Here is a 72,089-nt window from a genome sequence, read left to right as displayed (position 1 = left end):
TGTGAGCAAAAAGATGCAATAAAGTTGATGATTTATTTTCCAAACTTCTCCGACGACGACCCCCTTTTTGCCTAGCGGATTGGTTTCTCCGTTGTGAAGGTTTACCCCGCGGAAGTTGAGGCCGATATATTGAAGGTGAAATGGATGTGGATTATGAAATGTTCGTGTATCGGCCATCCAAAGCATCGGCGGTATGGTTTTGTGTAGAGAATCGTTTGAAGAATATGTAAGAGGTGCCTAGTGCGCCTGGCAACATATACGCAACGCGCTGTAAGCTATAAAGATAAAAGTACTATCAAAATCATCCATTCGTATCTAATCATTTGATTACATTTGTATGCGTTGACCGAATTGAGCATCATCATTAGCTGTTGTAACTGTCTGTTTGTAGTGTCTGCCTTTAGTCGGACTTCAGTCCCTGGCGTTCATGTAAATCATGTAGCTCTTGATGAACAATTCATAGTTTAATGCTTCCTGTTTTGTTTTTGGTTCAAAATTGATTGACTATACCACCGTTTTGATATAATTAGCACCATGACATATGACACACACTCACACCGCGGATTTCATGCTTTCTCAAACGCAACGCCGCGTTACCATCTCCTAACTACGTGGACACCGCACGGCCCATATTAGCGTTCTCCTTCGCTTCTTTCGCTTATTTAGCGACCAACGGCCGCACGGCACACCACTCTAAGCGAATTCGTTTGCCTTTTTGGTTGAATGTTTTGTTTTGCCGCTCTCAAAACGTGATCGGAATGCTATCGCGTGAAAGTATGTTTATCGTTTACGACATCGACGATAATAATGGCTGCTGCTGCTGTTGCGCTGTGGTGGCTTCAAACTATATGCCTCGCACTGTATTATGTTTTTTCGTTTATAGTACGCTTTATTCCTTCCTTTTTGTGTGTTTTGTGCGTGGGATTTGGGGGTCGCTCGGCGGCTTATGCTTTTTCCGGGGAGCATGGTTTTACGCCGCGGTTCTGTATTTGCAAATGAACAACACTTGTTTGGGTAGTATTTAATTTATCTCCGGTTCGTGCCACGGTGATGAACGAATGATACCGTGTGGATGAGGAGCCGGACTGGGGGACCGTCCTCCAGCCTTAATGCGCATACAATGTTGGATTGCTCACGCAACGAAATAGTGTCACGGGGTGTATAACCTATGGATTAATTTCTAATAGCGATGGAATAATATGCAAAAGAAGGTAATTGAAAGAAGCGAAATTTGGGTTGGATACTACTTTAATGAGGCCTTCTAGAAAGAGGCCTCTTGAGGTTTGAGGTCCAAAACCGTCATCAGACCAAAAAATCATACATTCCTTCACGATCATAATCTCAGACGAAGGCGTCCACTTCTGGAAAACTTTTTTTTGCCTTATTCTTAATCTACATAAGCCGGGAAGGAAAGAAACTTTCCCTTTCCACGGACCGTCAACCTTCAGAAGGACATTCCTTGGAAGCACCATCATCAATCGTGAGAACATCGTCAAATCGTATCTTCTTGTCAGTTGTACTGGCTAGACAGCGAGGTCAAAGTTTGGCCACGAAAAGAAATTGTGTCACTAGTAGCTTCAACCATATCTTCTGCATGCCAATAGCTGCTCAGATACGGTCGGCCAAGTAGTGTTGCAATATTCTAGGCAATCTTGATAAAACAATTTCAGACACACTGGATAAACGGTAAGGAATGGATGCATTCCCCATTGGAAAAATCCCTGCATAATAGACGATGCGTAGCTGGAAGCTTTGCAAGGAACAAGGTGTCAAGGAACTCGCATTAAAATCCCCTGATATCAGTTCATTTTTACACATTTTTAATGCATACGTTATAAGCATTGACATTGATGCGGCTAATGACAATTTAATTTTCACTTCTGGCCTAGTTTATTAGTTTATGAGTTTTATGATTGGCAAATTATCTGCAGTGAGGGAAGAAGTGGCACTGTGTGAGCAAAAACAATAAAAGGGATCCTTTTCCTCCGCCACACAATTCAACACAGATCGAAGACCGCCCCGGTCCTCGGATTCTGACGCTCCCCGCATGGAAACAAAGAAAGAAGACGTGTGACTGTGTGGTGTGGGACTCTTTTGCTTGATTGCTTGCCGTTGTTCCGCTTGTCACGCCACGGCCGTTCACGAAGACACGACAGTCTCTCGCTCTCTCGGCACGGAAAGCGCGTGAAGGATAGCGATCCGCTTTACCCATATCCCAGCCCCAGTGGTGGGTTGGGAGTTTGGAGTTTGAGAAGACCGGGAGGGACCAAGGAAAGGCTAACTTTTTGCCTAAGGTTATTGATTGCCACCCATCTCGGGAAGCTACCCCGTGTGGTGCGGTGGTGGTGGGTACGGTGTCCGGCAGCACCGGCAGCAGGGAGCAGCATTAGTGTATACTGTCCTGTTGTGAAACAACCCCCATCCCCTGTGCGATTGGGGCAAAGATATGGAAAGAAGCGAGGTGTTTTTTTTTTGCGTGTGCGAGCAAGGTAAGGGCAACCGAGGTTCAAGGAGGTGGATGGATTTACCATGGGATTGCTTTCCCAAACTTAGACACCGCTGGCCTACCCGGCCGCACTGCCCGGCGCATGACGGCGCGGTGTGCAGTAGTGGTGTGTGCGATCATAAATCCTGACCGTGTATGAACAGACGGGGCAGAAAATTCGTACGTACATTCGTACCCATACAAAAACACCCTGGAAGGCTCTCCTGCCCACCAGCTCTTAACACGTACCGGAAGGAAGTAGAAAGGGAAAGGGCAAACGTTGTCGCCTTTCTCTTTCTCGCGTTACGGCTATGATCCGTTCCCAATTCTTCTGGGTGGATATGAAAAAGGAACCACACGGACAAAAGGGAGACCGTTCGAGCATGAGAGAGAAAAGATGCCTTTCGGTCGGTAGGGCGATGTTGTGTCGTTTTTTGAGCAATTGGCACAGGACCCCGTACCGGCAAGAAAGTCCCAAGCCCAGGCAAAGGCAGCCGGTATGTGTGTGTGTGTGTGTTCTGACTTAAAGGACAATTTCGTTTCGATTTTCTTGGCTGATTTGGAACCGCTGCTGTCAAGCACCCGGGACTGGGCTGTTCTGCTGTTCGAATGAGCAAGAGGAAGCCAACAACAAAAAAAAGGTCCGCTAGGGAAAAGGTCATGCGGGACAGGGCGCGGGGGTGGTGGAAGAGGAAGTTTTCCTTGTCGGAATAGGAAAGGATTTTTCTTTTTTGGTTGGGCTTTCGATTGGTTTGCATACAACACCCACCGGCGGTAAAGTCCTCTAGGTAGAGGACCAAAATTCTGAGGCTCATAAAATGTCGGGGAACCGGGGGTTTTGGAGGGCACGGTTGGGTGGACAGTTTGCAAATAAAAATAAGTAGCGAGAGAAAATAAAGTATCCTTAAAATCGTTGGGCCTTTTACCGTGCATCCTCCATCCCCGGATGGAGCCCACCTGTGACAGTCCTCCGGGGGATGGTCGATAGACTATTTATTGCATTAGGAAGTTATGCGTGAGTTTTAATTGGTTGTTATTGGCGGTAGTTGGAGAACAATTTCTTCCCATCCTGCTGGGCAATCGTTTAAGCCCTAACAGACCGTTGTTTCGAATTCGTGAAAGGAATTCGTCTGTTTGCTGAGCTATTCATATATATTCGGCTTTTGAAAAACGATTTTCAAAGGATAGCATTAGCGATCTTCGCCTAAAACAACATAAATACAATCGTTTAGCTAGGGGATGTATCCGGTTTGATAAGCCAAAGGAATAAACAGCACGCCGGGAACCCAACGAACCGAATTGCTAAAGTTAAAATACGGCCAACGCCAGCCCGTGGACACGGCATTAAGCCGCACGGTGGAGAAGGTGTTCTGGTTCGATCCGTGCGGGGTCCGATTGATGAACTTTTTATTCGCTTCCTTTTCCCTTTTGTTGCCACTGCCGCTGCTGTTGCTGCTGCTGCTTTTGCTCTTGGTTTTCGTGTGTATTCTCCACCTTCTCACACGATGCTTTCTGGTTGTGTTCCTTGCTGAGCCAGGCCGCTCATTTACAAAAAAAAAAAATCAAGAAATCACCACACCACCACCGCTGTGTGCAGAACGAGCAGAAAGGAATGATTTTTTTTTCTGTTATGTTTTGGGAAGTGCGCCCCCCGGTGCCAGTGGTTTGCGCGAGAGGAGGCTGCGGCGGCGTCACTGTTTTGTGTTGTGCCAGAGCTATAAATCGAGAATGGACACAACGAAATTAAAAAATAAAAGGAAGCACATGGGGTTGGTTGGGGAGGGTTGGGAGTGGTGGGGTGGTTGGGGGAGGGGAATGGAAGGAACGGCGAGGGGTGGCGCGCGCGTTCGAGCAAAAGAACAAGAAGCGCCCCAGAGCCGCGCTCGGTCGGTTCGTTTTTCGTGTTGGCGAGTTCGGTTGTTCCTGGTCGAATGTTGGAAGGGGGTTGCACGGGACAGAGCGGTGGGGTGGTGGTGCTGGGAGTGGGGAGGGAGAGAGTAGGGGTGAGTGTAGATCGGGAGGAAGAGAAAGAAAAACCGCATCGTTCTCGCGCACCCTTGTGTTACGCCGATGGGACTGCGAAGCGTGTGGGGTTGGCGGTGGGGTAGATAATGGTTTGTGAGGGGGTTGCGGTGCTCGGAAGAGTGTGTCGTGGCTGTTGAGGGAATTGTATGTTGTCTCCGTACTCCGTTGAAATGTTTTTATATGGGAGGACCACCAGGCCGCCGGGTGTTGTTGGATGTTGTGGAGGGGTTGTGGCAAAGCGAAGGAGACGCATAAAATAGACTATCCTGAAGGTAAAGCGAAAAAGGTAAGAATGATTTTTTGTTTGGTGCGTCGTTCGTTCGCGTCGGTACAGGGCGGCGGGGTGGGCTTTTCGAGCAGAATTTATAATACACACAAACAGCACGAATGCGAAGACTAAGGCTCAGGTTGTGGGTTTTGTGTGTGGAGAGTGTCGCGATGCGTTGCGGGGGAATGGGAAGCAAAAGTATAAACCACAAAACATCTGCACCCGCGCGTCATGTCGAATGGGGTTTTTTTTTGCCGAGCATGTGAGTGAGGGGGTCGCCGAATATTTCGTGCATGCAGTTGGCGTAGTCGCTGCTGTGTACGGGTGAGATCGATTTGTGACGCGCATCATGTTCGATCTCATCGCGTTCGACCCAACCGCCGCGATTCACCATCAGTTAGAGCCCCGATAATTCATTCCGCTGCATTAGGACATCATTTGTTGGGTTGTTGTTGCTGACCGTGAAAGGAAAAGAGCGCGCTTCCTAAGAATTCGGCATGGCGTGAGACACAGGGTGGGTCGCATTTGGTCGTAAACAGAGTCTAATTTGATTGCAAATAGACAGTGACCGAGGGTGCGTTTCATTTCCACCGGAAAAGAGAAAGAACGATATCGAATAATTATAACACACGCAGTAAGCGGATGTGTTGCTTCTTGGGTTGCTAGATTGTTTGATATTCATGCGGAGTGAGCTGACAGTAAAAAATACGCACACGCACACTTCCACACGCACGGTATTTGGCCACAAAAGTGCGTAATCGTAATTTTGAATGCACATTTGGCAACAACAGCAGCAGCAACAAAAAGTGTCGGTAAGGAGAGCATTTTTTCGAGCAAAGCAGATGCCGCTTCTTCAAATGGCGGGCGCAGCACAGAGCACACACTTCTATTTTTTTCTCCTCAATTCGACAAAGCCGAACCCTTCTCGCGGTCACACATCTCGCGTACAATCCCTAAAGAAAGAGAAAGAGAGATCGGTGAAACACGAGAGACACCGATCGCTCTCGCTCGTTTTGTGTTGTTGGTTGTTGAAGGGAATTGATGGATAGCGAGAAAAGAGGAGAAAAAATGCTTGAAATACGTGAGAATGAGAGAGAGAGAGGTCGAATGGTTGTCGAATGGTTGTCGAAAAGTTGCTCACAGCCGTGCTTTCGACTCGCGCCGGACGGTTTCTCTCATTCAGTGAGTGAGCAGGGTTGAACGCGTGAGGACGCACCATTTTATGTCCCGGGCCGTAATTCCGGCCAAGAGTGCGTTTTGATATCCCGCCGGCGGTTTGTTCCATTGTGTGTGTACGTATTTGTGTGTTGGTTCACCTGAGTATGTGTATACGAATCAGCGGTGGCCGTGTTTGCTAGGTTTAATGAATGCGAGGATAGTACCGCCGGAAAGAAGTGCTATTTTTTTGTTTCCTGTGACAGTGAAGAATTCCCAAACGGGGGGGCCAGCCACCAGTTGTTGTATTGTGTTGCCCACCAAACAACCACCATTCTCTGTACGCGCGTACGGGGAACGTTTTCGGTCCGTCGTCAGTGGCAACGCTAAAAGCCCTTACCTGTAAATGCTCTGTATACGACCGACCTCGAGGAAGAGGGCTAAATCTCGGTGAAGTTCTGGCGTCAGAGATGCTCCACAGTGGGAAGAAGTGAAAAAAGGGGTGGAAGGAGCTTGTTGGGGGTTCACCACACTATCTCCCCCACCCCCAGTGGTGGTGTAATCGCGAATTTGATTGCTCATCAGCCGTCGCCTGCTAATCGCCCTCATTCTACTGGTGCTGCCGCGTAATATCAGCACCGCATGGATGAGCTGCAAGGCAGTGCAGTGTGTGTGCGTGAAGAAAATGCCAATGTAAACTATGATGGAAATTGAAACAGGGTGTAGGGAATGTCGTGATGCGGTGAACGGTGCCCTTTGCAAAGCGTGTGACGGGAGGCGGAGGACGCTGTCAAAAGCCTGATGACAGTTGCGCCCTCTCCATTGCTCTATAAATGCCCGCAACAAACCCGCGACAGGAATCGAACGTTTTTGTCTGTTAATTATCAATGACAGAGACACATAAGCACGCGCACAAACATACGTCTCATGGTTTGGTGTTTTCCGCTGGTCCACGCGAGTGGTGGTGTGCCTGTAACCCCGTAACGTGCCGAGTTCAAATCGATGGGATGTTTGCTCTGGCTGCTCATAACAGCCACCGCCGCCGCCATTACGGGGCTGTGCGTTCGATACATGTTTTTTTTTTGTTTGTTTCTTCATGTTGCTTGTGCGTCGCGGCGTGTGTACCGCTTGTGTGTTTCGATGTGACGCTGCCGCTCTACCGTTCACCCTTCGGCGTGTTCCACCCGTGTCAACGCGCCGTTCGTGTGTTCGATCTGGTTTGGGATGGTTCGAGCGAATTGCACGGCAGAGGGCACGCATACAATCAGACACACACAAACACACACTCACCCGAGGGGCTCTCGTATGCGTCCGTGTGTCCCGTCGTGCGTACTGCCCGTCAAAAGGTGGAACTCGATTGTGGAGTCTGAGGGTGGAGGAGGAGGAATAGGGAGAGGGCGGGTGGGGGGCAACTTGATGCCGCGGACGCGGAATGCGCAAACTTCTTTGGGGTGGTTTTTTGTCTCGTTAAAGCAAAAGAAAACGAAGCGGCGGATACATGAAAGAAGTCGCCCACCGTTTCGGGTGTAATGATGACGATGATCCAGCGTGGCTAAGTGTGTGTGTTCGTGTGCGTTTGTGTGTATGGCAGGGTGCGGATTGAGGTTTTTAACGGGGCAGATCCGCTGGGTTTTTCGGACCGCTTGGAAAGTCATCCAAATGTCTTGCTCGGTGTGTGAGCGGTAATTTTTTTTTGTTGTGCAGTGCGAGGAGTTCGTAGTTTAAAGTTATGTAAAGATGCAGAATGTGTTTGCTACCCTGAGATGGACGTGCGATTGTGTGTGCGTGTGTTTTGTACTCTTCTTCCTCACGACGGCCTACTGCGTTTGACGATTTGCTCCAAGATGGATGAATTTCCTCGGAAGGGTGCGTGTACCACATCCGTCCCGATATATTCTGTCGAAGGAAGGAAGATTTGGGCGAAGATATTGAGGTTGTCAATCGGAAATCAATAAACTGTCAAGTTCTTCCAAAGGGAATAAATCTTCCCGGCGAGATCTGATTAATTAATCAAAATTTTGGAAAATATTCTACAACTGAGAGATCCTTCCTGAAGTCTGAAAAGGCAACAACATTGCTACCCTACGGACACACAAGGCTTAAAATACCGCATCTTGCGCTGTGTGTGTTTATGGTGCAGATTGGCGTATGGTTTTTTTTTTTTATGCACACTATTGTCCATATAGGGACCCCGTCACTTTGTGGCGATTTTTCTTGTGCTTGGTGTGAAAACGGGGCAAATAAAAATTGCTTTTCATTTCGCATCCGCCGAGCAAAAGCTGCCCCCACCGAGCGGAATATGAAGGGAAAAAGCAGCAAAGCGAAGAAGAAATAGGAATGGAACGGCGGTGCAAGCAGAAGCGGACGGGGGTGTGTAAAATGCCTGCGTCTCTCACCATCATATCGTCCGTGTTTCGAATTGCCCGTTCAACTTGGTCTCCGTTCCCCGTAGGCAAAGTGCGCCTTTTGCTGCAAAAAAATAAAACCCAAAAGACAATGGAGGAACCGCGCTGGGCTAGGTAATGAAGAAGAGAGGAAGTAGAGGAAAAAGAAAATCCACACACACACACACACACACACAGTCACGAAGGGGCCCGGACTCGGTTACGGATTCATTGCAAGGGATTGGATGCGGAGGTACAACATGAAAGTTGCAACATGAAGCGAGAGTCCCTACGGCGCGTCCCTGCTGCTTTTGCCACTGCGATTCCTTCGCCCTCGATGCGTGTAGCTGTGTGTGTGTGTGTGGTGACGAAGAAAAGAAGGTACAAAAGGAGTGCAATTCGTGAATTCGATTTGTTTCAGCCCAAAACTGCAGTTTTTTGGGTCTTTTGTTTTTCGGTGCCCAAAAGTGTCATCGGCGATTGAATTCCACGCACGGGAAACCCTGCAACGGAAGATGAATTGGTAATGAGTGTGTGAGTGACCCTTTCCGTTTTGTTTATGTCACTCTGGTACTGTGTTTTCTTATTGGAAAATGCAAAAATTTCCATTGCGCCAAATGGTTTGCTTTTCGCGTGCAATTATTGAGAACAAGCCGGAGAACAAGCTGCCGGCTGCTGCTGCTGCTGCTGCTAATGGGATGTCATTCTTTCGGGAGGCCCACCAATATCTTTCTGCTGGATTTTTTTCCTTCATCCGCTACGGACAAAAATGGACGATGCGCGCGCGTTGCACAGCAGTTCCGCTTCACTTTGTGCCCCGCGTGAGGGTTGCGTGAGGGGTTGGCGAAGCCGAGGGGGGTGCGAGTGTGGAAGGAGGATCACCAAACCCGTACGAACCCGGGGGACCGGGTGCGCATCGATGAAAAGATGGCTTCCTTCTCATTACCGAGCGGCTTTCGATGATGGTATGCTCTTTGCTGATGCGAGCGAACAACCCCCAGTGCACCCCCCAGCAACCCCCTGGTTGATGCCGCCATCGAGGGAGCGCACCGATGTGGGTTGAATACTGCTTTACGCGGGAGGAATGGAGCATATAGAAAATCGAGGGGTGGAATCGTGCGGTACAAGAGAGCGCCAAGCCACCGAGCACACCGAGTGAGCGACAGATCTGACATTTTGGATTTTTTCACCTTCTTCTCCGTGTGGCGGCCGACGACGGCGATGGTGGACCGCGGCGAAGATGACAGGGGGAATGAACTTGTGGGGTGTGCACACCCTCTCGCTCTATCTGAGTGTTTTTCGGTGGTGCTGCTCTTGCTGCGAGGGTTGCCCTGCGTTACCCAAACACCTCATCGCCCTCCCCTCCCAGCCCTCCCCTCATGATGCGGCGTCCAACGTCTTCGGTCGCCCAGGTTTAATGGCGCGAGGGGAGGAAATCGTTTCGTCCGATGCCTACTCTGCTGTGTTCATGCTCTGGCAAACTGCCCTCCCGCCTTTCACGCATACCTTTTCCTGGGTACTGTGCTGCTCGACTTTGCACGCGCGCGCTACCTGCTCGACCTGATGGCATCCCCGTCGACCACCACCACCACCATCACCAAACGTCGGCAGTCCTCAAACGAAAAAAAAAACGGTACGGTTGTTGGGGGCCCATCTTTCAACCGATCGAACGTCGACGAACTTCCAATCGAATATCGGAATCGAGTGCTTCACACCGGTCACGTACGTCGGAGCGGAGTGAGAGAGCGAGAGAGAACGAGTGCGCGAGTTTTGTGGACATGGACAACACAGGTGGCGAGTGTTCGCGCTGTTCGTGGAAGCTGTGTGTGACCCCGTGCGGCAGAATATTTCTGCTTCCATCTCGGGATGATGTTCATCTGCTAGGTGTGTACACGAAAGAGAGAGAGAGAGAGAGAATGTGTGTGTGTGTGCGCGCGCGTTTATGTGTTGGTTGCTCTTTCGTGCTCACACGCGGGTCGCGAATTGCACGCCCTCAATACCACCCCTTCCTCGTAGGGGTGGACCTGCCGTTCGATATATGTATATCGCGTCTCCATCACTTCCACCCTTCACGTGCTCAACACGGGTCATCCTCCGATGCATTGCCCGCGCGCTTGCTGCTGCTGTGTACAATTTGCGGTAAGTGTCAACAACGCGCCCAAAGGGGTGGGTGGCCTGGTGGTTTGGACAGTAGGGAGGCGAGGGTTAAGACGAAAAAAAAGGGGGAGCCGCGGATGTGTATGCGGGAGGTGGAGTTCAATTTCACCCTTGCACACACAGTACCAATCCCCTTCCGTTTCCTCTTTTTACGTGTCCCAGGGTATTGAAAGCACCGAATACCCCTAGTCCATGGCATGGCGCCACATTCCACCTTCCACTGTGGCAACACAGCCGTGCCAGAGAATTGAAATCTTCGCCCGTTGCAGCTGCTCAGCCTCCAAAAAATTCACTACAAATCTGTCGATTCCGTTCCGGGGTTTTTTTTTTGTTGAACGATAAAACTGCTTGTCACACTTCTCCACTTCACTTTCACGGACACTGATTTCCATTTCCGCGCGGCAATCATTTTCCTTTCTTTCCTTTCCCCGGTGCATGGCAATTTTTAAAACCGTTCGCTTTTGTTTGCCGTAAGTGCTATTTGCTCAAGGAATTGTTAAATATTGGTATTTTGTTGAAGCGGAGGAGCGAAAGAATGAAGCAAAATCGATTGCTCTCCCACCCCCCGGTTCGACAGCGTTTAATTTCGGTTGCTTCGATTTGCTTTTCCATTTCACCATTTCATCCCGTTAACCCTTTTGGCACTAGAGCGGTGAGTGTGGCGCCTAATGCTGAATTTGACAGAAGGATTTGATTTGAAGCGGCGGAGTTATCAGCTACTATCAGAAATTTTAAAGAGATACATTAGAATGAAAAGCTGTATATTATTGTTAAGCATAATTTCAAGGAAGAGATGGTGAGAAGAATTTCTTGGTGCTCCGATATGACATCACATGACTTATTGCGAAATAAGCCCTACCAAACCTCGGAGGCATCTAGGCCTTGTGGTCTTGGTCTATTGTAGAAGTCCCGAGAACTGATTCTGGGCCTAACACGCCTTTTCTCGTAGAAAGACTATAGGCACTGAGTTGTTCGGTGTCATTCTCTGCTGGAATTTCAAACATCTTTCTGAGTTCTTTCCACCGTAACATGGCTATGTTGTATTCTTCAGAGCTTTGTCCTGAGGATCAGCAGAGGGTCTTGAGAATCATGGCATTCGAGTAGCGACGCTATCCTATCTCTTTGTCGTGAGGATCTCCAGAGGGACTTCAGAGTCCTGACATCCGAATAGCCACATGCTTTCGCTGAGCCTTGTCCTGAAGATCAACAAATGGTCTCAAGCATCCTGGGATGATGGTGAGAGTAATTCTTTCAAGCCCGATTCTAAAAGAAGTGCTAAAGTCATAAAGTTTTACTCTGGGTATAGAATAGTGGTTTAAGATCTCCCTACATGGTGAAGATCTGGCCTGCGAATGATTTCCCTATATTTAATCCTCTCTGAGAGTAACTTATACTCAGTACTGGCAATATCACTCACTCACTCACTCACTCACTTCTCATCCCATCTGTCCCTGTGTGTTTCGCTCCGTTCATGGTGCTTCATCTCGGCGTACTGCGATATCCGAAAAGACGAGACACCATCGCGATGGAAAAATGGAGGAAAACTTTTGATTGATGATCCGTTTGCGCGAAACACACACACACACAGGCAAGGGTGCTTGTTCTTAATATACGTATAGGGGTTGGGATTTTTGTTTTCTTTCTTTCGGGTGTGCTGCTGGTTAGGATTCGCGTATTGGACGTTTTGTTCCTTCCGTCGTACCGGGCGAGAGAGTGTGTGATTTTGGTAGCTGTGTTTAGTTCACCGCGTTTACCAGTTGGAGGCCCTCCGAAATATTTCGCATTGCTATTGCTCATCCTGAAACAACAGATAGAGAGCAACGCAAGATAGTGCGCAACAAGGACGGGATCCGTGTTCCGTTTCACTAATGGTTGTTTTTTTGTTGTTGGGGTACTTTCGATGCTGCTCCTCTTCCTGTGCAATGCGATGCTGGTACATGGTTTGGCCAAAAGGGGGGGGGGGGGGGGGGGAGAGAATTTGTTTCCCGGGCTTTGCTCCAAAAAAGCAAACCCCTCGAATGACGTTTCCCTCGTGTCCCTGTTGGTTCGCTATAGCTCCAGATGCCACCACTTTTTGTTGCCACCACCGTTGTGCGTCTGTGTGTGCAATGGCAGAAAAGAATGGCAAATCCGCAGCTCTCTCGGCAAACGCTGATGGTACAAGAAAAGGACCCTAGCTGCAGCATCGTGCATTCCCTTCCACGTCCCCTTCCACTTCCTCCCCACACACACCCGCCCTTTCAATCGCCCCAAACGAAAGATTTGCAGCGTCCAATTTGTGTTCGGTTGTTGGAAAGCTTTTTGTTGTTGTTGTGCTATGTGTCCTGCCCTGTCCTCTTGCGCTGCTCACGCTCCGTCGAGTCCTCCTCTAACGGGTGGCCTTATTCGGGGCAAAACGAATGCACAGCAACACCAACCGCAAGCACTTTTTTTTTGGTTTGGTCCCTGCCCGACTCGACCGACTGCAGTAAAAGTTCACAGCCTGACTGTGATGCGCCAGGGATTTTTTGCTTTGGCTTTTGTTTTTGGTGAGCAGCGTTGTATTGGGATTTTGGGGTTTTTTTTTTCATTCGACGCTTATGCTCCGCTGGCGTTGTCCTTTTGCAGCCTTTTGGTGCCGGTGGTAATGCATCCTGCGCGGGTAATGGGCGATGCAGCGTTATTGTTGCTGCGTATCAGCGTGTGTGAATCCACCAAGGAGTTGTGGATGGTTTGTCGCTGGTATCTCGGCAGGCCATGGAAAATGTGCAATATCTCATGGTGCACCTTGATGTACGTGAAGATGAAGCGGAGTTGCCGTTACATGAAATCCAGCAGAACCGTTGGCCAATTGCCAATCGGGGAACCTTCTTTTCTCGCTCTCGCCATTCGATCGGTCGTCCGAATCGAAGATTGAAATATTATTTATCCCCCCCCAGTACGCATTGATGAAGCAACATCGCTTCGTCACATCTCGTCCCCAGAGTGTGCGAGATGCATTCGATGTTCCAGTGTGCGGTGATCGTATGATTCCTCGGCAAGAATCGCCGGTGCGAATACTACAGTAATTAAAGCCGATGGTGAACCGGGGGTGGGTTGGATGAGGATAACTGCATGTTCGCCGCCCTCGCCAACGGCTGGTGGGTGCTCACACGAATTCGAGAGTGGATTCCGTTTTGAGCCACGGGCAGAGATGGTACCGTGCAGTAGACACCCCGAGACGAATGCCCCTTTGTGTGTTCGACCTGTGTGTATTCCGAATGCGCGCGGCCCCACGGTTGTTTAGACGGGGTGGAACAAGGGTGGAGAGTTCAGAGGGTTGCTTCACCATGGATCACACACAAGTTCCTGGGTGTTCGACTTGTTTGGCGGTCTGCTGCTCTAAACCCCGTACGAGAACGAGAGCAAAAGATAAAGAGAGAGAGAGAGAGAGAGAGGTAGGTTGAATGCGCACTGCTGAGCATATAAGGGAAGCAGAAGAACGTCGTGAATGGGTCTGGAAGAGGGTTGGTGCGTGCTGATGACGACCAAACGGACGGATGTGTATACGGACGAGCTGTGGAATGATGGGCGGTGGTGGCTATACCAGGGCAATAGCGGCAACAGCAGCAAATCGATCGTACACCAGATATATCCTCACGACGACGACGACGACGACGACGACGATGGCGGCGACGATTCCATGATTCACGTCCATATATTTTGCCCGTTGCCATCACCGTTTTCTACTTTTCGTTGGCGTACTGCTGCTGGTGATGATTTTTCTCTCGCTCTTTCTCCCTTCCTCTCTCTCTCTCTCTCTCTCTCTCTCTCTCTCTCTCTCGCTCTCGTGCTTTCCCTTAGCCTTTGCTGTGTGTCCTACGTTTGAAACACTTTTCCTTCGTCGCATCGTAATCGCGCGCACCGCGGCATGGCTTGCTTTTATCCCGGGGTGTTGGGAAATGATAGATGCGGTGGTTGGTGCCCAACTCCCCTCCCAGTCACCCAACCGCAGCCGGCTTCCATCTCACTATGGGATGTTGATGTACCAAAAACAAAACAAAAAAATGAATTAAGGGGTGCAAAGAAAAACAAAAGACATTTTTCCCCACTCAGGTTAAGGGGGGGGGGGGGGACACTTTTTAGAACATTCCCCTCCCCCCCCCCCCCCCTCCATCTGCTCACTGCTCATCATTTAATACTGTATTACTGTTTTAATCGAAATCTTATTTGTTCGACCCCATGGTGGGGCTACCCTTGGTTCATAGTGCACAGCGAGGGGTTGGAGGGGAGGGAGCGGTGGTTGCTTTTGTGGATGACCAGAAGGAAAAACCGCACGGGCGCGCGAGCTAAGGACACAGGCGCGCGCGAACGAACGGTTCGCAATGGAAAGCACGGCGTTGGCCTGTTCGAGTGTTTTGTCGTACGTGGCATCGAAGTTTTTAGGGGTGGAAAGAACGGTGCGGCAAAAACGGGATACGCAGGAAGCGGAGAAGGACCAAAAGGAGGAGGAATAGTTTTCGCTCCCGTTCCTCTATTCCCTTCCACCCATTATGCCCTCGCCCCCCCTTCCCCCGAGTACGTGTCGTTTGCTGGGCTGTTCTTTGCGTACGGAAACGGGGTGAGTTTTGTGTATAGGTGTGTGTGTGTGTGCATATATGCAATCAGTGAGTGAGTGTGTGTGTGTGAGTGGGTATTGTACGCAAACACACACACACATACACACATGCCATCCCTTGCGTTTCTTCGCCGGTTGCTTTTCGTCGTCGACCGGTTAAAATCGTTCTTTTTGGCCTATTCCGGTGGCGTTTTGAGTTATTTCGTGCGGCCACCCCGCATCATGTTCACGACGGATAGCCTCGTCGTACGAGCGGGTATTTTTATGAGGGGATTTGCGGAGAGAATGAAGAAGGGCATGTATTAGGGGTTGTATATGGAATGTTTCTGACCCCCTCTCTCTCACTTTTTCTCGCTCTCTCTCTCTCTCTCCCGTGTGTGGTCGCGTCGTCAATGGCATAATCATTTTTTCCACCTTTCCACCCTTTTTTAGCCACAACCACCAGGCACCAGCAACGCTTTTGCTTGTCGCCGCATCACCTCATTTTCATGCAGCGCCCTGGATTTATGCTGGGTGTGGGTAATTCTGGGGAAATAGAAAAAAAAGCGCTTAGTTTATCGGGGGATGACCAGAATGAATTTTCTCCTCTTGCCGGTTGGGATACGCAATTAAAACACGATGCAGAGCTTTTTGTGCCAGTGGAGTGCAATTTCGTTAGAGCTGCATAGAACCACCACTACCTACCGTGATGACGCACCGATGGTATTCGGAGCACTTGGGTCACATTTTCATCACTATCTGTTTTAAACTTGCACCTGTCAAAAGCGTCCCATCGTGGTAACTCATTAAGGGCATCATTGCCACCGTTTCGGATCATTCTTCAATAGCGGTGCTAATTCTTTGTTTGATGCACGCTCTTGTTGGGCCAATTAATTCAAACTCATTTCTTTTTTTTTTTTGCTTTAGCTGATCAACTGTGTCACATTCGTCAATGTGTGTTCCCTATGAAGATTGGAGGGTTCCCTCCCTTAAACCATAGTACCATTGAACATCTGCTGCCATTTTGTCGCTGTTGCAGTGCTCATTTCTCCAATTATACAGAGAATCCTCATTTTCGTCACATCTTGCTGGAGGTTTAGACGGAAGCAAATGCTTTATTGAATGAGGTTTAAATAGAGCTGCACGAAATGTTCATTAATTGGAGTTTTTTTTGATAAAAGAATGAGGTGTCTTTCGAAGTACTCAATGTTAAAAAATTGAGTTCGACTGCACTCTCCGGTAGCGATCTAGTCCCACTAGTAGATCCACATTCAATTCTATAACGAAGTCATGAGTGGGTTCTGAAGGTCATTTTGGAATGATTTCCAAAGTGTCCTGGTTCCATTGCTCATCACGATTCGATAGAGGAATCTTTTTCTAATGTTCCTCTAGAGCAAATGTCCGTAGATAACACCAATTAGCTCGAATTCCATAATTAAACGATCGGTATGTCTAGTGATCTTTAAATTTTAATTAATACTTCAAACGGCATGAAAGACTGTATATGTTTATAATGAAAAATCAGGAATATCTGGAGAGTTTGAATATTTGAAGTTTTGTTTAATATTAATTGAGGAGTTATTACAAGTTAAAAGAGAAGATTCATAAATCTTTAGAGATTTCTGTGTTCTGATTTCTTTAGTGATAAATATTGCATGACATTCAAGATTCTCTAGAGACTCAGTTCTAATTGGTTCTATAAAAGTCGTTACTTATTTGCGGACCCAAAGCCATCTTTCGGCCGGTTGGCGTTATTTCGCTGTCATGCATACCTTAATTTTACCGTCAAGTTGCAATATTCGCTGGTAGCCGGCCAAATGTCGGTAACGATCAGAGCAGAGCGCTCACATCGTTTATTTGTTCGCTTCTTGTCCACCCGTACTGCTGCCTCACGCAACTCTTGATCATTTTTCGTATCTTTATTTCCAACACACACACAAACACTTGTTCTCATGGTACGCATCGTCACCTATTTTAGCGGTTTTTTGTTGTTTGGTGTGCGCTGGTGCCGATGGAGGGGGCCTCAAAAGCGCAAGAGTGATGATGCGCTACTAGCGCGCGCGTGCAGAAAATGTTTCGTTGCGTTTGTTGCTTCACCCACTCTTATTCTACCAAACCCCATGCCCGGGAACAAAGGGAGAAAAAAAAAGGAACGCGGGCTATATCTACATATTCATTCTTATGTCGCTGCCTTTTAGGGGTGAGTTGCGGCTAAGGGGGTCCCGTGGGCTGAAGGACCGTATTCTATGTTTGGTTTAAACTGTTTAAATGCAGCAAATGGCGCTGCCCAATGATGATGTAAAAATGTAACTTTATGAGAAGCGATTTTGTGAGACAAAGCATTTTTTTCTCTCATGATGAACAGTAGCCGCATCACCTGATTTGGGGGAAAAAATGGTAGTGATACTTAGATTGAATGCGAAGATAAGTGTATTGGAGAACTCCGTTCGGTCCGTTGGTCGGTTCCGTTTATGATTTTAATCTTCAACCACCGTTGCCACTCGTCCAGCAAATTCCTCTCATGATCGCCATTAACCCATCCGCGGGTTTATAACACCGTAGCCGACTGTCTGAATATGGGGTGGAGGTAGCATAAACAATTTGTGCACCAACATTAATGCTTGTTTCTCTCTCTCTCTCCTTTCGATCTCTTTTCAGATGTCATGTCAGGGCTGTGCGCACTGGCCGGCTGCTGTCCGGCAGCGAAACGAAGCTGGCCAGAAGCAGAAGCAGAAAAATCGAGACCCGAGTATAATAATCGCGATCACGATCAGACGATTCGAACCCCTCCCTCGCCATTTAGAGGCGTCTGATCTTCTGGTGCGGTGCGCGGGTGAAGATGCGGAGATGGGGCAATTTTCGGTGAAATCCGCTGCCCCTCACACGCTTATCTGATGTGATGGTGGCAATTACAAGCACTCCAAAAAAAGGGCCACAGCAGCAACCACAAAAAAACTCCCCTGCACTCACACAACCTTCCGGGGGGCTGTTTGCAGAAAAAAAGGGAACAATATACAAATCACCACCAACATTCACAAGAGAGTTAAGCCAAAAAATCACTGAAATAAAGGAGAGGAGGATGTGATGAAGAAGAGGGTGTAAAAGGGCCAGAATTGATTTTCTCCTGTAACCTGGAGGTAGTTTTGTAGAGGCTTTTTTTTGTGGACAGCTACATCTGCAATTCGCACGCTTGTGGAAAAGGGAACAAAATTCAGAAATTGAACATTCAAACGCTTGCTGCTGCTCTCTTGCTGCTATGTGTACCCGTCTCACATGCCACGTCACATCGTTTGGATCATTTGGACGCATTCGACCTGAACTTGACGATCAACAAGCCCCATTGCGCTGTGTAGTATGGCGGATCGATCATGGACGGAGGCGGCGAGTATGTTAACATAACCGGAGAGACAGAAGGTTCCTTCTTTGCCGGACTAATTCGTGGCTTGTTGGAGTTTTGTTTTACTGCAATTCGTACCAGTTCGCAGAGGAATATTTTACAAGCTATCATTAATGTTCACCTATTTGGTTGATTCTTTTTATGATGGTTCACCGATCGAACAGATCCTACTGGAGATTCCTTCCTATTCCATAGATATATTGCAAGTTTATTTCAACTTTAGGAGTACCAACATTAGAGGCTTAGAGGGTTAAATTTGTTGGCACTTTGAAAATATATATTTAGGACAATTTTTACAAAGTTTCCTATGATGAATTTCATGTGTTTTTGTTTAAAATAACCTTCCAATTCGTTTGGAAACAACAAACAGTTGATATGATTAAAAAATGGTGGAGTTCGTCTTTGGTCCTCATTAAGTAGCGCTGGAACGGATTAAACTTGTTATGAAAGGTATTGGCATTTTAAGTAACCGAAGGAGAAGATACTTACTGTGTGTAACTAAAATGCTTAAGTGAAAACCCTGTAACATTGGTGAAAGTGTTCGATATCGATTTATGTTTGGTTTAAAGTGATTCATAATTATGATGCTTATGATTGTGATTGATTGTTGATGGTTATAATATTAGTGGAAATGTGATATTATGAAAGACCCGGTGTCGTGTAAGATAAGAATACAAGTGGCCATCCTTTCCAATATGTGCGTTTCTAATGAAAATGTTTTTCATCCAAATTCTCGCTACAGATGGTGACGACATGGTGTGAAAATCTGATTGTAGTTTAAATGAAAAGAAAAACAACCCCCAAAACCAGCATCGATTCACCAGCTTGGAGAAGCGGCGTTTTATTGTATAAAAGAAAATATTTCCTTAAGGAATAGTGAAGTAATAAGAATACATAAGAAAGTTAAGTGAGTGCAGTGTGTACAGAGTGTTGTGTATGTATGCGTGTAAAAAGTAATGTTAACCAAGTGAATGTAGTGAGTATTGAGGTCCCAACCCTCCCCATCCTGCAACCCGTGCATCGTGCTTGAATAGTAGTTGGGTTGGTGGTGACCCTTTTCGTGCAGTGTGCCACCGATCGGCGTAGATTAAGTAGAGTGATCGATCGATCGATCGATCGTAACTGGTGTGCCCTTTATCCGGTGGGCGCACATACACCCACTTCCAGCCAGGCGTGTACCGGCCGCTGGGGTTCCAGTTTTTCATAAGCGCATCGGAAGCCGCGGCAGCGCCACAGCTGCCGCCGCACACACAGCCGTCAAAATTGGCCGAATGGATAAGGACGGGGAGAAGAAGGGCGGCGGCGAGAAGAAGGGTGGCGGCGGGCAGGGCGGAACCGGTCTGGGAGGCGCAGCCGGTGTTAACGATCCGGCCGCGCTGCTAGATGCCGCCTCACTATTCGGTAAGTTTGGCGTTGGCTTCTGGCGTTTGTTTAAGATGTGTTTTTAATGTTACCAAAAATTGATGCCAAAGTCAGTTTCAGTTTAATGTTTAAATTAATTTAAAACAATAGTGGTTAATTGTACAAATTATACTTTTATTCACTCTCTAAAAGCAATATGGCATCTTCTTATCAAATGAGTTCCTTATGTTTGCGTTACGTGCCGACATTAATTAGTTTTTTATTGTGTTCCTTTATTGCTTCAATAAAACTGGTTAAATTGTCGCTTCAAGATTACTTCGTCGGTGCTAAAACTTTACCCAAAAGCTTCAGTTTGCTGGCCTTTTAATAGCAGATACTTTAATAACATGTTTCCCCTTTGCAGCATACTGGGGACGAGATCCGTCAGCCATGGCGGCAGCGGCCTCAAACCCACTGTTCGGCTCCCAGTTCGGTATGCCCGGGGGTCTCGGTGGGCTGATGCCGAACGCCGGTTCCGGTTCCGGCAGTGGCAACGATCGATTCTCCATGTCCCACCACAACCAGAACACGATGGCCGTGGCTGCGTCTCAGGCCGCCTCATTGGCCGGTTTGCACAATAGTAAGTACTGTACCACCTTTTTGTCGGGCAAGCGGTAACCACAGTGCGCGCGGTATTATTGATTGGTAACTTCGTTTGAACTTTAACCTATTTATGTGTAATGCTCCGGTGGTAAATCTCTGGTCTGGCCATGAATGGTTACGGATAGGTTTTCTTCGCCACCATCGTTTAACCGTATTTTCCGTCGATTAAATCTGAATGCGCACGGGAAACCCTTTTGTTGTGCTGCTTTAATATTGCTGAAAATGCCACTATAATGGGGTATGCAAATTAGCCCCACTATCAGCGTCATCATCATCATCATCACCACCGTCCGACCCGAATTGCTACTACTGCTACCGGGACAGGCAGCATACAAAACAATCGATTGCACTCGCTGGAGGTGGACATACTTTAACCACGGTTCGAATTGGTGGCACACAGCCACGTTCAATTGAGCGTTAAATTGGGTGAAAGCCACCCGAAACTTAGCTACTTTAGTGTAGTTGCATCGGGTGGGGCAGGTGCAGTTCCCGCAATTGATATGATTCTGCTGTGGAGATCGAAAACCAACGACGGTGCATACACAACGATGGCGATTAAGGGCGTTTTTCACACAAAAACCTTCCCGCATAAATGGCCTTGTTCCCATGCTGTTGCTTGCCTAAATTATGTCGGTCAACGAGTATTAAAGTGTTGAAGGAAAAGTAATTTTGCAACACAATAAATGGGGTGTAATATAAGGGGAAAACACCTTCCCTTCGAAGGACTTGTTAAAAACCCCTCAATCAATGGACAATTAAAATACCTTTCGATATAGCTTTTCTTGCAATTCGATTGGCCTTTAATGTGGAGTGTAAATTGAAATCCATTTTCGCGGAGGCTTTAAACAAAATCAACGCAAATAGTGGAATGGAATTTAAAATATTCACCTGTTGGACGGAGAGCAACTTCATCGCCAATGGCTTATGGCTTTGCGTGGAAAGTGAGACAGCAAGCAAGCGAAAAAGAGGCCTCTGTTCTGACCTCATTTTGATCGATCGAACTACGTACAGCCAGTGCCAGGGCAGCAACGTTGTTGTTGCCACACTCCTCGCCTCCCTCTCAGTCCCAACATTAAATTATTCTATTCCTTCGAGTGCTGTGACTCGGATTGTGTAGGAGACATAAAAGCGAATCTCTGTGTGTGATACTCCAGAGCCTTCACATCGTAATTTTCGTCCTGACGCGCTGGTGCTACGATAAGGCAATAAACATATTAATAGCAATAACAATCATAACAGCCATAATCGTAAACGTCTGTCTGTGATGATGGTGAGCGATTCATTGATAGATGATGGTGTGGTGTAAGATTATACTATCGCGTGTATATCGACGAAACAGCAGCATCAGGTGGAGCCCGGATCGGTTATCATTGCACCTTCAGCATTTCCAAAAAAAATCTATCAAGGGATTTTAATATCTCTGAGTCCGGAACCTCAGTTTTAATAAAAACTCAATTATTGAGATTATTCCTTCGTGTTATCGCGAGTGTACAGAGCAGCTATGTTGAGAGTGACTTGATGATATGGACATCAATGTCTTAGAACCACAATTTGTTGAAGCCTTATCTGGACTTTCATAAGCTCTCTACCCAGTTCACTAGGTCTTAAGGTCATAGACAATGTTTGAGGAATACTAGTTCTATAAGGTCAATGAGATGCTCGAGATGGGAACCATTACGAGTTTCTAAAGATGCTTGAAGTTGATACTGATCAGATGGGATGTGTACCTAACCTAATTGTTGCAAGTAATTTAGCAGTACTTATGAGGCGTCTGTAATGACCCTTTTGGATATCAAAACTTGACATGGTGGTCTGAACATTTTATTTTTGGAGCTAAATAATGTGCCTCCAATAAAAGTGGCTCCCCGTGTGTGACTTCAAACTACCCAGTGGAACTTGAAAATTAGTACTGGATAAAGTCCGGAAGGGATTTGGTACTGATTCGGTCGGTCGTACCGAAATCCATCTATTCCACCAATTTCCAAGTCCCCGATGGGAGTGGAACTCGCTCAGCACAATTAGTCACGCATTGTTTTAGCGATGGAGAAACATGATCGCTTAATATGCACCGTAACAAACAACACTCGGCACAATCGTTTGCGTTTTGGGCAAGAAGATCCGTAGATGGTAATTAAGTTTGGAGTGCAGAAGCAATTGAAGCACAGCATTGTGCCACAGTGCATTATCATTAGCATAATCATGCATGAGAGAGCGGGTTGCCAATGAACTATAAACAACCCTATCACCTTTCACGCCACAGCCCACCGCGACTCATCCTCTGGCTTCGACTCCGATTTAGTGGAAATGTCGGTAGGGAGGCCAGAAAGGGTGCGCGAGCGGGCTGTGCCCGGTAGTTTGTTAGTGTTGAGTCCATTTTGACGGGAATGTAGTATATTGTGTGTTTAACGCAGTACGAAAAGCGAAAGTGACGTTTATGCTGTAGATGTGGGCGGGGGAATGTGGATGGAATTCCATGAATGGCTGGCGAGCGGAGTGCGAATGAGGGTTAGGAATGCTTTAGCTGAACATATGGGGAATAAAAACAGGGATTTGGTGTGCAAATTTGGTGCAGCTCGAAGCAGCATTCGTAGAAAAGCGAGACACGATAATACTGCTTTAATGTGGAGGTCAAGTTCAAGGTAACTTGAAGCGTTAAGTTGGTGTGTTTGTTTGGATGAATATTGTATGTGTGCGGCGGAGTGGCGATTCTGCGAATGTGTGTTCTGTCTATGTGGGTGTGTAGCAATGTATATGCTGTATTACCTTCATTCGCACATGTGTTTTCATCACATGAAAAATGGGGAAAACTTCATTGAATCAAAGCACTTGATTTTATCCTAAATGACTAAGCGCAGTGTCATTCCTGTGTCCCGTCGGTGTATAGCATAAAGATCCCAGCAAGCAATCTAAGCAAGCTGTGTGCATATAACCCATAACATCACAAGCGCCCTCTTGAGGATTTTTCAAAACGCGACACCAGAGAGAAGTAGCGCAAAGGTTTTGGGTTCGATTTTTTTTTATTGCAAACCGTCCTTCCACCACGCGCGCGCCCACCCCAATCCTTCCTCTTCCCTTTCCTTCTCCTCGCGATGACCGCTTCTTCGCGCAGTGCAAAACCGAAGCTCCGTAATGTTATAATCGAAGGGGAGGTTGAAAGAACAAAGAATCGACCCGATTATAGGAGGCTTTTCTTGTGCGTTTTTTGCAGAAGCAGAAGATGATGCTTTATTCGGGCTGCGTGCGTGTGTGTGTGTGCACAGGGTGTTTATGAGGGAGAGGGGGTGGATTGCGGTGATTGTCATGTTCCCTGCGGTCCGCACCTCTTTTCCCCGTTACGGAAAAACATTTTGTCCAAACACCAGCTGTGGGGAATTGGAATGGGTGACGGCGTGCGGTAACTGCGATGCGTGTGTGTGCGTGCGACCGCGCGAGTGAGCGAGAGCGCTTTTATTAGCGAGCATAGAACGAGCATAAGGGCAGAACGCAGCAGGACGGTGGACCGCCGCTTGTGTCTGGTCAGGTTTTATGCGAGACCGTGAAATGGAACGCTGGATGCGAAGAGTCGCGTGCGCGCCTGTCTGCTGCTGCGTAAGTGCACGTGTGTGAGTTTAGGGAACGTGTGAGAAAGAGAAGGAAACGAAGGTAGCTATCACACGCACACACCGTTGTGAGAGCCCTTTTTCTCCGACGCTGCTCTCTTTGTTTTTCTCTCTTTGAGAAAGGCGCGCGAGTCGTGATGTGTTCGCTCTCGCTCGCAAGTGGCGCTACACCTGGTTGCGAGAAAGCGGGTTTTGTTCTTAGTGTGCGTGAAGGGATTGTGAGAGGGATAGCGTGCTCACCCATACTCGCACACACTTGCTGTAGGGCACGGCGTGTCGGTGGATTGTTGTTATTTTTCTTTCATTTATCACATGCTTTCCTGCTTCTTCGATCACTTTATTTCACTCTCTCGCTCGCTCTCTCGCGTTCTCGCGCCGAACAAACACACGAGACTTCTTCGCGAGCGTACAACTTCGATTGATCCTGCGTTGCGAGCTTGTGTTTGTGAAAGGATTGTCCGTTCCGATTGTTGTTGTTTTGTGCTGCTAATGAAATTATACTGATTATTGGCGCTCCGTGCACCGTTGCATTCTGATTGATAACGCAAATTGTTGTAGGATTTTGTTGTTTTGGCGCTTTGCTTTCGTGTAATTGACACATAATTTAATTGGTGCTTCTCCTTTTCACTCCATTCACAGGTTGGTGGTCGATGGCACAGCTGGCAGCACAGGATTACTTCGCCCGGCTGCAAGCTTCCGGCATGTCGCAGCTTCCCTTCTCGCATGATCTGGCCGGTGCCTTCCCGAGTGGATTGGGACTGGGCGCAATGAGTGCGGCTGCCGCTGCCGCCATTGCCGGGTCCGGTGGTAACACATCGGCTGGCGGGGCGGGTGGCGGAGTTGGCGGAGGAGGCACCGGTGGTAGTGGTTCCGGAGGAGGCTCGGGCAAGGGTGGTTCGGGCGGTGGCAAGGGCAAAAAGCGTGACCGAAGTAGTAACAGCAACAGCAGCAACGCCAGCTCCGGTGGAGGAGCGGGTGGTTCGGTTGGCGGTATGGCGGGTGGTTTAGGTGCCGGCGGCATGGGTGGCGGTATGGGAGGCAGTAACAATTCTTCCTACAAGGTAAGTTATGTCAGCACAGCAGGATATGATTATTATATAAGATCGGAAGGGATGAACGTACAATAGTGGACAAAACAAGTGCAACTCGCAAGATATGTGGCAAAAAAATTTCAATAATTTCAAGAATTCGTCTCATAATCCTTTGAAGAAGGTTCCATCAGCTAGCAATTCACCAGGAAATTCTTCCATTTTGCGTTGTCAAAGGTATTTTGAAGGGCGGAGAAATGTAAAAACGGCATGAAGGCTCTAAATGCATATAATTATAATCATATTAACATTATAATCAACCAACTGAAAACAAAAAAGCCTAGAGATTATGTTCATTCAGAAGGAAACAATAATAATTGTTTAAGAATCATCGATCGGCAGGGAAAATTATTGTCCAGTCGACATTTGCTAGAATTGTCACAAGAGTTAAGTTTATTTTATTCAACATTCTGCAGAAGCGCATATTTTGTTTGAATTGCAATCCAATCAAACAATAGCACACACCACCACGGGGTTTGAAAGTGTGTCATATGCTTTTAATATAATTACCAGCCAGATGTACAGAATTGTTGATTAAAAATTCTTCGCCCAACTATGTTTTCTGGCAAATTCATTTCCCGATCTTTTCACCTCTTGCTGTTACAACAGCAAAGCGAAGCGTAGTGTTGGTTATTTATTTTTTTAAATTTCCAACTTGATTGGATGATATTTCGTGGAACTCTTCGTCCCTCATGCACCATCATCAAGAAGGACGGTGGTCCAGGGGAGGAATATGTTAGCTTTCTCCTGTCCCACATCTCAACGCTGTTGCTGTTGCTAAAGGACAGCTTGAAGGACTTGAAGAGAGAGGGTAAAAACTGCATTTTTATTATGCTTTTGGTTTCTTTTTTTTTTAAACTGGTTCGGTTTAGCGTGAATAACATTTATAACACATGCAACCGACATGCAGAATGCCAGAATGAATTCTGTGGAAATAGGAGTACGAACATCAAATGTGCACTACACCGCGAAGTGGAGTAATGCTTTTCTAGTAATTCTAGCAAACGGCTTGCCACAGTTCTCTCTATTCATAAAGCACAGCTGCAGCTCGGGTCTCTGGCAGTGCTCGAGAGGATTTGGGAAAAAACCCAAAAAGAATAAAGGAAACCCCAATCCCTCTCGGTTTTATGCACACGAGAAAAAGCACGAGAAATTAATTTACGAAAAATGTCCACCATACGGCGTGGCACGGCGTTTGCGGATGGATGCTCTTCCTCCTTCAGCAACCTCCTTTCGGCGGTGTTCGTCATACGTTTCTCTTCACTAGTAGCTTACTTTTTTTGGTGTAGACTTTTGTTTTATTGTCAGTGAATAAGATTTGCTTTTGCTTGCCACCCCATGATGGTGTGTGTTGCTAGGATTCGGTTAAAATGCACTCGCGGTCACAGCAATTCAGCAAACATTCGCTTAAATGTTTGCAGTTGTGTTAAACCGTAAGATGAAAATGGTGGAGGCGCCCGGTCGTGTGTGGTACACGTGCAATTCGCGCAAATTCCATCCACAAAAAAACCCCAAAACTCAATCCCCAAACATGACCTGTGCCCAGTTTTCCACGATGGTACCGAGTTTGGTGGAAAGGTACAGCCGGATGAATGAAAGGGCACATGTAAATTTAATTAGTGCCCACCGTCGATTCGGCGGGATGTTGATGGGAAAGAAAGGTTATTTCACTCTTTTTTCCATTCTCTTCCCATTGCCGATGGATTTTGGGGCTTTGTACATACGTAATTGCTCTTGAAGTTGTGCAAATTTGAACAAAAAGTTTCACTTTTAACTAGCTTATCGTTGCAATATGTTGTATCGAACGCTTATTTATTTATTGTTTTTTTTTATTTTCGCTCTTATTTTAGAACTCTCCATCCCCATCCGCATCGCAGGCTGCCGCTGCCGCTGCTTACAAACAGTCGCTTTACAGTCAAGCGACCCTGCACAAGGAGCTGATGGCCATTACGGCGGCTGCGGCCGCGGCCCAAAATCAACAGCATTCCGGTGGTGGAGGAGGCGGAGGGGGAGGCTCCAGCAGTCAGCAGTCCCAGCAGCAACAGCAGCAGCAGCAGCAACTGCAGCAACAGCAACTACAGCAACATCAGCAGCATCAGCTCGCCAGTCTCGGTATGCTGGCCGGGCTCGGTACGGGCAGCGGTGGTAGCTCAAGCTCCAAGCAAAAATCGTCCTCCAACAGTGGATCGTCCGGCGGTGGCGGTTCGTCCTCGTTAGCATCCTCGTCGCCGCACGGTGCGAGCCGGTTGATTGGGAACGATTCGATATCGATCACGCGCGGTTCCAGTTCGCCGTCGATGAGCTCCAGCAAACAGCAGCCAACGCCCAGCGTTACCATCAGTGCCAGCCACGGGAATCCCGGTGCCTCGTCGTCCTCGTCGTCCTCCGCCTCGCAGCAGAACCACCTACAGAACCTGTCGTCCTCGTCGTCCCGCTCGTCGAAGGACGTTGGTGGGAAGGGTGGCAGTAGCAACGCGAACAGCAGCGGTGGACCGAGTGCGGCCGATTTGGGTGAGAGTTTTCTTGCATCTCCAGCGCGCCTGGCAAAGAGCGCCCGACGTGTGTCAAACGGTAAAACTAACCATCGCTGTTTGCTTGCTCCGCAGGTCTGAGCGCGTCCATGAACGCCCTGAGCACACTGTCGCAGTTTAACAATCTCGACCTGACGACGCAGCAGAACATGACGGCAACGATGAATGCACTGGCAGCGAGCCAGGCCAAAGCGAAGGACTATATCTCCTCCGGGATACTGAAGTGAGTGTGGTTTTGGGAAGGGAATTCGAGCGGGGGCGCTTTTTCCTACTCCGCCAAACACAGGCGCGCATCTAAACACACACACAAGCGGGGACGAGTTGCATATATGGGCACCGTGCAGCGACCGAGGTCCTTGGTTTGGGAAGATCGGTACGATGCACGCTCTCTCTAGCACAGGGATAGTGTCCTTCCAGATCGATGCATTAGTTTTTGTCCGCGTATCATCGAACTGCGGCGGTATTGAAGTTTGAATATTGATAGAGAACGGGCAAAAAAAGCCTATTTGAAATCTTTTGTAACAAATGCATTTTAAAACTAATCAAGAGATACGCGAGGACCCCGTATTTTACAATGTAGAACGGGAAACGCATGAACGGTTGGGTACTCTCATCTCGTATGCACGGTGACGTGCGAGATGGTGCTTTGTTCTGAATATTCTGGTTAAATCACACCACAGAGCAGCACGGATCAAGTGTCCCCTACTACGAGGAACGACAAAAAAAAGGAGGAACAACTCCACAGGAGGGAAAGATCTCCGGGCCGGGATAAAGCCGGGAAAACTCCGCTTGCCAAGCTTTTCACGGTTTCATTTCTAACAAACCCTCCTCAAAAAAAAGGGAGATATTTCCTCTTAGAATGAAGGTAGCTCCAGAACAAATGGAGGTAACGAATTGGGAAGAATCTAGTTTCTTTTCTGAGTGAGCTTTTTTGTTTTGTTTTTGTTGGACCCATTCCCTGCACTGCTTTCCTTTTTGTAAATGTGAATCCGCCTGTGATCTTACTGCTTTGTGAAAGCTCCGGCTCCGGGAGAAAGGGCACCCGTAGCACGGGTAGGGCAGATTCGTGTGTGTGTGTGCGAGTGCTGTGTTGCGGGTTAGATATACTAGGGGCCTCGGTAAATCACCAACCTTCTCTCCACCTCGACGTATCGTCCCATTCCGCTTACGTTTTTCGGTGGTCGGAGTTTGCTGCCGATGGTGTAGCGAGATCCGCCAGCAGGCATCAGCACCAGTAAAGAGCCTGAGTCGATGAAGAACTACTGCCTCTACACCCAAACCACCCAAATGCCCACGTGCGGATGGCGAAGGATATAGGAAATGTAAACGAATAAATTATTCCGTCCCTCACCCATGGAAAACAGAAGGGGAACGGAACGATGGCACTGTGTGTGGGTATGGTAAACCATGGAGGTGTAGCGTTGGTACCATCGTTCGGGAAATTTGGAACATGAAGAGATGGGGGGGAGGGGGGGGGGGGGGTGAGAGTGAAAAAGGACAAGCTGACGCGGGCGACTGGTGGGCGCATTTTCATTCGTTCGGCTGAAGCTGGGCTTAGAGACCGTGCGAAACGGGAGGACCGAGGGACAAGGCGCTGCTGCTGCCGCTGCTTTGTTGCTAAAATTTGTTGGAGTTCGAGCGTGCATCATCGTCAGCCACGTTTCTCTCTACGGGGAAGGGATGCTTTTTTTTGTGTGTTGTTTTGTGTGTTGTGGGCTCCTGCGCGTCCGTATTCCTATTTGGGATGATTTTACTCGCCGTCATCATCAGGCAAAGGGAGCGCACGGGTAGCATGATGCTACAAATGAGGGTTTTCGTACCGTGTGCCAGGGTCTCCCATTCCCGTTCTCATCCGAATGGCCGTTTCGCCGTCCCAATCGAGAATTTCACATCAGGGAAAACTCTGCCGCACACCACCCTGGCGGTGCTGTGCCGTTGCTTCTCCTCACCTTCTTACGGTAGAGCGTACGGTTGCTCTATTGCTTTCGCGCATGTGTCCCTCCCTTGCTCGCCCTGGGGGGTTGGAGGTGAGTGGTAGAAATTGCCCGAGAACTTGCTTGTGTCCCCTCCTGTTTGCGCTGTAAGGTCTATGAACAAAAAAACAGCCCCCCTCCATGAGAAAGAGTAGAACAATTGTACGGAGCGAAACCTTTTTCTCACCATCCGTCGAACCACCGCCATCCCATCGGAAGGATTTGTCCCGTTTCCGTTTTCATTCGACGTTCGATCTAGCGTTGTGCCGCTCTCGGTCGATTCTGTGCAAAATTCGTTCTAGTTCTTCTAGCAACTGGATGCGGTTATCTTCGTCCCCGCGTTCAGACAAAGCCTGTGCCAGTGCAACGACCAAGCAAAGCGTTGCGTTGGAAATGCATTCCATTGCGTTGCAGTTTTGTGTCCCGTGGACGAGAATAAGCCAAAACTCTCTTCTACCTTGCCCGGTCTGGTCCCTTCGTGCTGCTGCTGCTGCTAATGAATGTGAACTTTCAGAGAAAGGGTCCTACGAACACCGTAATCCTTGTGGACGACGAGGAAGCAAACGTTGCATTGAATGGAGAGACAACTGAAACTCCCCGGTTCTGTGATGCGAAATTCTTCGTTGCTGGGCTCAGGGATAGATGCTCAGTTCGCGGCAAAAAGCGTGTGTTCCGTTTTTTCCCACCCTATTACATCACCTCCGGATGTGGAGGGTCATCGCGTTCTATTGCGGATTCACGGTTGAATCTCTGGCATGGGTTGGAATGGCTTTTTCTTCTTCCTTCCTCTATCGCTTCTCGCTAGAATTGGATCTAAACGACATTGGCAGTAGTAGCAATTTTGCGGTAGTCTATAATCGATCGCTAGCTGTGCCTTTTTCAGCGGCTTTGTCACGTCTGCTGGTGTTGTTTGGTGGTAGTTTTTCTGCTCCCAAAAGATCCATTTTCTGGGGACAATTTACCAATAACGTCTTTTGCCTAGACTTTGTTACTACTCTCATCGGTTGGGAAATTCTGTTGAGGATTCTGGTAGGATGTTGAGCTCCGCAATATTCAATACAGGAGTTCCTAACTAAATCTGTAGTTTCGATTGACTGCAGCGGGAAAATTGATTATTGAGAATTAAATGTCAGTTGACAGTAGTACATTTTGTCATCTGTCAAAAAGTTATTTCTAAAATACATGATATAGGTGGTGGAATAGTGGAAGAATTTACGATGATAAACGGTTAAGTAAAACAATGGAATATACTTGTATTTGATTTTTTCAATTATGATTTTTGTGGAGATTAAGATAGAATTCTTGCATAATTAAAATCATTTTCATTACATTATTATGCTACGCTCACATTTCGAACAGAATTCGTTTAATTTTAATTATTATGATCTCAATACACCCTCAAGACTGACGTTTGCCAGAGTTGTGATTGTCAAATTAATTGTTTATATTTAAGTTTACATTCGCTCATTTATGTTCGGAAATCGCCAGCGGCAATACATCCTAATATTTGAAATATTAATTTATTTTGTTTTAATTTATCTTTTGCCGCATTTCTGTTCACCCAACTGTACACATCACCTTGGGAAAACGTAGTGATCCTTCCTCGTTGCTTGGCGTACGACTGCCACCGGACACGGAGATCATCAAGTACACCTCATCCATCGTGGGGCCCAAGGTACCGGGCACGACCGGCCGTGGACGTAAGAAAACCATTTCGTTAGAAGACAATTCCATTTTTGCTCAAATGCATGGTTTAAGTGCAGCCAAGCGCCAGCGACTGGAACCGAACGAGTATGGCGGCGGCAACAGCGGCAGCGGTGGTGGCAGTGGTGGTTCGCATCTCGGGACGAGCGGTACGTGCGGTGGATCCGGGCTGCTTCCCCCTGGCCTTTCACACCATCACCATCAGCACGGGAGCAATGGGGGCATCGGCGGGCTAGGGCCAGCAGCAACTGGCACCGGTGGTGGATCGAACGATCGGATCGAGGTCATCAAACTGCCACCGACGATCACATCGAACGGAGTGTACAGTGCCGGTAAGGGCGCGGGTAAGTATTGAACGCCGCGGACCATGCATAAGCTCCTTTGAAAGTTGTCTCATCCTTGTCTTAAAACGCATTTTCTGTTTGAAGAGAAAGTTCTAATTTGTGTCCATGTATGTCTGATCTTGTTCCTTTGTAGGTAAAGATACCATGGCCGATCATATGAACGAATGGTCCGGACTTAATCTCAGTGCGAAAGGATCGGGCGGATCATCCTCGGCAGCAGCCACAATTGTGTCCTCGTTGACGGTAGCAGCTGGGATGAATAGCAGCGGTAGCAACAATCAATCTTCTGGAATGCTGGAACAGGACGACGCACCGCTGAACCTTTCAATGAAACCGTCAAAGTCGTGCAACGAAGGTATGCGGAGCGATTCCACTCATTCTGCATCGTCATCATCACCCGCAATGTCCGGTGCCAGTGGGAATAGTTTGCAAAGCTTAAGCACAATCACGGCGGCACTCGGTGGAGGATCCGGTAATGCGAACGATTCTGCCCGATGTAAGTATTCGAATGCGTGGTATGAATTGGGATGCAACAACAAACTCAGAGGCAGGAAATGTTGGGAGGGAATAACTCACTGTTTGATTTATTGAAACCGAGAAAGGGAAGCGTTATAGCGATCAACAATGTGCAAGAAAAAGATCACAAAAATCGTGACACTTCAGATTGCGCGGATCATTGTCAAACGAATGTCCTATACGATGAATAATTGTAAGGTGTTCCCTTAAAACATCGCCCGAGAGAAAATACTTTTTTCAGTTACTACTTGATGGCTTTCTTGCATAGTTTTTCAACACACACTTGTACTTAACTTTCTCCGTTCCTTTGTGTATCCTTTGTGACTCTATTTTTCCCTTTTCTTCTCTCTTTGAATGTAATGTCTCGAACTTGGAACTTTGAAAAAAAACAAAAAAAACAAAACCATACGTAATTTCGAAACGAAAAATTGAACCACACACTGTGTACAGCACGTCGGAAGTCGGATAATAAAAACCGGCGTAATGCGGCGGCTGCAGCTGCGGCAGCGGCGGCCGCTGCTGCTGCCGCACTCGGTGCCGGTTCCCTCGGCCTGGACGGGAGCGTCAACATGAGCCTGGCGTCGGCTGCGGCCGCGTACGCGGCAGCATCGCCAGTCTCGACCAGTACGGGCTTTTGCACCGGTACGAACAGCACCAGCACGCTAAACTCCCTGCTGATGGCATCGGTTGGGACCGGTTCCGGTACCAATACCATCACCACCACCTCGAACACCACTACCAGCGGCGGCAGCAGCAGTAGCGGCGGCGGCGGCAACAGCAGCGGCATCGTCGGCGGTGCTTCGTCTACGGCCACGGCTGCTGCTGCCAATGCCGCCGCCAACCATCAGCTGATGGCGGCCCAGCTCGGCTTCAACAGTTCGCTGTCCGAGCTTTTGAAAATCTCCAATTACGAGGAGTACGATTACGCATCGCTCGGCGGATGTTAGTATTTTTACTCAATTTCAATATCCCTTTCGCGTCTATTCTCCCGTGTGCCGTGCCCGCAAAACAACAAAAAAAAAAACCCTCAACTTTTCCCTCGCATTCGCTGCTTTAGTAATGTAAAACAAGCTGAACATATTTACGCACAAAAAGGAGAAATATGAACAATATTTCAAACGAAACTCCACTGTGGTTGGAAATGTTTGATATGAACAAATCTCAATAATTGTTGTCAGAAACGGGACAAACACAGCTGAATTATTGACTGGCTTTTGCTGCTTACCACAGATAGGGATAGAGTAAAGGGACGGCATGTTTGTAGATTATTTAAAAAAAAAACCTAACAATCGAAAAAAGCGAATAATGCATGTCACATCACACGGACACACGCGCGATGTTTCTAAACATGTGCGTAGGTAGATCTTGTTGGTTATATGTCGAAGCTTCTTGCGTTAATATTCACACACTCTCTGGCACGACATCTAGTTAGGCTTATGCTGGAAACATTGCGTTTTATATAAATTGAAATAACAAAATCTCACGCGCTTGCACAATTTGATCGCTTTCTTAGACATAGAATATAGTGTGGTAATGATCGTACGCTGTTACTGCTACTGATACTGATTGTCGTGTTTATTTTCCCCAAATCTCCCCTCAACTCTCTGTACATGATGCAGCTCAATTTAAGGAAGGTCGTCCACGCAATCTGGGCCGAGGAGTGTCGAAGCCGAAGAAGAATACCGTTGCCTCGCTGTTGGCGCAAAGTCGTGCAGTCGGATCTAAACCACTGACAGCACAGCAGCTTTTAACGCAGGACGCAGAGATTGTAAGTAGAAACTCGTAGTTCGCTGGTTGAGCAAATTGTTTCTAATTGTTTTGCTTTTATTTTTTTAGGAAAAACTACGACAAGCCATGCTGGAAGCGAGCCGGAACCAATCAATGGACAACAGTACCTCGAACACCAACACCGACACCGAAAGTATCTCCGAAAGCGGTATGTCCGAATCGGAGGGCGAGGAGCACATTAATTTGAAGGAGTTGCGCGTACCGTTGGAGAAGGGTTGGAGGCGGGAAACGATGATCCGTGGGCTTACCAAAAACGGGCACATTAAGGGAGACGTGTATTACTACCCACCGCAGAGCGTGAACAAGATGAAGGGCATGAATCAAATTCAGCTGGTAAGTTTGTGCTACGAGCAAAGGCAAAAGGAAAATGTTCAGCTATTGATCGTGATTATAATACTATATTCAACCTTTATTCCTTTTTGCAGTATTTAGATCAATTTAAGCCCAAGGATCTGAGTCGTGATAACTTTAGCTTCTCGGCAAAGGCCGTCGTTGGCACGTTCCTTCAACTTGCTCCCCCACCATATGCAACCGACGGCGAGTTCATCAAGATGACCGATGTTGAGGTTAGTCGGCGGCTGGAGGAACTGAAAATGTTCACCCGGCATGCCGGTCTAGGCGTGGAGCAACGGATCGAAATCGCTAAGCAGCAGCAGGCACTACGGGACGCTAAGAAGCTAGCGAAGGAAGAAATGAACAAGAACAAGGAAAAGGTAGTTAATCATTGTGAAGTAAGCTTAGCAGATAGCTTTAACAATCTCACTTCAATATACACAGGCTCGACAAGCAAAGGAAGCAGAACGCAACGAACGTTTGGAGCAGCAGCGCAAAGAGCGAGAACTGAAAAATCAACAGGCATTGGAGGTAAACAAATCACTTCACTTCAGTAGCCCTCCTATATCAACTTTCTAACCTTTGTTCCTTCCTCATCAAACTTTTTTTTCAGGCGAAGAAGAAGCGTGAGGAGGAACTCGCCCGACAAAAGGCCGAAGAAGCGGCACGAAAGGCACAGGTGTGTATGGTTTTTGTTGTTAATTTAATAATTACATCCACAAAATCTAACAGAACTGTTAGCGATGCTAGATATACTGAACGGCCGAGCGTGTGCTTTAAAGGAAATGATTTTAATGTGTTTGGTTTTTCGTTTCATTTTATTACAAAACCGTTTTTCGGGCTGTCCACATGTCCACTTGAATCTTATCGGTTTCCGAATTGGTTAACGAATTGGATACGAATGTATGAAATCGAAACGAGCAAATCGTCCTCTTTGATACGGCAGGAAAAAGAACAGAAACGACAGCAGGCATTACTGCAAAAGGAACAGGTACAGAGATCTCCCCATAGTGTTCTGCAATATCTCATCCCCTGCTAAACGTTGTCTAAATTGTGCCTCACCTTGTTGTGTGTGCGTGTGTGTGTGTGCTTCCTTGTTGTTCCCTAGTCATCTACCAATAGAACTGAATGCGGTCCAAAAGCATAAGTTTAAAGGAGAATAGAAACACGATTATAGCTGTCTGTCCTTCGTATCTTCGCTATGTTCCTTCCATGTATTCGTATGTGTCTCCTGTTTCCTTCCTGTTCTGTCTCATTGTGTGATAAACATGTCTCCTCCCTGTACACAATGTGTTAACATTATGTCGTTGCTTACTATCTTATGTTCAACTTATTTACTTTTGTTGGTTCATCAAATTTCGTTTAAATTTTCACCCGTATTCGGTTAGTTGTCAAACCGTAGATACCATTTTCAAGCGATCTTTAAACATGTGTCAAACTGGATAATCAGAGTAGAAAAATGTTTTTAATTCTTATCTTTTTCACTTTCGTTTTTTTGTTTTGGTAACATCACTTGTGTTTTCTGTAACTTTGATCGTCGAATAGTGTAGTGGATAGTTGTAACGCAACATATTAACGGGCTCATTCGATCGTTTAATTTCAGGAACTAGCCAAGCAGAAGGAGTTGATGTATGCAATGGAAATGGTACGTCATTTAACGCATGAATTCCCTACCAAGAACTTGCAATTATTTATTTTTCATAATGTCATGTACATTACAGGAACGTGAAAGACGAAGGCAACACATGGCTCTGATAAAACAACTGGAACTGCGTCGCAAATTTGAAGAGAAGGAAAAGAAGAAACACCAGGTAAAGGCCGTTAATAAATGTGATCTATTGATGCTTTTGCTTCGACGATTGTGATGATTTATTCATTTAATTTTATAGGTCATATTGGATAAGCTCATCCAGCGCGAAAAGAAATTGGTGATGAGAAAGCGGGACACAAACATTCTAGCCGAACTGAGGTAAATAGGATTGTTTCGAGCGGAGATTCGTTGTTTGTCGGGCAAATCTTTCATTTGGGTGTGTATTTTCCAACAGAAAACCTCAGGAGGATTCGGAGATAGTGGATCAAACGGTGTTACCTGCCTTTTCACGAATTCCTGGACTGAAGCTGACTGGCACTGGGTATGCCGATCTGCTGATGGTGTTCGAGTTTCTGCATAACTTTGGGGAAACGCTTGGTTTCGGTGAGTAAGATGTTTGCAATCAGTGGGTTCTACCCGCACGGCACCAATTGTAATCTTATTGTATACTCTGTTCTGCAGATATGGAATCACTGCCGAACTTGCAATCGTTGCATCTCGCACTTACATCGGAGAATGCGATCGATGCGGAAGAGGAACTGCTGTCCGTTATGACACATCTGCTCGTGTGTGCGATTGAGGATCCGGGCATCCCCAATCCGGGACGTCATACGACACTGCTTGGACAAACACTACGCCAGGCAGATATCACGCACACGAACGTGTCGGAAATTTTGCGCATCTATCTGTACGCGGTAGCTACGGGAGAGGTGAAGCTACAGTCCGGTATCAATCTTGAGCGCGACCGTGACGCACCGTCCAAGCATCATCTAGTCAATGACGAGGATTTCAAGATGTGTAGCACGAAAAACTCGCAGTTTTATGAGCTGCTGGCCGAGAACGCGCGTTACAAGCTGTCCGAGCTGTTGAAGGATAAACCGTTCGTAGCGCTCAATCCGACCACCAAGACGGAAATTCTCGCCATGCTCTGTAACGATCTGCTAATGAACAAAGCGGTATGCAAACAGATCGACAGCAGTCTGGAGTCACAGGCGCAGCTGAAAAAGGAACGGTACCTGTTGGACAACAAAATCCGAAAGTACAAGATGTTGGTAGCGCGGAAGCAACGGCTGGAACAATATGAAAAGGCTCAACAGGCGGCACTGGAAAAATCACTCTCAATGAAAGCGGCTGAAGAGGCAAAGCGGGCGGAAGAGGCAGCTGCAATGGCAGCGGCAGCAGCAGCAGCTGCAGCTTCGGCTGCATCGGAAGTGATCACGATTCCGGAAGATGGAGTCGCAGAAACGGAGACTGAAACAAAGCAACCCGGCACCGATGGAGCATCAGGGGACGATGCGTGTGAAGTGGTTGAGAATGGTACGAAGGAAACAGTCCCATGTTCCGATGGGGAAGAATTAAATTCCGTTCCACCATCGGAAGGTGGATGTCAGCCGGGAGAGTTGGAGGAAGGTGAAATTGTGAACAAGAAAGATTTCGGTGCGGAAGCACATAAGACTGACGACGAGGATGACGATGATGACAATGATGTTGTGGAAATCGTACCAATGCCCGTGACGTGTACAGTTACAGAGGATTCCTGTCCAAACACAGTTCCGCCGTCGTCGGAAGGGAATGGAGATGGAACTGAACAGGGTATGGTGGACACTGCAGCGCTGTCAGAATCGGGTGAACAAATGGATACATCATCGGCGGAACCGACTCAAGTGCAAAGTTCACACGATCAAAATCACACGGAAGCGATGAATGGTATTGAAACTCCTACGCCCGTTGGTGACGGTTGTGCTAACCGTATCGAGGGGAACGGTCCTACTGTTCGTATACCGGAGAATAATAACACACATAATGCATTGCCGATGACGGAGGAACATCACGCACCGCCCGTCACTCCTCCACCTCAACCACCTCAACCACCGCCAGCACCATCACATCCGGTTGTGCATCCTGCTATGCAGCATAACAAAGCGATGATGCAGCTCGAGCCAGGAGAAATACCTCCACCCGGTATGGATATATCGGCACTAGGAACATGTCACGCCGCTGGCAACGAAATACCGACGATATCTGTTTCTTCAACACCGGAAGAAAGTCCAGTTAAAGCAGGAGATGTTAGCGCTGAAACTCCCAACGGTGGTGTATTTAACATGCCGGGAAAACCAGTAGGTGTCGGTACTGAAATGACGAACGGTGAGCAGCAACAGCTGCAACCCCCGCAAGTGCATCACAATCAAACGAATAATTCATCAGCAGAGTTAGATTTGTTATCTAAATCGATGATTAACGATCATGCTACTTGCGGCACGGACGAGGACAACAGTGATCTGGAGAGCGAAGGGACGCAGCTAGAAGAAGACGAAGATGCACATCTGACGGCCGAAGAGGCGCAGCGGAAATATGACAAAATCTTGGAAACGTCCTTCCAAAACAAGCAACAGCTAGAGAACGCCCTGAACCAGCTGAGGGTGAAATGTTTCGGACAGGACCGGTACTGGCGTCGCTACTGGAATCTGGGTAAATGTGGTGGCATTTACGTGGAAGCAATGGAATCTACCCAACCCGAGATGTACCGGTATGAAAATGCACTCGAGGAGGTACAGAGCCGACCGGACTATGTGCCGAAGTACGCACCAGCAATTAAACCCGAGAGTGTTGTGAAACCCGATCCAGCAATGGATGTAAACTGCAAGGAAGAGGAAGGAGAGGTTGATGCGATTAAAGCGGAGTGTGTTTCGCAGGACGTGAAAGAAGAACAACAGGAACCCGCGACGATGGACCGAAAGCGTAAGCGATGTTCCTCGGTATCTCTGAAAAAGATGAAGAAAAAGAAAAAGAAACAGCGAACAACTTCCGAAGGAGGTGGATCGTTTGGTCAAGGTGGTGCTGCGAGTGGTTTTACCGATGGTAACGACGAAGACGATGACGGAGACGATGAGGATGACGGTGGAGCAGAAGACGAGGACGATTGCTCACGGACAAGCTTTGGCAATGGGCCAGCGTTGGAAGATGGACGCACCGCAGATTCGCAGTCGGATGATTGCAAAATTATCGATGAACCGGAGGTGCTGTTGAAGGAGAGCACCACCGGTGGTAATATGCCGTCCGCTATCCGGGAAGATGCTGGAGATGATCATATCAGAGCAGCAAGCGAGAGAACTAATGCTACAAATGGTACTGCAGAGTCTATGCACGAAGAAGGCGTCGATCAGCATTCGAGAGAGAATGAGCAGACCGACCGTGAGGCGCATCAGGAGAACCACAAACCGATGGAGGAGAGTCCTTCGCTAGAAGCTTCGAGCCATGTCGCGGATGCTGCACCACCGAAGAAATCCGACGATCAGCTGATGGACATTGAAGATTCCATTCCAACGGCGATCCTTGTACAGAAGGGCAATGATCATGATGAGACGAAAACGGTCGAAGTGAATAATCAGATTGGTGGGGTGAATGTGTCTCCGCACCAACCTTCCTCGGCCGCAGCTGCACCAACGGCCAGTCACGAAGATGACGATGATTTGACTGTGGTGCAGGACGAAACGCCCACGATCACTATCCCCGATGATGACACGGAGAGTGGCGATCGAATGACAGCGGCACACGAAGGCGTTGAACATGGTGGCCGGACAGAGAACGAAAAAGGATCGACAATGATCGAAAGCATGAACTGTGATATGAAGCCAAAATTGATGGAAAATGGAATGGAGCTGCGAGATCCGGGCGAGCTTGTCGAGTGTCAGCTGCAGGAGGTGGACGACGATGAGGAGATAATTACCGCAGGTCGTGGAAATAGCGCCAGACCTGGTGACAGTGCGGGCGACTGCAAACCAACGATCACAGTGGGCGATAATGGTGGGGTAGATCGTAAGCCGAGGACAACGACGACCACCTCCGTTATTTCGTACGGTAGCGACGTTGAGATGATCGAAATAAAGGAGGAGGAAAGTAGTTGTGTTCCGCGTGCTCAGATCACACCTGGCAGCTACCTGTATCTGCGCAATACGGACACCAAGCAGGAGAAGGAGTTCAGCGATCAGCTGCTGAATCGCTGGTTCTCGATCGTCGACAAGGAACTGCCACTGTCCAGTACGGAGTGTTCGCTGCCGACAATCAACGGTAATACACCCGCATCTCTGGCACGGCAAATTTTCACCAACATCACCTGCCGAGAGATCTGCCAAATTCAGGGCAATCGATGGGACATCGGTAACAACATCCAGTTTTTCAGTGTGCCACTGGAGAAGGGTGTGGAGATTCACTTCCCTAACGAGTCAATTCTGTCGATGTCCGGGCTGGACGATGATGAGATCAATGAGGTGATCGCAAAGAAAAGTCGACCGGAACCGCTGCAGCTGTCCGACATGAAGCCGGCGTTCAAGCGCGAAACCATCGAGTACTCGTACAGCCACCACCATCCGAACCAGATCCGGCTGCGGGCGGAAATGCTTGCCGAGGAGACGGCAGACCCGGAAGAGTACGGTAACTTTTCCCTGCCGGCGTACATGACGCTAACGCTATCGAACCTGACCGCGTACGTGCAGTGTGATCAGTTTCAGCCTCTGCAGATGACGCCGGAAGAGGAGAAGCAGCTGGAGGATGTGAAGTTGCACGGTGCACCTCAGAAAACCGAACCGCAGGTTGTGCCACGCGAGTTCCGCTACGGTTGGTGGAAGATCAATGACATCGAGGAGCTAAACGAGCTGATCAAGTCACTGAACCCGCGCGGCGTTCGGGAGCGCTTGTTGCGGCAGAGTCTGCTGGAATCGTTGGCGGAAAGTGTGAATCTCACGACGCCCCATCATGTGTCGCATCCGAGAGCGGCACCACCACCGAACGGTTACATCGAACCGGAAGCGTGGAACGCTTGGAATCCGTCCATCGCGCGGCGTGTGGAAGTGGCGCTGCTTGACCAGATCGAAGCGATGGAGGACAAGGTGGCGAGCGCATCGATGCAGGTGAAGGGTTGGCAGATGCCGCAACGCGAAGGTGACAGCGAGAATGGCGTGGTGGAGGATGTAACGATCGAGATGCTGCGCGAACGTATCCTCGGTCTCGAAGCGGCCATTGAACGACGCTACCTCAAACCACCGCTGGGAATCAAGTGAGTATGATCTGGAGAGTGGCAGGGGGGGAGGGGGGGAATAAAGAGTGAACAGGGGAAGTGGGAACAGGAAGATGGGGATGCTTTCTGGTTGATTTGTCGGTCGATTGTAATACCTCGTGAATTCGTTCCCTTTGGGTCTCCCATCCACAGCACCACCGAGGCGCAAATGGCGGTCATTGCGCAACAGGAGGCGCACCACAATCAGAACAACTCGAATGTATCGAATCTGTCCAACTGCTCCAACAGTTCCGCCGAGGATGAGAATCTCCCGAAAGGTATACCGTGTTTTTTTTTTGTGTTCTCAATCGATACAGTTGTGAGAAGTAAACTAATACTAATTCCCTTCCGCAAACAGGTCTGCTATCATGGCGCGACGCAGTAGAACGTTCCGTCACTACCGCACAACTATCGATGGCACTGTACGTGTTGGAATCGTGCGTCGCCTGGGACAAGAGCATCATGAAAGCGGTACGTAGTGTTGTATTCCTTTCCACTAGTGTGGACCGGTATATATTACCGTGTGTGTTGAATGTTGCTGCACCATCCTAAAGTACACGTTTGTGTGTTTTATTCCTGGTGTGTTAATGGTGGTCGAACTACGGCCACCAACCTTTTCCATGTGTGTACTTATGTTCTAAACCCGTGACCGTCTCGTTGTGGGATAATTGTTTGTACTGTTTAGAGTGTGTAATATACGCACCGGTTAACGCACATGTACGTGTTACGTTAACGGCCCAACTCATAGGGGGTACTGGAGTTCTGGGTTTTCAATAGCATTCCTACTAGCCGTATACTATTTTGGCCGATCATCGTCCTCGTTGCCGTCGTCGTCGTCGTCGTCGTCGTTCTCATCGTCGTTCATCCTCCAAAACTGGAGGAACGATTTCTTCTCAACATTTCCCGCTTAGCCATTTGTCATTTTCTCCGTTGTTGCATGATAATACATTATTGTTGTTAACTAGTGCTGTGTGTGTTTATTGATTATTGCATTTACATACGTTTTAGCTTGGTTTAGCCGTTTTGTTAATGCTACCGTAAGAACACAACTTGTTTTTTTTTTGTTTTTGCGTAACTGATGGCATGGTTTTATGGTTTGACTACTCTAGCTTTGTTTTAGTCGTGTTTTGTAAATGTTTTGTTGTGTTGTGTGCCTGTGTTTGGTTTTGTCCCGTCGAAGAGTGACTGTGTTTTTTTTCCTTTCGCTAACTTTTTCGGTTAGCAGATTTTGCTTTTGGATACTGATTGCTATTTTTTTCTTTCTTTATTATTTTCTTCCTTTTTTCATTCCGATGAAAATTATGAAATGTTCACTATATTTGGTGTTTTTGTATCTATTTGCTATTGGCGGGTGGTGCCATGTTGCACACTGCGCTATTGATGTTGTTGAATGTTTTGTGACCGGTTGTGTTCCGTTTTGCTATTAACTCGGATTGTTATTTTTTGTTGCCGTTGGGGGACTTGAAATTCTGATTATTTCATTTCCTGCCGTGTGAATGTACAAATCACAAATGCGTAATTTTGTTGTTGGTGCAATGGTAATGATCAACCCCCAAACACCGATATATATATATATATTGTATGACGCTTTTGTCGCATGATGATGATGCTGTGCGGTTGTTTAGCAATGCACGAAGGGAGGAAAGAATGGAAGCAAGAAAACGGCGGGCAACAAGTCAAGTAGAAAGAAGAACGGTGCAGTCGCGAACGCAAACCCGCACGATTCACCGGCCAGTAGGAAGGGCACTGCTTCTAATAACAATACTACCCCTACTAACATCTCGGGATCCACCTGGGAATCCTCAACGATACCGGCAACGGCGGCGGTGACGGCGGCGTCGGCAACTGGGACAGCGACGATGAACAGCGGCAACAACACCACGGCCAATGGCAAATCCAAGAAGAAAGCTCTCTCGAAATCCAAATTGTCTTCCCTTCTATTGCAGAATTGTCAGTTCTGTCAATCGGGAGAATCCGAGGATAAGCTGCTACTGTGCGATGGTTGCGATCGTGGCTATCACACCTACTGCTTCAAGCCACGCATGGACAAAATTCCGGACGGTGACTGGTAAGTAGTGTCGAAGTTGGATAGCCATCCACTAAAGTTGATCGTAAATTCTGTTTTTTTTTGGTTTGTTTTTAGGTATTGTTTTGAATGTAAAAACAAAGCTACTGGTGATAGGAAGTGTATTGTTTGTGGAGGGCTACGGCCACCCCCACTAGGCAAAATGGTTTACTGTGAGTTATGCCCACGGGCTTATCATCAGGACTGTTACATACCGCCAATGCTGAAGGTACGTTAATCATGCTCCTTACGCAAAGAGCACACTTTAGACGAATCGTTTATCCCAATTCAACGTTTATCACGTTCCACTTTTGTTTGCAGTATCCGCGAGGAAAATGGTATTGCCAGAACTGTGTTGCTAAGGCACCGCCAAAGAAGAAACCGCAGCGTAAACCGAAGGAACGCACCACCAACAACAGCTCCCAGTCGCTGCTAAACAGCTCGCTGAACAGCTCACAGAACCAGTCGTTGAACTCGTCCCACGAGGATATCGCAACGACCCCGTTAAGGTAGCTATTTTTGTTCGTTGTACCCTAACCGTGCATCGCGCACGCACTCACCCACGATTACACACTCTCTTTCACGCTAAAACAATCATCATTTCATTTTTGCGATTAACAACAGTTGATCAGTGAAAACACACACATGTATTGCGACATTGTGCAAAAGGCTTCTCTCTTTATGATTTTGCTCATCATTCTTGTGTTGTCCGTGCAAACACACACACATACACACATAGACACACTGGTCCCACTATCTGGTTTATGGGCTTATAATGTTAACCATTTTGTCACAAATGCTTTCGCTTTCGGGTGCGTCCTACCGGACGACGCCCACCTAACACATGATCGTTGTCGTAAAGATGAGAACAATTTAGAAGATATTAAAGAGAACCCAATTAATACAGTCCAGCACATTCAATAGCGTCCACGAGTCATGAAGAATCGTCGGCGCCACAACATCTACAGCCACCGCATAACAGTGCCGTTGTCGGTCAGATGCCGGGCGTGGTACCGGCCACGGCAACAGCTACCGCATCAACATCGGCTTACCATCATCAACAGCAGCAGCAAATGCAACAACCGCAACCACCACAGCCACAGCAGTACGGCGCACAAAGTGGTATGGATGAGAATAACTATGCCATGTGTCATCCTCCCGTACCGATTGACACCATGACGGCGGTGTATGACCAGCAGCAGCAGCAACAGCAGCAACAGCAGCAACAGCAATACTATCAGCAATATTATCAACAGCAGCCTTCATCTTCGGTTACGTCGTCATCAGTTCCGCCGCCACAACAGCCATACTATCCAACGCCGACCGAAAGTAATACACCGAACACTAGTAGTGCCCTGGAAGAGGAAGAAACGAGTTATGCTGCCGCGGGTGAATCGACCCCTAGTGAAAGCTATTCCAATGCGCAAGAAGACTCACATGAGCAGAACGAACTACCCGCCGAATCGATCGAACCTTCACCCCCGAAACAGATTGAGGCTACGGGATCACCTTCGGCCGCCTGTAGCAACAGTGGTGAATTTTATTCACCCTCAAGCAACGCGATGAATGCGTGCTCCTCGGCCAGCTACCTTGATAACGAACGTTCCCTACCAGTGGGAAACGATGGTGATGGTAGCTGTGGTGGTGACTCATCCGAGGAGTATCAACCGCGACCGGTGAAGGAATCATTGAGTATGGCCAGCTGTAGCAGCAGCAACAGCAGTACTAGCGATCACCAGCGAAAGGAACGCTCGAAGGAACGTGACGAAGCGAAGGAGCGCGCCAAACAGGAGAAGAAAGCGACGAAACGACTGCTGAAGGAGTTAGCCGTTTGCAAAACCATCCTGGAGGAAATGGAGGTATGTATCAGTTCGCCAGTGCTTGAATGAATTGATCGGATCGTACGATAATGTTACTTTTTGTCTTTACCGATCCTACAGCTTCACGAAGATTCGTGGCCATTTTTGTTGCCGGTAAACACGAAACAGTTTCCGACGTATCGTAAGGTCATCAAGAGTCCGATGGATCTTTCGACGATTAAGAAACGCCTCCAGGATTTAGTGTAAGTAAAGAATCAGCAGAACGTATAAATGTATGGTCAGTGCTAATTTTTGTCCTCTTTTTCTCTCTGTACAGGTATAAGTCACGCGAAGACTTTATTGCGGACGTGCGTCAAATATTCGACAACTGTGAAGTTTTCAATGAAGATGACTCACCTGTCGGCATTGCTGGGCACGGTATGCGCAAGTTCTTCGAGCAACGATGGGCTGATTTGACGGACAAACACTCCTGATACCATCAGCTTCATCAATCGCATCCTCCTCCTCCTAGCCGTGGTGTTCCTGAGAAGGAGATCGACATTGAAGCAAAACCTTTGGAAGATTCGGGAACGTTTCTAACGCCTCCACTACCACCGCCATCTTCACCACCACCATCACCGCAATCGCTAACCACCACTTCGCCGTCATCAATGTCGCATTCTTCAACATCATCGCTACTGCCAACGCAACAGTATTGGATAGAACATGGTGATAGTAGCAGTGAGGAGCGATCTTCAGCAAAGAGTCTGAACAATTTGGAACCCCTCTCCAGCGCAGACTGTGAGGAACCTAACACTACCGGATAGGTGTAGCTCGCAGAACGCGTGCAAAACACTACACGATAGGAGATACGAAAGTATCGCAACAAGTATCACACGCGTTATTTACATACTCCAGAGGAACCAGAGAAAAAAGACTGTGTCCGCCGCAGCGTTCTTGGCATGCGATGCTCCGTAAACCTCTTGCATTGCCGGGGTGGAGAGAACAGCGGCAGTAAACACTCACTGTGTGAACATATTAGCGTGATTTTGGAACACATCGAACAACTGATCCCCATGCACACATACAGAGGGACAGACACACGGAGTTGCGTGGAAGGATGTTTCTATCGCACACCTCCTACTGTCTTCTTCAACATCACAAAACATCGATAAGGCCATCGTATTAGATTGATAGTTTTCGTTTCGTTTTTTTGTGGAATCAGTAAGATATTAGTATCATCGGACTCAGTCGATTGGTTTTGAAACGAACCAGTTTTAATTTGCGTTCAAATGCCGCCCAACTACCCAATTGTACATAGTAGGACATTACCGTTAGATCGTTAGATTTTCGAACCCTTCTCGGTTGGTTTTATGTAACGACGTGACACAAAGTGGACGAAAGGCAATGGAATGAGGTAGAGGCGGGAGTATGTTAAGGGAAAAGAAGATTTCTTTTATACGTGTTTTAAGCAGCAGCTGGTTTTATTGTTTCTCCTCTTATTGCTCCGATAGGAAAGGTAGAAGAGTTGAGAAACATGAAACAATTGACAGAGCTCTGTGTGCCACATGTGTAATAAGGGCGCGCGAGCTGAAGGATGTATTTAAATGGAAAGTGAAACAATAGGCATTAGAACAAGAAGAAGAAGAAAACAATCGTATTATTATTACTCTTAAATCATTACAAGACGCCATCGTTATAGAGCGAGCGAATGTTGGTTCACAGCCAACATTGTGTGTGTGTAGATCGTGGGGCTATTTGAAACGTGTGGGGCCCGGTCGAGCTCATTAAATTAATTTCCCACTTTTTTTCCTCTTTGCAGGAGAATATGATGAGGGTTAGAAGTATTAATTTTTTTATTTAAGTTTTACCGTCGAGCAAACTGATAGACATAGCGATGCGATATATAGAGATCGGGGGTTCTGTAAGATGTGATGGGAGCTAGACGGTCTTATTGTGTCGTTCCTACCGTAATGTATGGCGACGATACCTAATGATTGCGTGTTCGCACGTTACGAAACGAATTGGAACATTGCTTGGACTATTCCACCATGATTGGATGGCAAGAGGATAATGTATTTATTGAACCCACTGTCGCATGAGACAAACAATTGTATCCATGAGGGGGTGTATGATTAAGGCGTTAGATTGTGTATTTGCGTGTGTTGGAACTGACTGACGAAAGGATACGAGGCGACCTTATCTCCTCGACAGACAAACGAACAAGCGAATGTGAGCATACCTTTAAACTATTGTGCCCCTGGCTAGAACACAGAAAATAAGTATTTTTTACACATATACACACCAGCACACCAGCTCCGGGCAGTAACAGAAAACAGACAGATGATCGTATAATTTCAACCAGCAGAAGGTTCAACAGAGACTGGTCAAAATGCACAGCAGCGTGGATTTTTATTCTGTCTTACACGAATAAATAAGTATATATATATTTTTATGTTCAACACAGTTCCTCAGGAAATGGTAGTAATGGCAGGATAGAGTAATGAACGTGTGCTTATGAAACCGCGGAGACAGCGAGGAACACCAGTATTTCTTTGAGCGTATTATTTGCGTTTGGCTCACACAACACACCAACCAGAAGAAGGATGATGTATGGTAATAGGAAAAGAAATTAATAAAATCGATTTATAAGACAAAAAATCACTATCAATCACAAGCAGTCAACAGCCAGCAATTGGTCGGTGTTTGGTCACGCTATGGTGACGATGTGAATAAATAATCGGTGAAGCATAATGGCGAAACAAACCGGAAAAGTGAACCGTAACCGCACACAAATACTAAAACAAACAACAGAGAAACAAAGCATTTAGCAAAGCGATACCGCTGACGGAATCGAACTCGAAACAAACATTATAGATACATTAGAATGCCATCCTTCCGGTAAGCGGGAACACGGAAACAAATAAAGAAACGGATTGCGTTTGTTTGGAAGTGCTTTCGCTGCAAGGAGCACATCCATTTTTTGAAGTCAGTCACACATATGCGTCCTTACGTAACGCGAAACGAGAAAGAAACGCAACAACATAAAGAGAAGATCGAGAAAGATCAAGAAAGAGAGTGGGCAAACTTCGAACCCGTTTATGCAAGGATCTTATTAATGCTGGCTGACGTGACGGTTAGCATTGGCAGCACTATTCGATATATACGGAATTTAGTAGCGGTTAGCTGCTGTTGATACCGATGATGAGCATGAGGATGATGATGATTATGTAGAACGTATTTTTTGTAGAAAGTGTGTGCTGCTTGTATTGTACTATAGACGAGGAGGACGAAATATGGATATAGAAATGTATAAAAACACAAAAGAAATTGCACACCGAGACGATTCGAGCATTACTTTTCGTTTGGTAGAATATAAAGTACTGTTTGCTTTTAACTTTCATTACGATGTCGGCTTTTCTTTTCCACTGTTTTATTTCTCGTGATTGGGAAAATATTTGGAAAGTTAGCACTGTAGTAGCGCTTGTTGTTCTTGATACGTTTATATTTTACCATTTACCGGTCACACTATTGAAGATGGCACGTACATTGGTTTTGTTCTTTTCGATTCTTTCCGTTGTGCGTACTGCGGAGGGAAACCAAATATCTGTACTTGTTTAAATAGAACGTGACCGATTCGAAATGCGTGTGTGTATTCCGTTTATGTCCCTCCAGAACGGTGTTATAGTGATTGTATATAGGAAAAAGAGAAGAAAAAAAGTATTAACCAGGGAGCGCGACAATGAAGAAGGTACGGTGTGGGATGAAGAAGCAGAAGAAAAAGCTGAAAGTGGAAAAATATTAAGAAAACGTAAAAAAGAAACACAAATTAAGCAGAACAAAAAACAAACAAACATACTTTCGACACCGAACGATAAGCACTACAGTTAAGGTATATTGATATTGCAGAATAAATGATAAATTAGCGAAAAACTGATGAAAATTACAGCATCTCGCGAGTATTGTTTTGTAAAAAGAAATGATGGACAAAACTTGATACGTTTTTATATTATTTTTTATAGTTTTATTGTTTAAAAAAGAAAACTATAATTTTCGTTAGAAACGCTTGACCGTATGAAATATTTCAATGAAATGTTGCATTTGAAACTTTTCATTGGAACAAGCGTTATAACGCTGTTCTGTGAAAGCGTTACATTTGTAAGCATCATTGCATACTTTCAGGCGCATAACGTAGCCTACGTTTGTTTCATGTTGGTTTTACATCTTCAAGAATTTAAACATTTTACATTTGTATTGTGTTGTTCTATATCCTTTATTAAGTAAGATTTATGCTCTCTCTCTCTACCTCTCTCCAATATATCGTGTCGTTTCCTTTTTTCATATTTACAGATAATAACAATCATTACCGATTGACCATATCCCCGCTTTTCACATCCTATCAACGGCACTAAGGAGGTATCATGCGCGTTCCATTACCTCATCCGCCATATGGCAACCGAACGAGTGAAGCATGCTCATGGGCATGTGGATATTTCGATGTTTCCCTCTTGATGTTGATCATTTGATCGTAAGCGACACTCTCGTAACCACAATTGATGTCCTTAGGAACGAAGGGAAAAACGACCCAAAGAAGAGTTAATCAGCAGAGCAAAGCATTGCAATTATCGTATCCTTGTACTGAGCTGCAGTAATGTAACACAGACCCGGGATGACGTTGAAAATAAATTTTTGCACGTAGCTTAGTGAGGGACAAGGACTCATGAAAGTACACTTGAAAAAACATACAACCACAAAACCACGTTTTTTTTTAAAGTACATTCCGTTTGGGGAAAGATCATGATGTTTTTTTACTCCCCCAACGGTTCTAATCAGACGAAATATGTAGTGTAATTTAAAAACAAACAGTTTTTGCTCCCGTTCGTTCCCGTGTTCCCATTGCCTCAATTTAGTTTCATCCGCGTGACGTCCCGGCGTCAAACCCAATTAGTGATGATGGGTTTGAAAATCGACTCTTCAAGCTCTTCTTCAGCAGGTGGGCTACCGTGACCAAATTTTAAATCGTCCCAAACGTGATCGGTTGAGAAATTTCCACTAATTGGTTCCCAATCGTGCGCGCGTATCATATTGCGCGGTCGTCGTTCGCAGCTGAAGGTTCGTTAGAGCTGTATGGCAGGCTAGCACTATTAGGCTGGGCATAGTTAACGATAAAATTTGATACTTAAGTCGAAACTGGTCGAAAATTAACGATGTGAAGGAAAGAATCGCTGTTAAAGGTAATGCAAGGTATCTAGCCGTGAAATATGAAAACATATTTCCGTTTCCACGTCCTGCAGCTAATTGGCCATCGTAAAGAATGCGTTTGTGTGTGGTTCTATGCGGGAGACTAGTTATGTTTCCCCATCTTTACACCCCCCTCCGCGGCAAGATGCAGCCAGTGATGAAAAATGTGTATATTGGACACGAATGTGGGTTGCCTCCAAAACTTTATAACGCGATCATGATCGTGATCAGTGGAAGCTAAGGAGAACCCAAAAAAAAAATAACGAAACTCCCAAATGAGACCCCCTCCCTCGTGAACGGATCAATAAATATCCCAGCTGCTCGCAAGCAGCGATAATGACATCCGATCGGTGTTCGATTGGACATCGAGAGGACTATTTGATGCCCCAAAATCTATTCCGTAATAGAGGAACGAGAAAAAAGGAAAAGAAAATGGACACCCGGCACAATTGTAGCCGGACGTCCATCGCGATCCGCCCTTTTTCCCAGATTAGAGGGTTTCTCTTTTGATTGTCTCGTAAGGGGTCAACCGCTCGGACGCACTGCCGTAATGAACCGCTAAAGATCGCACACGGGCAACTTGCCCGGGACCGGGGGGTTTTCTTTCTGCTTTGTCTTTTTTAGATAGAATGACCCTTTTCGAGGGCAACGATTGCATTACGCCCTCCCTTCTCCCTCCTCCTCAATCCGAGATCGGATAACAATCATCGAAAAGGGCCCTATCATCGTGAGATTGGACGACATTTCCTGTCGATGGAGGGTTGAACGAATGAAGAACTCGTTTTCTGTGGTTTTGGGGCCCTTTTTGTTCCCAAGCCATTATTCCCAGTGGCGGTATCTGTCTTTTAATGTATTTTTTGGGTAATGATTACGTTTCGGAGCTGGTAACACGAATCTGTGAGACGGATGTTTGTCGAAAGATCACTAGAAAGTTACTATGCAGCAGAGTGATTGTATCAGTGCTTGGGATATTTTAGAAAAGATCAGAGTTAGGGCCACCAATAACAATCCAGCCATTGACAGCAGAAAACCCTTAAAAACTCAACGAGTTCCTTTACACAGTAAAGCATTTTATCATTGCACGAGTTCGAAAAGATCGGTTCCTAATGGAGCTTTCGTTGCGGAAAGAATAAAATGAATTCTTCTCGACCCATTCGATTGTAAAACAACCTGAAGGCATTCCGATGTGGCCATTACACACTGTCCACTGACATCGGTGTGGATATTTGCTTTCCGCAAAATGGTACCGGCCGGCCACAAACAAAACCATCCGGCCCCCGTTACCGTTAAAGGAAAATGGAAGGTTGAGCTGAATGTCAGAATGAATGTTCTTCATTCCTGGCCGATGGATGCAGAACTGCTGTTCCGTCACAGCGCATAAAAAAACCCGTTTGCTTTCACTTCCATTCCCGCGTACAGACAGCGGTTTGTAGTGCGGTATCAAGCACTTGAACATCACGAAGCTCACGAGCCCTACGTGCAGGTTCCACCGTTTTGGGGTTTTGCCGGGAAAACCGATCTAGCTCTAGTTCTCCCGGGTACTTGATTGAGTTTTCGGATCGGAGCGTGCGATAAACGCACCCATTTGACAGGAATCTGCCATATTTTTGCCATCCAGTGCGATCGCACAAAAACGCAACTACGAAAGCGGCGGTGGGTTGTGTTTTTACCGGATCGTTACGAAGCATACGTGAACGTAAGGGCGGCCATATAGTGTGTTGGGTTAGCTGGCAAGAAACAGAACAGAATGAAAAAAAATACACAAACAAACATCAACGTGCGTTGAAGTGAAAACGAAAGACATCATCAATTGACGGACAAGCGACGAACCCGATCGTTCGATCGCTAATTTTTCCCTATGTGCTTTTTTGAATATGGTTCGTCTGGATTGGCCAAAAAAGGCAATTGGAAGCACAATTGCCACCCTTCCACTTCCATACCTTCCCCTGCGAGTGCTCTTGGTGCACCGGTCTCGGTGCACTGCCACTATCTATCTCTGGACCGATCACAATTTTGCCATTGCGTGGCGCAGATCCGGCGCGACCCGCTTGATTAATTGAGTCTATTACGGGGCGATGGGTGGACGTGCGTTTTTGGGCTTGTAGCCGATAAAAACACCATAACAACCTAATCATACACCGTACCGTTTCCCAATGTGATAGCGGGGGCCCCGGTGATCGCGATCGTGTTGCTGTCGCGCACATACGAAAACGGGAAGCGCGTGCCAACGTTTTGCCGGCCACTTTTGTGCGGTGCGGAATCCTGATTCGATAAGGAGCTCTGCATCTGGAGTTGGTTCAGAAACACACGCACACACACCCGGCCGTACCATATTCGGTACGTACGGCACCTTGCACTGGGGCATCGCAATGCTACGCATTTGCACCGGGTGGGCGAGAGAGACGCCCGGGGCCCCGGGAGTCATTTGATAATGAGCCGGACGGGCGCGATAGCGATCGCACAACACACATATCGGTGCTATCGGTGCCGGTCGCGCTCACTTTATGGTGTGCTGATGATGATATTTTTAACAAATGATGATGATCATCGATCGACTGAAATGGTGCGTTCTGTGTTGAAGCTGAGAAGGAGATCGAACAGGGTTGGAAAAATGTGAAATTTGTAGCATGATTTCATATCATTACATCCATTACATTTATCGGGTTGCGTTACCATATTGATATATTAATTAGGCTTATTATTGTGTATGGGGAAAGTTGGAATGAGGTTTCAAATGGATGGCGTGTTCTGGAGTCCAATTGTTAAAAGAAGAACCTGGAAACAATAAGCAAAAGATGAGCTTTAAGGAGTTGCTTTTGTTCAGAATTAATGCTAATTATAATGTTCTTTTACGGACCTTCAGATGAGTGATTCACTTCTTTCACACACAATCTTAGTGCTTCTTGCTTCGGGTCCGACGGAGTGTTGGTAGCGGTGCTGGTCTTCACACAAAAGGACCGATCCTACATCCCATCCGGACCATACTCCCGTAGGCAGGAATGAATATCCTTAGCTGCGGGTAAATGAAGTCCAAAAAAGCTAGGAATGGAAGGCCCCTAGACCTCCTGAGGTTAATGAAGAAGTAGTCCCAGTGCTTCGGTTTGTCAAAACAATTCTTGAAGGACTAAGCTCTTTGGTTAATAAAGCGTTGAATAATTGACAGGTATCTTAAGGATTCGTTTCTACAAAGGTCCATATTAACGCACGAGTATGTCTGTTTTACTCAGGAGTTTGATTCTTCATCAGAATCATTTAGGCGAAGATCTTTAAAATGATATCTGCAAAAGTCGTGTAAGCTATGAAGAAAAGTCACCAATTGTTTATTGGAAATTACTTAAAATACCTCACACCGATCATCTCGTCACATACACGGCTCAATACTACTGCTCTTGTCACTCTGTTGCCTTGTCTACATCGCGAAACGAAAGGATGTAAAACATTCTTGCAAATCAATTTTCACAACAATGTTAAACGAACTCGACGGGGGTAGAAGTTAGCTTCCATCGTCCTGTGATGATGGTTTGCTGCTTCACGGCTCCACAACTGGAACTCGCAACAATCCCTAAAACGGGACATGAAAACAAAGCCAGAAACACCATCCGGCCGGGCACATCCGCTCTTCCCCCGTAGCGTCCAGCAACGCGTTAAAAGGTGGCAAGACAACTTGTTAACAGTGAGCCGCGGTGACAGGCAAACGAACGGGAGAACCTCAACCGTTTTTCCCGCGGTGGAGGAAAATGCATCCCACAGTGGGGGGTGGTGGCGGGTGATGATGTTATTTAAATTGATTAAGGGTTGCACCGTGTTTGCCTCGGTGGCAACCAAGGGGTTTTTGTGATGGGAAGAGGCAGAGAGTGAGAGTAGGTAGCATTCTGGTTCGCTTTCGTCACGCAATTCCATCGCAATGGATTCGTCCAACCAATCGAAGCGAACCGGGCGAACAGTGCGATCGATCGAGCAGACGATCGCCGGCCAATATTTAATGGAGTAACGCTGAGTAACTTGTCGCTTTGTTGCCTGCAGCTCAACTTGAAGTATCTTTTCGCATGAAAAATGAAGGAATTCTCCCTCGTAAAAGAAAGTTCGAACCAAAATTTAAAGGTTCGCAAAGAAAAATTGGAGCGAGATGTACAAAAAAGCGGAAAAATTAAAGCAACTCTCGATCGATCGATCGAGTACGAGTGTCGTGACAAATGCACACGACGCAAAACCCGAACAGTTTGCATACCGGCCGGCATGCATTGCATACGTTAAACTGCACACTTGCACTGATGATTAACAAATTAAGTGACGTTCGAGTCGATCGCGACTGCGTCCTGCACGCAGCGAGCACGGTGTAGTTGCGCTTGCGGTGTTGAACGCTGACAAAAAAGGGCCACGGAACCGATCGTATGGTAAAATACCGATCGCAGCAGCTAGTGAAGCAGATGGAAACCATTTGCATAATGATCTCCTTCTTTGGACAACATTTTATCTAACCCGTCCTCGTCGTCGTCGTCGCCGTCGTGTTTGTGATGGGGTATGTCACGCGTACTCGTTTTGTGCGAAATGGTGATGAGTTGAAGGCTGCTTTGCATCGTCCTCGTGGGTTGCAGATCATCAGCGACGGTACATGTGATGCAACTTCGGAGCCCTTTCCCTGGTCCAGTTTAGGGCGAACGACGAACTAGTTGATCATGTCAGTTATGATGTTGGAGTTTTGCGTGACACACACACGCAGAGAACTGGTCCGATTTCCATACGAGCGTGCCCTTTTTTGGGATCGCGTTTACTTAGAACGCTTTTACCGGTTAATGAAGCGTATGAAGATGCCCATAGGAAAGCAACCTTGGCGGGTAGTTGCTACGAGTTTGCCATAAAGGATAGTTGTTGCGGTTGGTTGATTGACTTAAAAGATTGAACACTATATGAAGAACTTGGTGAACTATGGGTTTGCTTTATGTCCAATTATAAACACGCTTGATTTATTGCCGTGACATTGTAGTGAACGGGCTAGAAAAAGGAAGAGATTATTGTTTCTGATATGCAGTAATGAGCAATTGAAGTTGATTTTTTCCTAATTGCCAGATGCTCAACTAAGGGACGACACCATTGTTGACAAACAAACAACTTTCAGCTCATGGGAATCCGCATCTTTTTTTTGTTTTTGAGATTATGCCTCGTGTTAGATGAATTTGATTCTGATTCACGATCCTGAAATAATTCTTAAGCCGACAGAATGATTCAGAATCAGAATGACTATTACAAGGGAAATTATTCATGAATGTCTAAAGATGTCTGATCCTCTCAGGAACTATGAGTCACAGAAGTTTGATAAGTATTAAGAGTTGTATGGTTCTTCAAAGATTCAGAAATCTCAAGTGATTCATGGACGTCTAATGATTACTCTATTAAGCTCTATTTATCTTTAAATATTCATGAATCTTCAGGGATTTCAGGCGACTCAAAAGGATTTTTGAATCTTCAAGGATTCATTCTTCAGAGATTCGTTTTTTATTTTTTACAGTCGCCTTCAAAAAATTTAAAAGATGACTATTGAAGCTTCATACGAATGACGCCTTTAGTACAGAACTAATAACCCTACAGTTTTTTTTTTGGTCACATGGTCCCCGAGATTAATACATTAAACTCCAATTCCTGATGGTTTCTTAATTTTACAATAAACTAAAAGCACTTATTTAAAATAGGCAGCTCAGTAACTTACAGAAACATAACACTATTCTGAATGATTTAAGTACTTGTCAGGTGAATGTCAACCTTCTTTCGTCAAAGCAGAATAGTGCTGTATTTTAATCATCAAACATCGTATCACGCTTACACCATCTTCTTTCAACCAGCACACCCATACACCTGATTCGAACGCAGATTGATTCATTTATCGCATGATGTGCAAGCTTTTCCGTTTAATTACACGCTCCGCTTTTTTTTTACGTGCCTGTGCCATCTTTGGCATTCGGCAATTCGGACGATTTCGGTGCAGTGGTTTCGCGATTGCACGTTCGCCAAACCGAAAAAGGCTCACACGGTGCTGCTCATCTAAATTGTTTCGTTTCTTTCGCTGTGGGTACGCATAACGGAGGCCACGTCCACGATCCACGGGGTGTACGCGTCCCAAACGGCAACCAAAAGGAACGATGGCACCTATATATGGCCAACCCGGTGGCCCTTACCATACCCATCCTTAGTTGGACAAAAGGCGATAATTGTGATCGCGGTTCGGTGCACCGCACGTGAGTGTGTGTGTGTGTGATTGTTATTTTCATTTTCCACTGTCGATGCAAACGCAAACGAATGCTGTGACGAACATTGGTTGTGTGTTTGATGGCCGTGGGGGGAAAAATAGCCGTTTCGCTAATTAAAATGCAAACCTCGAACGATGGACCGGTGTTAGGAAAGTATCTCGACAATCCCGAATCCTGTTGCGTTGTTTCCCTTACTGGCGGTAACTGGAGGGTACAAACTGAACTAATGGAGTGTCCTTATGCGTCGCGATGCTCCCCTTGGGCGAGATGAAGCAAGCGTCGACCAATTTCGTCCATTTGTGGTCGTCCCATCAAATTACGTGATGATATTCGTCTACAAAACGGTCAGCCCTTTGGGCGGGCTGCATAGTTGTTGGCTCCGGTTTTAGGCGTCTGGCGATGGACTGCAAGGGTTGGTAATTATAAAATGAGTCTTAGTTCCCCCCAACAAACCAATTATTGAATTATGTGATCATAGCTTGGTAGAAGTGCTGTATGTAGGCAACAATAAATATCTGATAAAACATTGCTTTTATTACAGATTGCTTATATAATAAGTTTAAGTGAACAGCCCGGCCTCTTCAGCTCGTTCGCTCCTTAAATAAACTTAAATTCCCCCTGGGGTTTTCTTGGGGACCATCCGTTGCCCCATCCGGGGGTCTTATTACCATGAATGTAAATTGTTGATGAAGTAATTAGCGTAATGGTGTCCCAATCGGTGCTGTATGACAAAACCAAAATGGCAATCCAAGAGCCCATCCAAGTAGGTTGGGTTTCACTTTTCGCGCTCTCTTTCCGTGCTGCTGTCACATTTTCAAACCGATCGTTACGTTGGTCGCGCACATTGTAGCAGTGGGTAGAAATCAAGATGGCGGCCCTTGTACGAACGAATCATGCAACCGGCACTCATTATCATAATGAGCGTAAGAAAATTGAATAACTTTCCTCGTAATAAACCTCCCGGATTCAATTTCCATTCTCGCCGTCCCGTCTGAATACAATCGACGAATCGATTGTCCGAATTGTTTCATTTTTTTTGTCGTTTGCCCCACCCCGGGAACGATATGGACCGATGCACTCGCCGGGCACAATTTGATGATGCATTTTTCATCGCCAACTATGAATGCACAATGCGTGGTACGACAATTTCAACCCGGCCTATTGGAATGGTACAAACGAGAGGTTTTTGCCCTCGAAATCTCTATTCGTGCAGGGTTGAAGTAAGGTTGGCTACCCCCAAAGATGGCTGCCCTAGTCCCTCCGGACGGTTACGAGCGTTCCCTTTTGCGGCAACAGTCCCGATACGAGAGGTTCGAACACACATGCAGCCGCTGAAGAGCCGTGCAATTTTCTACTCCAATTGTGATTATTCAATTACGGATGCATTCGGGGCGCTACCACCCTTTGAAGCCGTCCACCCGCTTCAGGTTGGTTTTTGAGCCAAATAGCTCGTGATGCGAACAGTATGTGCCCACAGGGTAAGATCTATTTATTTATTGTGCTTCAATTTACGGCATAAATTAGCCTTATTTAGTGACGCACGAGGGGGGTTCGTCGCTTGACTCTATCTCTTGGCCCTTTTTTTCCTTTTTACTTCCTCAGGAATCGATTGGGTACATGTGTCACTTGTGCTCATGGGGGAAGGGGCGAAAAACGGTGGAAAACGTAAACCATTCGCGTACACCCGTTTCCCAGGAGCGTAATCTTTGTGGTCGACATTGCCCGAAGCGCGGAAGTAGCGTCGGTTTGCACAGAAAGGTACGATCGTTCGGAGCGAATCGTTTTATGAAAAACTCACCGTATGCAAAACAATATCATTAGCGACAGTGAAACCTTCAGGGTGAAGGGAGCGATTCCGGCGTAAGAAATTGTCATCGAGCATATGTTTATGGTAATCATGTGCGATCGTTCCATTTACCTTGCGGGGCAGACGGTTCCCTATTTCGTACAACCTCGGTTGTTGGAAGTTTGTAACGGGGCCCACTCAACTGTTCGCTGCTGGAGGATTGTCCGCATTCGTGGAGTGGATTGACAATTTCCAATTCCTGCAAATAATTTTGCGGTGTAAAACAAATTGATGTGGGAATGGGAGAATTTTGTTCATTATTGTCTTCATTATTTAAAAATTATGTATCAAACATATGTGGTTCTTCATGAATCAGGTGCTTACAGTCTAACAGAGCTACTTAGAACCTAACGAGATGAATGGGATTATGATGGACACATACGTAATTCGGATATGTAATTCGTAACATGTAACATGTAGTGGAGGTTGGTTGTTAAAGTCGGTACCAGCAGGTATTAAGAATTTCGGAATAATTCGTTAGGTCTCCAAGAGAAGAACTCTGAAGTTGAGCGATCTGTCAATAAGAATCTCTAAATCTTTGCCACGTTCCAGAGTCCAGAATTCGTTTGCTGGAATTGTCGATTTTGTTGAGGTTCGTGGAAGTAGATCCCATATTGCATGATCATCAATCAATCAGGCTACCATCGACGTCAATTTCCATTTGATGGAACAAATTCCAGATGTTGACAAGTGGTGCGATACAACTAGGGAATACAAAGCACCTTCCGGTGTATCAATGATTGCGTCGGTTTTTTTTAACTTCCTCTTATATTCTTCTCCTTGGTGGGTGTTACAGTGCAAAGAAAGAATTCAATGTTGAGACTCGTGTTGAACAACCAAGCAACTCCGTAATTGCTTACATTTTTCCGTTCCCAAAATTAAGGAAAATCACCTCAGGCTTCACTCATTCATTCGTCAACTCGAGTGGCACAAACTCGTTGACCAGTTGGGAAAATGAACAAACGAAAACAACGGTGATGATGATGATGACCGTCCTATATTTGCTGAAATGGCGCGCCTTGTCATGGATTGGAATCGGCAACGGTTCACGTGATCCACGGTCACGGATATCACCTCGCTGATGAGAAGGTCTCAGTGATTTTACAGACCTCTCGCCTCTCCGACGATCATTAACGTCCAAATTATGCCGTCTAGTTTCGGCGAAATAGCAAAGCAGCAATAGCCAAGCAGCAGGAAAACAAATTATTTCACGCGCCTTTTGGTTTCTTTCTCCACCACCTCCAAACCGGCAGCAAATTACCATACACAATTTTCCAGACGCATAGACAAATCACCTTACACGTGGGTCGAATGGGTTACAGGGCACTAGCCGGGTCAGCGTATCGGATCGGTGCGAGCGTTTCAATCGCGATGGATCGCACCGCGCGATAAGACAATTCTATTCTTTTCGGCTCAGCTACCTTGAAAATGGTGGCCCCCGGGTTTCGGTTATTTTTTTTTTTTGAGGGGGGCTTTTGAGTTTTTCCTATTTTGATTTGATGAATTGAATTCTTCCATTTTCTCACTGTTCCGCTGTGGGGATGGGACATGGATGGGCAGGAAATTCGCTTTGTATCCCACCCGGTGGAACTATCGGTAGCATGACCAATGAAAATTAATTACGAAAAGCAAATAGATAATGATTACCGCGTGGTTCATTTTTTTTTTGTTTGGGAAGGTTGTAAAGGAGTGCCTTCACGCTCGGGTGAGACATGTGGGTTGTGGCTTAAGCGGGGAGCATTGCTTTGGATGACAAAGAATTGTGCCCCTCATGGGGACGCTCGGCTTGAGGCTTTGATCTTCACTGGCTTTTTCCTTGAATACTCCATCCGGGCGAGATTGATTCATTTTTTGGGTTTTCTTTCTTAAGCTTCCGTTTGTCTGGGTTGGAGAGAAAGGTTGGAGCCGAATGAAAGGTTATGCTCGGAAAGGGGTCCATATCCAGATTGAACAAAGAGTTCGTGTTACGGAAGTACTTCCGTGGATTTATGATTCGCTCCTACGGGATACTATGCGAACAGATGAGATGTAACGATAGCGTAATTAGAGAGCATGTCTAAGCAAGTTCTTTGTTTCGAAGATCTGAAATTGATACTATGAATGTTTGGGAAGAACTGAACGATAATCACATATATCTGCTAAAGGATGTATCTGATTGATTTATAGCGTGATTGAAGAGTGGTTTTTGGTGATATTAGATCCATTCTAGATTAATTCTTACACGTTTTTGCATATAAAGATACTTTTTAGGCGATCAATCTAATTCATCAGAAGTCATATTCGACTCTTGTTTGGATCTTTCTTATTCAAATAAATGGGACTTTATAGTTTTTATGCAATATCTGGCAGAAATCTTCAAGAAAATCTGAATTCCCATTGACAAATCATTCAGTAAGAGCTTAAATGGTGCACACGAATACCGGGAACTAAGTTTTCCCACGATTTGCACGTCCCACCCGTCACCAAGGGATACGATTGTGCATTGATCTTGACTCGATCACTATCAGACACACACACACGTACACGGCACAGCATGATGTCATGTATGGTGTGGGATCTCTAAACATTTATAAGGCTCTCTTTTGCGGTATGCGGAACATTACTGCCCAAATACATTGTGAAAGCTACGATCAATTCAGTCCCTTCGCTACATAGAGGCTGTCTGGCTAGTCCCTTTTTCATTCGCACCCACTCTCCGTTATCCCTTTGATTGTGACAAATGCCGCAAAATTCGATAACAACAAAACACCGACCAAGTTCATTGCGACTTGAGCTGTGTTGACGAACACAAAGGGCTGATGGTGTCCCAACGGGCCGGAGACGTCCTGGGGCGCTAGATCCGGAGTGCGGTACCATCCTGCGGTGCGACACCCGTACGTTAGGACCCCGCAAAAGGCAGGAGAAAAGGACCTCGTTTCGATCGGCTTGACCCAGCAAAAGCGTTTGATGTGCGACGTTTGTGGTCTTCGTGGCAGAACATAAATTAATATCGGTCAATTGATCAGGTCTGAAAGTGATCGTCCTACCGATCAGGTACACAGGTACAACCCAGACAGCATCGGTACAGGTTGTTCGTCCCGCTTGCACTCCTTGGCAACAATATTTTGACAGTGGACAATGCTCCGTTTTGCCTTTGCGGAGGATGTCGTCCTGCGGGTGCTTTGATGTTGTTTTTTTTTAAGGGAATGTCAAGGTTACTGCGGGAGCGATCCGATCGACATGCGTACCGGTATATGGTCCCTGTTCTCAAGGGTAATAATATAATTGTCACAACAGTTTCAAAATATTTAAAAGCAGCTCGTAAAAGAGTGTGGAAAAAAAATGTAATTGTTGCTCTCGTTTGGAGAGCTTATGCTTCACTTGGGTGGTCTTTGAATGTTAGATCGGAAAATAGAAGATTGATACGGAATGGATGACGGCGGCTCGACAAATCGTCGAGACACCGACGTGATCGATTAATCATAACGAATGGGTTTGTCGTGCCGTGCGGTGTGATATTAAGCTGATCGTAAGCGGAACGTAGCCGCCATCGTGTTGTCGTGGATAATTTTCGAGCTGAGCCGCGAGGCATTTAGCCGCTCTGTTGGAGGTGGAGATCGTATAGACGTAGCTGTCACAAAGGTGTTCGAGATATGATCGAGCACAATGTTAATAAGTTCAATTGAAACCAAACGTCCATTAGGTTGAATTTTGCATGAAATTAGGTCGACCAGACGTAGACCGCATTGACCTATTAATTAATTTATTATTTAAGGCGCGCTGTAGTACACCGAGGCACTACTCACCGCTTATCACCACCATCACCGTCAAACAGTGTGTCCATATCTTTAAAAAATGCATGTAAACCCTAATGTGGACAAATTTATCAACCAGTTCAAATCACAGCGCTGCATGCTCCCGTCCGGAGCAATTGTGTCCAAATCAATTAACAATCCTTCGTCACAATTTGTCGTGACGTTCGCCCACGGTTTCGGCGCGGGTTCTCCCCAACATCATTATTTGTCGCGACCCCATTTGTCATCTATTTCTGATGATTGTGCCGCACATAATTGAAGCGGTGTAAAACAGAGCTCCAGCGCGCCCGGAGGCATTGGTATAAGGCACGGTTATAAGCTGTACCCTTTTCGGTGCTTCCGGCATGTGAGAGTTGGAAGCGAACCGAGATGTTCATTATGATTTATGGCTGACAAAACGCGTCAACCGGGATCGATGGTGGGTCGAAAGGGAACCACCACCGACGGCTGCCGACTTGTATTGACGGGTGGGTATTTAATTGATGGCTTTTCCTTTCATCTTACCTTCAATGCGTTCGATCGACGTTCGATCGTACGTGTTCCATTTTCCGGGTCACAGAAGGAGATAAATCTAAATCTCTTTAACTAAACAACAGAATAAAGGTACGACTCGTGTAATGAGCGTGTAGGGCGTCGCATGAACGGTCTCTCACAAGAAAAGGGCTTCAATTATTCAATGATCGTATGATTGGAGCTGGTTGACTTCCGTGGCTGTCCTGGAGTGTGGTTGGCCCTGTAACACTGCGATAGCAACCGATTAGGAGGCGATAATTATCGTAATTGTAATTACTGGAGCTGTATTGCATGGAATCCGTTTTTGTTTGCTCGCACTGGTAAATTACTGTATTTTATCACCGTCGCTCGTAGCCGCTTTATTTTACAATGTAATCAAACTGGAGTCCGGCCTGCAGCGAGTGCATGGGAGTCTACGAACACGCGTGCACGGAGTGTGTCGTTTCGGGACGGGTAGAGTAAATTATGGTTGCATGCACAGGGTTTCACATTAATTATGTCCGCCCGAAGGCTTCGGTAGTGTCTGCTGTGCCCATCCATCTAACAACTATCACGACAGCGTTATCGGCTCCGTGTTGTGTTGAAGTGCTATAAATAAATTGTGCTCTTGAGCTTTTCTTTCCATTTTGTACTTTTTTGTTTAAAGTCGAAGATTGAAGTTGTAATGTTTTAAAAAGTTATAAAACTTGAATAAAATAAGGCTAAGTAGGGGTACAATATGATCGATTTGCGATCAGAATATTACAATTCCATATGAACATGTCTGAAGTCTCAACCATAACCCCAGCAAACAGTTAAAATGACAGTTGAAACGTGTGGATAGCAATGATTATGGCTTTAAAAGCAATCAAACCGACAAACAACCCACCAAGTAATAATGTTGCCAAGTAGCGTGGTTAACGCTACAACAATCAGTGAACCACGCAGCAAAGTTTTCTGGCACAAAATCAAGAGATTGACAGCTAAATTAATCAAAGCACTGCTCGCGAAACGGAAAAGCTTTTCAGGCTTGTGAACGATTGGCCCGCCATTTTATTCGACCATGAAGCAACAATGGTTCTGGTGGTGTATTTTGCTCTATGGATCGTTGTAGATACTAATATCAGATAAATCAGCGGTTGTTTCGGTAGCATTAGGATTGTGTTGGAGCACTGTAGCATGAATCTGGACTCATTCAACAATAGCATTAACATGGAGGGAACTGATCGTTTGATCTGACAATGTAAATGGCTTTAAATGGTATGGTTTCGATTCCGATTGAGATAGAGAAGATATCATTAGTGATCATTTTTTGTGTGTGGTGATCTTCTGGTTGGAATCATGAAAAGTCATTAGAGCGAGATCTCAAAATAATTCAAATTTGTTCTACAATTCTTTATTTATCTTAATTCCTCTATTGATATATTAAAAATAGAACTATAATGTTTGATTCAAAAGTATACTAAACCAACTATAGGTCCTGCTTGTCTGCCTCTAATTTGAACGGAAGTTTCGATTCCTCTGACACGAGTACATCATTTAAACACAATGTTTGTTTAGTAACGACCGCTGAAGGGCCCACACATAGGTAGGACCTTGGCGCAAAAATGCAAATCGGTTCATTATCTGCAATTTCCCACTTAAGACTTTTCGCGTCCGACAATAACCCAACCCTAACCCGACGGTCCGTGGAATCCGGATCTGGGACCTTCGAACGGGTAATATAGTAGTTATCCTGTCCGCCGGCGTCCAAGTGGCAGAAATAGAGCCAACAACGTGTGCTTCACAACGTATGCTTCAGCTTTGTTGAAGCCAAAGTCGCTCGACCCGGACACCGCCAACGAAAAGGGGACTGAGGTACTGCAGACGAATTCCCCCGGACCGAGGCTATCGGGGCAAACACATAATTATACTTCACAAAACCCTTCAAAAATGCTGATAGCTGCCAGGTTTTTGGCGTTTGTTTTGGGTGAGGAAAAGTTTAAACTAGCACCACTCACAACCACCAAAACAAAACAAAAACAGGCACAGCAACTGCTGAGGGTCCCTGGGCCGAGGTACCACCTAGCTGACGGGTCTGTCTGCCTGTTGGGGAAACAATGTCTATTAGAAGCTATAATTTAATTTCACCACCAAAACTCCAACACTCAACAACGACCCGGGAAATGAAGAAGGTACAGCATGAATGTCCGCCGGCAAACGCCGGGCAGGATATCGAGCCATCAACAGTGAAGGGACCCCGGGGACCCCGAAAGTACCTTTCGTAAATAGGCAGAAAAGCTGCCAGACAGCCAATCATTTATCATAGAAACTTAATTTTCGGCTAGGCAATCGTGGCGATCGCATCGTCCGCGTGCATCCTGTGCTCTTACTGGTTCCTGCTATTATCCTGTCTAACGTTGCAAAGGCACCGGGTCTGGGTCGATGAATGGCCGAATGGTTGCGAAGTGTAATGGTGAAGGATCTCTATATTTCCCCCAACACATACTTTCGTCCGAAAGAGCCATCGCAACGGTGGATTGCAGGCGCATAGTGTTGCCGAACTGTTGGACAGTTGTTGTTTCCTAGCGGTGTGCGTGTATTATCACATCACAAACGACGCTCGGCCCGGTGCCGACCCGTAACCTCGATGTACGTAAGCTTCACTGTGCGTTCTAAGCTTGCCTAGACCGACGCGATAAACTGCTGCTGCCTTTCAGTACACCTAATTTTCCTTTTCCCAGGGGAAAAAATGTAAGCATCGCTGCGGGTTGTCTTTATGTTGGAAGCCATTTTGAAGGCCATTCCGATCACATAAAATGACCGGCGACCGGGCGATCAACCGATGGTTAGAGGACGCATTGTTGGACAATCGGGTCGATTTGTTGTGTTGCCGCGAACATGTCGTCGCTATCGATCGAGCGGCCAGTTGCTCTTTTTTTTTGGGTTTTACAGGCGCTTTCGGGAGGGACTTCCGAAAAAAGGGTCCCGTTTTATTGACGGGGAATTTCAATCGATGGGCCACTAATCGGGATGCTAGTTGCTGAGGTTCTATTAGACCACCAACGTTGACGAACGGTGGCGGTTAAGTCAAAGGAACCTGAAGGTCAACGGTGATGTTGTCATGTTACGATGGTGTGCTGATTAGGACTTAAAGAAGGTGAGAAATAGGAGAGCGAAAGAATGCGCCTTGGGAGGAAGATTTAGAGAGTTAATTTCACACCAAACCACTTCACAATGGATGGAACTTCTTTAGAATTTTCCTGGTGATTGCTATAATTTAATGTCTAAATGTACTCTTTAAAGTTACAACTGGTCCAATCCGTAACAAACTTCCAAAAATGATCACGAACAACAATGCACGCCGGTGATCTCAAGTAAAACCAAAAAGGAAACCTTAAAAAAGGGATATCTCCATATTATTCCTCGAGGGCACTTTCGTCCAGTTTCCATGCGTGCCAGCATCCACGCAAAACAAAAGATTGCCGAAAAAAAGGAAATTAAATTGCTATATCAGCTCTGGAGAATTTCGCAAGATGTCGGCCAACTTGCCTTGCTTCAAAGCGATTCGGTACTGGCATCGTCGAGATAAAGGTTGAGCGGAGGTTTTTTTTTGTTGGGTAATGGAGTGAATTAAAAGGTTCGTACTCGTTCGAAGACGACCTCCCCGATCGAGACGAAGAAGACTCCGGTCCGAAAAACCAAACAATCGTGTCAATTTAAGGACCAATTTCGTTGCGCACGCACATGCACGCAGATGTAATTTTGTGGTTTTCCACCCTAAAGGTCCAATGCCTTGACGACAGTATAGAGATATTTCGGTGCCCGTGGTGGTGCCCGTTCTGTTGTGCAATTGAGTGTCGTGTCCGGGTTGCGTTGGAAATGAACCGGGACCAGACAATGCACTGTTGCGAAAAAGTCATCGGAAGACAACTCTTTCGGCGGGGTTTATTGGGTCCGTTGGGTAAATGTTAGGAATTTCATCATTAAGGGCGAGACTGGCGGGAACTCAACGAGTGAATGCAGTTGATTCCATTAGTTGCCCCGGAGGTGGTTCGCTGTGGTGCGTACGAATTCGACGCGTTCTCCGGTACGACGTAACGCGATCATTCGATCGATAACCACTTATTTTCAGGTGGAAACGAATATTGTTTCAACCGACTGCTGACGATATAATCGTTTCTTTGGTCTTTTGTTTCGCGACGACACAACATGGCAGTCTCCGCGACTTCCATCTTGAAACCGAACGAAAAACTGAGGCTACTGCGTTCTGTGATAATGATGCTCTGCGGCTTGTGCTGATCACCGGGCGAGGGTATAAACGAATTTATACGATCACTTCTACCGAAAAGAAAGTGCAGTGGCGGAGTGGTCAACGGAATGGTGAAACAATTTACTTTTCGCCGACGGTTGTCCGGCCAGCCTAAAATGTAAAACTAAAAGAACAATCCCACTCGATCTTTAACGCTTTGCAGAGAAGAGGTTGAAGGACTGGTTTGCGTGTTTTTTTTATTCCCTCTTCCATCTCTGCAGTAGTTCAATAAAGCCTGGAGGGCTTGTTGAAGCTGTTCATACTATTATTAGCTCAAGCTCGAGGGCAAAGAAGACCAAAAAAGTACTGACCCGTACACCGATCGTATCCGGATTCCAGGGGGTTGAGATTGCAATTTTCTCATTTTCGAAACATTAAATTACCCGAAATTGTCCTCGAAGGCGCGTTCGGTAACGCAGCGTTTTTTCGTTTTGCAAAACAATCGTATTACCTTACGAGTCCCGGTGACGTCGTTGGATGTAATGGAAAAGTGTCAAAATAACGACCTTATTACGATGCCGTTGGTGTGGTGGTACGTGAAAATTGAGACCCACTGTTTCCGGCACTCGATCTCCTCACCCGGACCGATCATGTACCAATCATGTGGGGCTGGGAAAAAAGTGCTGATAATTGTTGATAATGTTGTTTGCCGGTGGTTCGGCCAATTTGATGGCTGATGGTGGTGGTATCCCGCTGCGTTTCCACCGTTACCGCACCCAGCCTCCCCGGGCTTTTCTTTCGTATATTTTTTGCTCTGGGAGTGATCGTTAAGCAGCACTGGTCGAAGTGTTTAAGGTGCTGTGGGTAATTCGGTGAGAAAACCGGTAAAATTAAGGAGTGTTTTTGATCGATGTCGTTCCGAGGCGGAATTATGAATCCGATTCGGTAGATTACACCTGCCAGCTTGAGGCTGGTTAACTTCGGCCGGTCAAACGGTGGGATAGTTTTACTGCTGTGCTGTTCGCCGCTTGTCAGAATGGCATTAAAAAAAGGAGAAGTTTTCGGGGTTTATTTGCGCCTCGAAGTGAAAGGAACTGTTTTACTCGTAGTTAGTACTGGGAGGAGGTCGCGTAAATTGAGCAAGAAATATTTGTCATTCGCCAACGGTGCATTCGATTGGTGGCGATCATGATGGGCTCATTAATTATAGACAAACAATTGCGGCAAATGAGTGTTGAACGAATGTTTTCCGCAGGTGTTCGTCGAGCATTGATGTACCGAATGGTGTGTTTTTAACTTTATGGAAAATTCGAGTAAAGAATTCTCGATAAATAATAATTTTTAAGGGTAAATTGAACATCTTTGAACATCTGTTCCAGTTCAGTATTGCTTCATTAAGTTTAAAATTTAAAAGTTTTTAAAAGATTTCGACGTTCGACGTTGCTTTTCTACTTTTAATGTTCGTGTCGTTGTAAATTACAGTGCCTTACACAGTAAGCCTTACAGTGAAACGAAGGTGAAAAGTAGACAAGCACCCTCAACCTCACAAGTGTTTTAACCTCATAACAAACTACTGCAAAAGTAGAAGATTCTTTTTAAAAACAGACTTATAACACAGCTGTAAATCATAATCGGATGTACATCAAAAACTGGTAAATTTATCCCAAAACTCTGTGTTATAAATATCGGGTTAATTAGAATTTACTGAAGAGAATTTTCTTGACACAGCAACACCTTCCAACATGTAAATCAAACACGCAATTGACCTTCTGAACCTCGCGACCAAAGCCAATGAAATTAAACCCTGTAATCACCCTTGGACTTCCCGTTTATCCTTTATGTTTATGTGTGCTACTATGAAATAGATTTATTTCGCGTGATACTAAGCTGTTGATCGAATAAATCAAATTCCATCGGCAGTTCGCACTGTAAGTCCACCCTCGGTCTTCGCATTCGCAAACTAATCTAAGCGGGCATCTCATCAAACTGGTCAAACATTGGACAAGCGATCGCACCGCAATCGGGACCTCCCAGTGAAACGTGACTGAAACATCAAAAAAGGGGAACTGAAAAAAATGTGAAGAAACCCCTCCTCGGGATGACGGATGTTTTGAAGCGGCACAGAGAGAAGATTTACCTTTTGGGGAGTTTGAAAATCTACCGCCCCCGTGATGATGCGGGGCTGAGATAGATAACCTTTCAGTTTTTCACCTTACCGTACTTGGGGTTTGTTGGTGCAAATGTTAATAATAGTCCCCCCTTCTTGCCCATTACACACCATCCACCGCATTCTGCTGACCCAAGTCTAACTCCTCCTGGGTTTGGGACGCAAGAAGTGTTTTTCCTTAAACCGTTCGGGTGAGGAGAAGGTGTAGCCGTAATAAAACGGAGCAAAATAAACACCCCGGTGTATACCGTTTTATTAGCGACCCTGTTTTGTGTGTATGAATTTTATGTTTTTGTTTTTGCTGTTGGTGTGTAGTTGCGGTTCATATTTTTATTTTCGATACCACGCTCGCACACGTTTACCCGACATCTTGGCATTCGGTTCGGGGTATGATTTATCACTCGTTGATCAGAACGTTGGTTCGCTTTTTTAACCTTCTAGCACACACATACTGTAGTTACGTTGGACAAGCCATTTGATGAACTTTCGGAGGGGTTGAACATTAAAACAAGCGAGCTGCGAGGTTTTATTTTCCATTCGGTTGCGGGGAGAAAAAAAGGGCAAAAAGGGATATTAAACCTTCAATAACGATAACGCAAACGATCGAAAAGCCAACACCCGGTACAAGGGATGCAAAATCAACTCCCCAGTCGCAGCTGGGACCGTACCCGGTTGGCACGGGAGTTTCGATCGCCAGTGGAAAACAAACGCGAAGGAAAAACCGCCGATCGCGAGTACCGGTGGTGAATTCGTAAATGGTACGGTACCCGCAGGTTACGAAAACCGTTTGGCACGGTGATAGATTTATGAAGCTCGCAGGTGAAATTTATTATAATTACATGTTTACTTTTTCCCCTGACGAGGAGCTTTCCCTTTACTCGAGGTTTGGCCCCCAGGTGCCAAACTTGCAGGTATCTGTTTGTTGTAGCTCGTTTCTGTACCGTGTAGCATCCGTTTGGTAAAAGATTTACTTTACCACACTGCTTTGCCGTTTGCCTGTTTGCACGGGAAACACGACAAAACCGAATCACCCTGAAGCAGCAGGCAGGGCTGCAGTATGGATTTTGGTGTGAGTATTAAAACATAAAATACCGCAAGCTAAAGTTAACAAAACACTTGAGCGGGATGGAGATGGGGGGGGTTTCTGGAAAGTAAGTAACATTTTGCTGAAAGTGGAAAATTGCTACCAATGCATGGACCCGGCCGTTTGGTTGCTGGTTAGGACTCGGAAGAATATGGCAGGTAAGCAATCATCTTCCCTTTACTTTGCCGTTAAACTAACTAATGCTGAAATTTAGGGTTGAGTAGTGAAGGTACTTTGCCATATATTTCACCACGGGAAAAGACGTGGCTAAGGTTAAGTACATATATTTAAGTAAAGGTGGCCGCGGTGTAATTAATGTTTTTATTTTTGATTTGAGGTTTTTCTTTGTTTAATAAGGCTTTCTATGGAAAATAAAAGATAGCGAGAATAATAAGAGATTGTAGCATTTTGTTTATGTTCCCTCTCGTCACCTACTTATAATAATAATTACAATAAAATTAAAAAAAAACATAGTTACTTCAAGATTTATAGATTTTAACTCTTTGTTTTCAAAGGTACAACAAAATGCACAGTCAAATAAAGAATGCGAGTAGCTTACAGAAGCTTTCATGTTGTGTATATTATTCAAGCTGTGTAATATGATGTAAGTGTAGATGTACCATGTCATTCTGTAATGTAAATGTTGTAAATGTTGTAAATTAAATGATTAATATTTAGTAATCGATAAAACAAGAACAATAATAATTCGTAAGTTTGTAAAGAAATCATCTATCTCTCTAAACCTTTTCAACAAAATATTGATAAATGAGAAATATTATTAAGGTACTAATAGTCACAAAAAAACGGTTAAACTTTTAACTATTTATATGTATCTTTTATACTTTAGTGTTAAAGTTTAGTATGATTTATACTGCGCAGAAAATATGAAGTAAATAGATATATTAAAAAAAGTAATAAAGGTATTTTATAGTGAATTATAAATAATTATTTTTTTCCTCTGGAAACTGGCTTCAAATAGCCCGAAATAATAATATAAAAACACTTTCATATGATGATTGCGAACCGTTGCGTTGCCAACTTATTTACAGCTTCGTTAGGTGAAATTAATTCCATCGCTTGACATGCAACCCACCCGGGGTAACGGGGGAGAAAAAAAACCAACCATTCAAGCCAATGGGTGCTAAATAAAGAGCCTGCGAATGCGTCTCCATCGGCAAACAAAACAGGAATGGGCCAGCAACTCGACCAATCAAAATTCCACCGCTTACCGATTTTTGTGCAAGTGCAGTGCCGTGACACGCGGGCACCGATCAGCGAATGCGTGTGTGGTTGATGGTATTTTTTTTGCTGTTGCTGTCGTTGTTTTGCTCGCTTATCGATAAGCGAACAGGTCAGCAGAGGTGTGATTTGGGGTGGCGAAAAAGTTTTACACTCCACGGACCGGCGTTGAAATGCGTTGATTGTATCGTGACGTGGGTCGTTCGTTTGGTTGATCGTTTCCCACATCGGGTGCGCGCGAAAGGATCTCGTCTCCACCGTGGACGACACCTCGGTGAGTTGTTTGCCGTGTGGGTCCGGTACCACCATTCGCCCCCCCCCCCCCATTCGTCCGTTATTAAAACGTACAAGTAACGACTTCAATAAATTTATGACTTTATGCAACTACTCGTTTCGGTGCGCTCTCGTTCGTTTATTTCTTCGTTAGAGAAGGGGCAGGGTATCATCGTCTGGTTTGGTCGCATTATTTGCTACCACCCTTTTTGGCGGGACCGCGGGTACTCCGGTACGCGAAAGGGGCTCGTTTCATGCTCAACATAATTTTAGCTTTTGAGCCCCGCGCTGCTTTCTGCTGCTGCTCCGAGGTGCAGCATATTGGTGTTGCACGCTCGCATGGCACCATGGCTCCGGACGCAGGTTTGTGCTAAATAAATCATCTACCCTTTCGGGTCAGCTCCCCTATACCGGTTGGTTCACCTCCACGTGGTGAGCTTGTTGGTG

The 72,089-nt window shown here is 46.2% G+C and overlaps 1 protein-coding gene across 1 annotated transcript; it reads left to right on the top strand.

The window, feature by feature from the left end:
• The first annotated feature begins 19,697 nt into the window (after window positions 1-19,697).
• LOC128300478 (uncharacterized) lies at window positions 19,698-48,965 on the top strand. Its single transcript, XM_053036549.1, has 27 exons — window positions 19,698-19,827; window positions 20,192-20,407; window positions 24,669-25,090; window positions 26,968-27,628; window positions 27,724-27,871; window positions 31,215-31,669; window positions 31,803-32,165; window positions 32,636-33,127; window positions 33,805-33,953; window positions 34,022-34,306; window positions 34,399-34,686; window positions 34,751-34,837; window positions 34,920-34,985; window positions 35,253-35,297; window positions 35,910-35,951; window positions 36,028-36,117; window positions 36,196-36,275; window positions 36,352-36,500; window positions 36,579-41,169; window positions 41,323-41,447; window positions 41,528-41,640; window positions 42,795-43,237; window positions 43,313-43,463; window positions 43,556-43,743; window positions 44,142-45,093; window positions 45,175-45,296; window positions 45,371-48,965. The coding sequence occupies exons 1-27, from the start codon at window positions 19,698-19,700 to the stop codon at window positions 45,525-45,527; spliced, it is 11,010 nt and encodes a 3,669-aa protein (XP_052892509.1). The 3' UTR covers window positions 45,528-48,965.
• Window positions 48,966-72,089: the final 23,124 nt, after the last annotated feature.

Source organism: Anopheles moucheti, chromosome 3 (assembly GCF_943734755.1).
Source record: "Anopheles moucheti chromosome 3, idAnoMoucSN_F20_07, whole genome shotgun sequence".
Lineage (NCBI taxonomy): Eukaryota > Metazoa > Arthropoda > Insecta > Diptera > Culicidae > Anopheles > Anopheles moucheti.
The sequence above is the reverse complement of the archived record's forward strand: the minus strand, read 5'-3'. Positions and strand labels throughout refer to the sequence as shown.

Coding starts and splice junctions, on each gene's coding strand:
- LOC128300478 (XM_053036549.1), top strand. CDS start 19,698: ATGGATAAGGACGGGGAGAAGAAGGGCGGCGGCGAGAAGAAGGGTGGC. Junction 34,986..35,252: donor AAGCGGCACGAAAGGCACAG/GTGTGTATGGTT, acceptor TTGATACGGCAG/GAAAAAGAACAGAAACGACA. Junction 41,170..41,322: donor AAACCACCGCTGGGAATCAA/GTGAGTATGATC, acceptor TCCCATCCACAG/CACCACCGAGGCGCAAATGG.